The sequence below is a fragment of the Anabrus simplex genome, chromosome 4, assembly GCF_040414725.1.
Source record: "Anabrus simplex isolate iqAnaSimp1 chromosome 4, ASM4041472v1, whole genome shotgun sequence".
Lineage (NCBI taxonomy): Eukaryota > Metazoa > Arthropoda > Insecta > Orthoptera > Tettigoniidae > Anabrus > Anabrus simplex.
Genome location: NC_090268.1, coordinates 428,690,221 through 428,762,309, shown reverse-complemented (window position 1 = coordinate 428,762,309; position 72,089 = coordinate 428,690,221). Strand labels below are relative to the sequence as shown.

Sequence of the window (72,089 nt, the reverse complement as noted above, 5' to 3'; positions counted from 1 at the left end):
AAGTAAGATAAAGTGTACGATTGCATGAAAATACGATGAAACTCTGACTACCTTGCATGTGGTTCCTTTCGTGCTTAGCATTATCCCAGTGCATACCGGCAAGTGACCTGCTTCCATCCATACGTCGATTTCAAGAATTAGCCCGGAGTAGTTAATGGTTTTCACTTTTAGGATCAGCCTCTATGCCCCCTGTGGGTGGGGGCGGTAGAATAACACCCACGGTATCCTCTGCCTCTCGTAAGAGGCGACTAAAAGGGGCCTCAGGGGCTCTGAAGTTTGGAGCAAGCAACCTTGTAAGTTCAGCTTGACTGAATTTTAATTTCGTTGCGAACCATACTATTAAGCTTTAAATTATAATGGCAGTAAACAAGGGGGACAACCAAATACGACACCTAAACACCGATGCTCGTGGTTTGTGTGAAATTAGGAGGTGAACTTCAGTAGTTTGTCAGTCGTAATAATGATAAATTATTGTAACTTGTATAGTTGCTACCATCAGAGCGTTCACGAAATGCTTAGTGCAATATAAATCAAAATATCTACCAAAACAACCATCTCCCGCAAGGTTAAACAGGTTCCAATGGACGCCAATGTGAAGTAAGTCCTGCAGGATCCTCTGGGCAATAAGGAGGCTCTCCACATTATTGACAACTTCATCCAGAATCAGTTGACGAATACAGTTGTAGAGCAACTGAAAGAAGCAATAAATCTGAATCCAAGTGGGACAGAGGAACTAATGCGTACTCTCTAAGAAAGAGACAGGTGCATAACCAAGCAAAAAGAGAAATGCAAATTAAAACAGGCAGTTTAGAGCTATATTAGAGAAGAGAGTGCCTGTGTATGTTTGGCGTGGAAGAAGCTACAGGCAAGAACACGAAAAATATTGTTATCGATATTGCGTTTGAAACTTTGTTGGAATTACCAGTGGACGAAATCGAGAGATCCCATAGAGCTGGGGAAAATCAAAATGGTCATACAGAACCCATAATGTAAGGTTTATTTCGTACCAGAAAATAAATTTAATTTTTGTAAAAAGGAAAAACTCAAGGACACAATCAAAATTATCAGTGTACAGGTATCCTCTGCAGCGGGCGGTGGTATCTTTGAATCCGTCTGCCGATTGGGCATAGCCTGGCCCCATTCATCATTCAACGTGGGCCACTGCAGTGCAAGAACTTCTGTCCCAAGAGTTCGGCGTCCGGATGATCCCCTGTCTGGCTGACTAGCTCATTCATTCTCCCAGCTTATAGTCCAGGTCGATACTTTCTTGACTGTGATCCTTGGCATCACGATCAACTAATCCAAGTCGATCTTGCACCCGACTCCCCTCCTCACCTATTTAGGTGTAACAATAGATATTCCGAGCCAAGGGACCACAGTTCATTTTGCAGCTCAGCAGCGTGCCCTCTTCCTTGTCCGCGCGCTTCCGACCATGTCCCCATATGAGCTCCAACAGGCGGCTGGCTATCTTTCATGGCTAGGATGGGTCATAGGGTGGCTGGCCTTCCTGCCCAAGCATATGATGGCACGCGAATTCTCCTGTGTGCGTCGTCTGCTCTCTTCCGACTTCGTAGTCAAGCCACGACGCATGCTACCCGGCCGTCACGAGGTTCATCTCTACTCCGATGCTACGGCCAGATGCATCGCCGAGGTGTGCCCCCTGTTTCATCATGCCTGGGCCCAAGCGTTCGAGGTCAGGCATGGGATCAACGTTGCGGTGACCGTCGCATCCCCGCTGGTTGCTCACCATTTCTTGCTTGATTTCGAATATGCTCCTTGTAATTCTCTTATTGCATTCACAGACAGCTCCGTCGCCCAGTACATCTTAGCGACCAGGCTCGGGGCTGTCTTACATGCTAACCCATATTTACTTGCCTAGTATTGCAGTGGCGGCTCGTGGATATCAGCAGTAGGGGGCGCGCCTTAGTTTCATAATTCCACAAATATTTCAAGTTCTTCAAACCATGTTATCAAGATACACACTTCGAACACTATACAGTGCAATGCATGTGCAATGATGATGATTATTATTATTATTATTATTATTATTATTATTATTATTATTATTATTATTATTATTATTATTATTATTATTATTATTGTACCGGGCGGTACACATCCACTCCGCTAATTTAAAATGTGCGCCTGTTGAAACTCCTCTGCTGGAGGAAGTCTGAACTTTATTGACAGTATTAATTTTCTACCGTCTCAGAAGATGTCACCACGTGGAAAATTTTGAGTTTTTGAACTGTGTCATTTTTGATGTGTTTTTGTTTCGCTTGAAGTAAGAAGTGTGAACTTTCTCTTCTAGAGGACACTACTGAAGATCTACAATAGTGCAACCTAGTGCGGAGTCAAAGAACTATTTTTTTGGAGAAAATTTAATTTCAAGAGTTTGTTCTTTGTTAAATTTCTTTCTATCATTGTTTAAGTTGGCAATATTTACCCCTTTCTTCCCCTTGTGTTGAACCTAACCAATCCCGAATTTCTTAAATTAATTTCTATCCAATCAGATGTATCTTCCCCCAACTTTAATCTGTTGCGGGGTCCTATCCAATAAAGAGTTTGTGGGAGGGTGTTTTCTTTCCCCTAACGCCTAGAAACTTCCGCGAGAGTATTTAAACTGCTGATTTTTGGGTCTCTAGGCCACTTCTGTTCCATCTTTCAGTGTGTTAAGTACATAGCAGGGGGCGGGAAGCGCCTCTTCCTTCTCCAGCCGTTCAACACAAGGTAATGGCCGATTAATAACGTCTTTCTTTGCTAGCTCAGCAGTTTAACTTTCGGGGCGGGTTCTAAGCGTTCAGCCATGTAACCTTTTCCTAAAATGTAACTACTCCTTTCATATATTCTCTTTTAAAACGACATATTGGGATAGAGAGTGCTAACCCTCTCGAGCTCCCACTCACATTGTCTTGAGGTGAACTTATTTTCTCAACCTATTTTTCGTTAATGTAAAACAAATTGTCCTTTTCTTAAGTCACCTCTTTAGCATGGGATTAGCCCTTGTATTAACGGCCTAGTGCCAAGTAGGTCTTAATCAAAGTGTATTAGGAGTGCAAGTTCGCCTCCTCTCAAATTGTTATTTTAGAGGTCATTTAATTAACCTGCTTTTCTTTTAATAGACCTCAGTAGATTGGGTATTTTACCCCTGTGTTTATGTCCGTTGAGGACAACTTGAAGGTGGAGTTTGGTGTGGCCTGGGAGAGGCTTAAATTTTGAGAGCGAGTGGCTCTTTTGAAAATTCTGGGTTGTATGCCTCATGGAGGTTTTTCAGTGTAATTTGGAGCAAGGGCTCCTAGGTATGAATGGGGTTTTCTCCCCCTCTGTTAAAACTTGTGTTTGAGGTAAAACTGAGCTGATTGCCCAAGCATTGTGAAGTCAGGGCGCGAAGCCCAAATTCTGTAAATATTGTAACTAACCCCTTTTGAATTGCTACTTTGTACCTGCCATGCTTGTTATTTCTTTGTTTTCGAAAAGAAAATATAACCTTGTTAACTTTTAAATTAATTTTACATCGCACTATAATTTCGTAGCTTGAAACCCATTCACACCCGCACCTTCTTTCACCTCTACCTACCACGGAAAACTCCGTAACAAGTGGTAGCAGAGCGTGGTTGAATGGGTCTCAATTTAGCCCCTTTTGACGGCTAAATATTGTTTGTTCCGAACTCTAACTATTTTCCCAGTTGCTGGAATTTTTTGAGTTTTTCAAAATTGGTCTGTCATCATGCCCGGCCCTCGCGATGTTCTCCTTCTTAACTATTTGCGTAAGGAGGAGTTGATCTATGAATTAACTATCAGAAATGTGCAATCTGGAGGCACGGTTGCAATAGACACTAACAAACTTAGAGAGTCCCTTGATTTGCCCATTTCTATCCCCAATTTGCGAGAGAAAGAAATTGACGACTCTCTTTCCACGATCACGGAGAATATTCTTGGGCTAGCTTCTGTAGTTAGTTTTTTTGATGAAAATGATCCGTCTCCTAATCAAATTAAGCGTGTGCAAGGCAGGCTATATCATTTTTCGAATAGGGTTAATGATCTGTTGTCTCTAAAACTGAATGATGTTCAGAGGAAGGAAGCTAGTACGCTCCTGGAAAATATTTCCGAATTATCTAGTAAGGTCACTCAATTGTTAACTGGGGAAGTTCCTCCCAAATCTGATCAACCCACCATAGTAAATGCAGGTAGTGAGGAAGCGCCTCCCAAGGGAGAAGTTAATAGAATAACCGTTGCTGCTCAAACTATCCCTGCCCCACTGGACAACGAGTCTGAACGCCGTGCATCGCTGAGTAACATCCGTTCTGAATTAACTTCCTTGCCATTGAAACCTTTACCTACTATGTCACCCGGGTTTAGTAGCTTGCCTCATCCATTGGCAATGTTGCTCAGAGGTATATCTAAGTTTTCCGTTAATACCACCAGTGACGTAATTTCATTTTTAAGATTTCTAGTGGAATTTCAGGATCATGCCCTTGTTTTTTCTCTTTCTCCATGTCAAATCTTGCAAATTATCTATCCGTATGCTATTGGTATTCTCTCTGATAAAATCGTAAGAGCCATTGCCGAGCAATCATCTATTGAGGATTTCCATGCCCATTTGCTAGCTAACTTCATCCCTGCTAGGGCCAGGTCCTCCCTTATTCAGAAGTACTATTATCGTGTACAGCGCTTGGATGAAAACTTGGCTGATTTCATACAGGACATTAAGTTTTATACTAGGGTGTTTGCCCTTCATTTTCCTGAAGATCAGATTGTACAGGCTATTGTAGAGGGAATTTCACCTCCCTATAGGTCATATTTGTGTTTCGCGGCGTGCCCGCAAACTTTCTCGGAACTTGAAGCATTGGCCGTCTCAGCGGAAGGAGTTAGATACGCCGATTCTTTGCGTGTCGCGAAAGAACCCCCGCCTTCCATTAGTAATACTCGGCCTCCACCTCGCCGATCAGTCACCCCCCGTAAATGTTATGCTTGCGGGTCGCCTGACCATCTGCGCAATAAGTGTCCTCTGATCAAAACTAGTAGGGCAAATAATGGAGCTGGTTCATCACAAGGCTGTTTTAAATGTGGGGCTTTCTCACATATCGCAAAGAATTGTCCCAATTCGAATAGCACCCCCTCCTGCTCAACTTCTGGTGTAACTTCCAACAACAATCAAAAGTGACTAGTGGCTGCGGCTGAGTCAACTAATTCTGCTTCCCAAGGCTCAGCCCCTGGCAAAAAGGTCGAGAATTCAGGGAACGATAAGTCTTCGAATACATATTTTGAATGCCCCAAAGAGTGCCTTAGGATTGCGGCGGATACCCCCGCACCTGTTCCTTTACTTAAGATTGAGTTAAATAACGAGCCTATAACAGCTCTCTTAGATTCAGGCAGTGTTTGTTCGATTATTTCGGCTGAATGGTATTCTAAATTGAAAGCTGTTTGTAAACTACCTGACTACGTCTCATCTTCTATTCAATATGTTTCGGCTAATTCATCTCCATTAGAAATTCTAGGTTCCGTACTGGTCAAAATTCGTATTTTTAAGTTTACTTGGAAAATTAAATTGTTTGTGGCTAAGCACCTGTCTTGCCCCATCATACTGGGAGCGGACTTTATTTCTCACACTGGTCTTGTGCTCGATCTTCAGAGTAAGTCGTGCACATTCAAATTTGTGTCCAATTGTAAAATTCCCTTGTTAAAGTGTAATTCTGTGTCGTGTTCATCTATTTCGCCTACCCAGGATGAGATGTTGTTAGACCTTAGACATCTACCTGAGGAGCAGGCTGATAGTATTCGTAAATTATGTCAGTCATTTCCAGAGGTGTTCTCTGATACTCTTGGTGTTACTGACCTTATTGAATACAAAATTGAGGTCACGGATTCGATTCCTGTCCGTTTTCCACCTTATAGGCTATCTCCACCTAAAATGAAGGCTCTGAAAGAAATTATCGATCAGATGTTGAAGGATGGTATTATTAGGCCCTCTAAGTCGGCGTATTCATCGCCTATTTTTCTAGTCCCGAAACCCCAAGGAGGCTTCAGGCCTGTCATTGATTACAGGGCTCTCAATCGGAAGGTGGTGTTGCAATCTGTGCCCCTTCCTGACCTTCATTCTTGTTTTTCATGGTTTCGTAAGGCCAAGTTCTTCACTATCTTGGACTTGAATCAGGCCTATAATCAAATTCCCCTTGCCGAAGAGTCTAAACACCTTGCAGCGTTTGCCACGGACTGGAATTTATACGAATACAACCGCGTGCCTTTCGGGCTCCCCACGGGGGCAGCTGTGCTCACTAGGCTACTAGATAGGGTCTTCTCCGACATCAAATTCGAGTACTTATATCACTATTTAGATGATGTCGTCGTATTTTCAGAGACTTTTGAAGAACATCTAGATCATTTGCGAGAAGTTCTCGATCGCCTTCGTAAGGCTGGGTTAACTGTTAAGTTGTCCAAGGTTGCCTTTGCTAAGCCCTCTATGTCATTCCTAGGGCATATTGTGTCACCCGATGGTGTAGCAGTCGATCATTCTAGAACACAGGCCATCCGTGATTTTAAACCTCCCAAGGACATTAAAGGTATCGCCAGGTTCATTGGTATTGTGAATTTCTTCAGGAAGTTCATTCCTAACTTTGCTAATAGAGCGGCGCCCTTAAACCTTCTTCGTAGGAAAGGCATCAAATTCGAGTGGGGACCTTCTCAACAAGCCGCTTTTGAAGACCTTAAATTAGCACTTTGTAATGCCCCTGTACTTGCTATGCCTGATTTCTCGAAGAAATTCATCGTCCAAACCGACGCGTCGTCGTCAGCAGTAGCTGCAGTCCTTCTTCAAGAGACTGAACTAGGGAGGCGACCTATCGCCTATGCCTCTAGGACCTTGTCGGCTCAAGAAGCCAAGTATTCCATCTATGAGCTCGAAGGTTTGGCAGTCTTATTCGCCTTAGAAAAGTTCCGTCTCTATCTGGAACACGTCAAATTCGACGTGGAGACAGATAATCAAGCATTAAGCTGGGTCTTAGGTAGGCCGCGTCGTACGGGTCGTATAGCCCGCTGGGCTATTCGTATTTCCGCCTTCCAGTTTGATGTTAGACATATCAGAGGTACCGAAAATGTTGTTGCTGATGGACTCAGCCGTATGTTTCATAACGACGTCGAGACCCACGAACCGGTCGACAGTTCATCACCTCCCGAGTCCATACTATCTGGTGTTAATGCCATCTTAACAGATGCTCCCATGCTTTTTAGGGATATCGAGAAATACCAACGTGAAGATCCGACGCTGGCTCCGATAATGGAAACCCTTTCTTCTGGGGAACATGCTGTCCCTTATGTTCTGAGGAATGGTGTTCTATGTTGCCCTTCGAGGCATGATAAGTTGATGAAAGTTGTTGTTCCAGCGGTTCTTGTACCTATGATCTTCAAGTATTATCATGAGACCCCATTAGGAGGGCATCTTGGAATCTTTAAAACCCGTGAAAAGATTCGTGAAATGTTCATCTGGAAAGGTGTGGACGGCGAAATTCGTGAACTTGTAAAAGCTTGTAAATCTTGTTTGCTCAGTAAACCCACCATGTCCACCAAGGTAGGCCTTTTGTCTTCGCATCAAGCGTCGCGCCCCATGGAACGTCTGTATATCGATTATGTAGGACCCTTCCCCCAGTCAAAGGGTAATGCTAACAAGTTCATCTTTGTGTGCGTAGATGGTTTTACCAGATTTTCTTGGTTATTTCCGACTAAGCTGGCTACCGCTCAGTCTACCATTACCTGCTTAAATTCTATTTTTGCTTCTTTTGGTCCGTGTCAATATATTGTATCTGATAATGCTAAGGCTTTTACATCTAATCTTTTTCGTAAATTCTGTTTTGACTTGTCCATCTCTCATGTAACTACTTCTGCTTATTACCCTCAACCATCCCTGGCTGAACGGGTTAACCGTAATCTCAGGTCCGCACTTATTGCCTATCATCATGAAGATCATTCCAGGTGGGACACGTCCCTGCATTGGATAGCTTTTGCTTTGAATTCGGCGGTTCATGAATCTCACAAGTTTACTCCAGCTTCTTTGATGTTCAAGTTTGTTCCCAACTCGCCGCTCTCTAACCTCTGGTCTCTGAATGACATTCTACCCGAGACAATAGATCCGGATAACATTAAAGATCTTTGGAAGAAGGCTAAAGCCAATCTTAATGTGTCTCATGAAAAGGTTAGGGAAAGGTATGATCGTGGACGGAGACCCACCCCTTTGAAGGTAGGTGACCAGGTTATGGTCAAAAATTTTGTTCCCGCGGGCAAGCTTGCCCCCAGATTTCATGGGCCATGCATCATTCTCGATTTTCTCACCCCGGTTACATTGTTAGTAAGTAATCCAGCCACCGAGAGGATATTTAGGGTTCACCTGTCCCAGGTGAAACCGGTGTAAATTTTGTGTTAACTTGCTTCATATAATTTGATAGGAATATGATGGTTATATATTTTTGAGTTCCACACTTAAGGCATTCTGCTCCTTCTATAATATTTTGTTTTATATGTACGCATTTCTTGTAAACCTCCCCCGACTGTTAAACTGCCATCCTGTCCTTGCCACGGCCATTACCACGCTCCCGTCTCCTGCTTCAATACACACTGTGGCTTGATTTGAGTAAATGCCATGGATATCCGCACGCCGCTGGCCGCTCAACCTCTCCACAAGCCTGTACCCTCAAAAAAGATGATGGTCCAACACAATTCTGCCGCCAAGCTTTAATGTTTCAGTGCCCCCGCAGCCGCGCGGCGTCGTGCAGCAACTGGAGCTGAGGACGGGCCCCCACGGCCCCAGCGAGGACGACGTGTGCACGGCGAGCCGGAGCTCTCCTCCCGGCAAAGGCTGATCTGCGGCGCACGACCTGCTACTTGCCCGCAGCCTGTATATGTTCACCGCGGGCGCGGCGTGCTTCAACACCTCTGCTCCCCTCATAGTGCGGGCGAGCGGTATCTCAGGGTACTTGAGGGGTCCGAGCGGCCTCCTTTGGACGCAAGCCGCAACGGCCGGTCTGGCAATCCCACTTCATCACCATCTACTACATGAACAGATACCATAAGTAATGACTACACTTGGGAATTCAACTGCAATATTTGGTGGACCTTGAAATTTTTTTTTCTTCACTTTCATGTATAAAAAGTTATCTTCAGAAATTCAACTTCTACAAATATAAAGACATTACTTCATCTGCAACAACAAATTTTGAAACCAAATCAAACCCGAATTAAGAAAATCTTATAAATTTTTTGGCAATCAATCTTCATACCCACAGCATAACTTGGACCTTGTTTCAAACTGATTTCATGTGTCATCCCTGGAGGAACTTTTGGGGGGGGAGGTCTGTACCGGGCGGTACACATCCACTCCGCTAATTTAAAATGTGCGCCTGTTGAAACTCCTCTGCTGGAGGAAGTCTGAACTTTATTGACAGTATTAATTTTCTACCGTCTCAGAAGATGTCACCACGTGGAAAATTTTGAGTTTTTGAACTGTGTCATTTTTGATGTGTTTTTGTTTCGCTTGAAGTAAGAAGTGTGAACTTTCTCTTCTAGAGGACACTACTGAAGATCTACAATAGTGCAACCTAGTGCGGAGTCAAAGAACTATTTTTTTGGAGAAAATTTAATTTCAAGAGTTTGTTCTTTGTTAAATTTCTTTCTATCATTGTTTAAGTTGGCAATATTTACCCCTTTCTTCCCCTTGTGTTGAACCTAACCAATCCCGAATTTCTTAAATTAATTTCTATCCAATCAGATGTATCTTCCCCCAACTTTAATCTGTTGCGGGGTCCTATCCAATAAAGAGTTTGTGGGAGGGTGTTTTCTTTCCCCTAACGCCTAGAAACTTCCGCGAGAGTATTTAAACTGCTGATTTTTGGGTCTCTAGGCCACTTCTGTTCCATCTTTCAGTGTGTTAAGTACATAGCAGGGGGCGGGAAGCGCCTCTTCCTTCTCCAGCCGTTCAACACAAGGTAATGGCCGATTAATAACTTCTTTCTTTGCTAGCTCAGCAGTTTAACTTTCGGGGCGGGTTCTAAGCGTTCAGCCATGTAACCTTTTCCTAATATGTAACTACTCCTTTCATATATTCTCTTTTAAAACGACATATTGGGATAGAGAGTGCTAACCCTCTCGAGCTCCCACTCACATTGTCTTGAGGTGAACTTATTTTCTCAACCTATTTTTCGTTAATGTAAAACAAATTGTCCTTTTCTTAAGTCACCTCTTTAGCATGGGATTAGCCCTTGTATTAACGGCCTAGTGCCAAGTAGGTCTTAATCAAAGTGTATTAGGAGTGCAAGTTCGCCTCCTCTCAAATTGTTATTTTAGAGGTCATTTAATTAACCTGCTTTTCTTTTAATAGACCTCAGTAGATTGGGTATTTTACCCCTGTGTTTATGTCCGTTGAGGACAACTTGAAGGTGGAGTTTGGTGTGGCCTGGGAGAGGCTTAAATTTTGAGAGCGAGTGGCTCTTTTGAAAATTCTGGGTTGTATGCCTCATGGAGGTTTTTCAGTGTAATTTGGAGCAAGGGCTCCTAGGTATGAATGGGGTTTTCTCCCTCTCTGTTAAAACTTGTGTTTGAGGTAAAACTGAGCTGATTGCCCAAGCATTGTGAAGTCAGGGCGCGAAGCCCAAATTCTGTAAATATTGTAACTAACCCCTTTTGAATTGCTACTTTGTACCTGCCATGCTTGTTATTTCTTTGTTTTCGAAAAGAAAATATAACCTTGTTAACTTTTAAATTAATTTTACATCGCACTATAATTTCGTAGCTTGAAACCCATTCACACCCGCACCTTCTTTCACCTCTACCTACCACGGAAAAGTCCGTAACAATTATTATTATTATTATTATTATTATTATTATTATTATTATTATTATTATTATTATTATTATTATTATTATTATTATTTGCCTGTTCTTGTCCACGATCGAATTATGTTTACGAATAGTTTCACTGTAGTGATCACTTAAACATTTCAAAGCATTTCAAAGTCGATGGTACTATTGATATCACCCCTGTGGTGACCCATTATCTCCTTTCCTAGAACGGGAGAATAGCAGGCAATGAAAGCAGTAAAAGATTTCTGAGATATCACTTGCACATATCCGCGGGTTCTTGTTATATACGTCAGGAGAATTAATTTATCTTTGGAAAGCCCTATTTTCATTTTTCTTCGTCTCCGTTTTTTTCAACGAGAAGTCTGGTGTCGGCCTACCACACTCCTTCAGTTTGAGTTTCTTCTCGATAGAAAGAGAAGAAAACGTTAGTTCTTTAATATGTTCGACGGTAATCATACTGTACGAAGCGCAAACATATCACTACGCCTACATATAAATCATAACCTTTCTCCTAATTTCACCTTGTCACAGTCACCTCACGAGATCATTCATCATCACAAAGCTAAACACCGCGCTTTCCAGTGAGTATAGCCAACATGAGTCAAGTGCGAGGAGACAGTAGTTACAGTCGTTATTCGTTCCGTCAGTTAATAATCTTAAAAATTACAAGACTATTTTAAATATATGCCGGCACATTTAACTCAGGTAAGTGCCTCAGTAAAATAGTTCCTACTTTTAGGAGAGAAATGGCACAAACTGACCCCTGTTGAAAAGAAACAAAATCACCAATGTTTCGAGTAGGTTGGCTGCAATGATGGGCCGCGGCAGAAACGCGCCGGAATCTCCGTTAGAACAGCCGTTGCCTACGAGATATACAAGGCCGGGAAATGGACTGATAGAAATGCGGGTCGCAAGTAGTTTTACGAACGTCTGCTAGAGGTCTCGACATCGTGCTATGCTGCTTGCGCGAAATACATTCACTTAATAGTGCATGTTGGTTTTTAAAGACATAAAAATCTACAAATAATGACGTTAGGACCACCTAAATGTGAATTCGAGTGATTGGATGTACAGTAAAGCAAATTTAAGTGGTATTTGGAATTATTTTAGGCGAAGTCAAGTGCAATAAATAATAAAAGTAGTACATTAAAATCACTTACCATGATCACTGCTCGTATCACTCGCATTTTTAAGATCTTCCAACTTAAAGGCTTTGTCGTGAAGTTCTTTTCCAAGTCATGAGCATCTATAATTGTATGAGCTTCATTATCGAGTATTGGTTTTAAAAGTTTTGTAATGAGAGTTGCAGTCAGTACTTTCTGATCACACTCGTCACATTTGAATGCCTCAATGAACTTTGGAACAACAAAAACGTCAAGTTTTTAAAATAAATTCGTACTTCCCAGATAACGTAATGAGTGACGCGTAAAATTCAACATATTTTGCAGGAAGTAAGCAAATTTTTGAGGGGTAGCGTAATGCTCTACGATCTTTCATCTTAATGAGGCACATCAATGGACTATCAGTAGTGGCCGAGGATATCTGTCCCAAGTATGATTCACAGTTGGAATTTTCTTCCGCAACTCGAACAAGATAACTACATATCATGGCAAAGGAAGATAACTGCAGAGTGACAGGTTTTTCTGAAAAGGCATGATCTCATTCTTAATATAAATAGCATCTAAGATAATATCAAAATAACGGGCGAGTTGGCCGTGCGGTTAGGAGTGCGCAGCTGTGACCTTGCATCCGGAAGATAGTGGGTTCGAATCCCACTGTCGGCAGCCCTGAAGATGGTTTCCCGTGGTTTCCCATTTTCACACCAGGCAAATGCTGGGGCTGTACCTTAATTAAGCTGACGGCCGCTTCCTTCCCACTCCTAGCACTTTCCTATCCCATCTGTGTCGGTGCGACGTAAAACCAATAGCAACAAACTTTCAGATATTTTAGGCATATTATAAATAGTAGGCCTACATATGAAAGAAAATACAATAATCGCGAATTGATTAGCTAGCTTATCTTCGAGCGTCTCATCAAGTTGGTAGGCCTATTTCCAGAACTGTTGCTGATCATGATTACGATTATAGTGTACTCTGGGCTTAATAGCCATTTCATCTATGATAAGGTATCCTAACGTTTCCTCCACGCATGTCAAATTCATGGCTTCGTAGTGGAGGTTTTCTTTAATGAGGTGGTGGTGGTGGTGGTGGTGGTGATTATTGTTTTAAGAGGAAGCAAGTACAACTAGGCAACCATCCTCTGAAAAATGAAAACGAATTGGACTTACAGTGCGATATACCATATTTTATAGTGTATATGAAATTTACTTTGAGTTCATTTGAACACTATCAGTAAGTGAAATCTATAAGTAAATGTATTAAAAACACTTTTCTCCATATGTTAATACACTACAGCACGTGCAAACTATAGCAAGATGTCGAGACATCTGGCGGCGGTACTGCGAACCTGGTCGGGGACGGTTTTTATGCTCAGAACTAGCGCACACTTCCCGGCCTTGTATATCTCGTAGGCAACGGAACAGCACATATCTACTGTGCCTCTGATTGGCTCCCTCAAGGCCAGTCAAGCGAGACGCGGAGTATTTGGTCCGCATTGAGAGAGCGCCATCCTGCGCAGGGCCAGCAGCGCATCGGGCCGCAGTGCAGTACAACTCGCGCTCTTGATAATAATTTTATAGTAAAATATATCCCTTGTTAACATTTAATGTTAAAATTCCAGAATTTAATGGAACCCCATGTGGGGCACGCGCCTTAGCGCCTCCCAAACGAGCTGCCACTGTTGTGTTGTGATTTAATCAATAAATGTGTACGGAGAGAAATATTGTCCTCTCGTGGCGACCCATGGCGTCGGCCGATAATCTGGTGGATGCACCCTCCCAGGACGTGCTGTCTTCAGTACACGCGAGTCTCCAACATCTACAAAAGAGAGGCTCGCCCCGGGAGGGTCGTCACTCGGCTGCTGGTCACGCGATTAGCCATCACCTTTTTCTGCTGAACCAGACGTAGCAATGTCATGGCCTCACCATCGGGTGCGTACGGTTCCCTGCTCGGAGGGAGATCCTGGCCCAAGTCTTCCTCACCTAGGACCAGGGAGTACGTCGCCTATGATCCAGCTCCAACATTGGAATCCTGGCAGCCCTTCGATCCTGAGGAAGCCAACTCACTGCGGTCAGAACCGCCTCTGGGGCTAATCTAGCCAAAGGAACTCCGACAGCGATCGGCACCGTGTCCTTGAAAACGACGAGATTGGTGATGACTCCCGATCAGTCACCCTTGACGACGAGGCCGATAACCCGACCACGGATGACGAGGATGGCCTCCACAACTCCAGCTAGGCCGATTAGAGTGGGCCCTGGCTACGTCCTCGTCCACCACCAGAGCCGCCTCCGGCGACGTGATGCCACCCGCCGTCGCACCACAGCCAGTCGGTCGCTGTCCGCCTTCCATTCGCCGTCCCGTCCCTCGACACCGCCCTGGGCCGCTAGGCAACACGGATCTTCCAGTCCGCGGTGCACCTGCCTAAGCCGCCGGACGCTCTTGCTACACTATCAGTAAATTTAGTGAGTTGAACGTGTGGACGGAAGATGGCATGATTTATGCTACGCAGAGAACCCAGAAAATACCTGTGTCAAACCGCGAAGGTCTAGAGCGTATTCGCTACCCACGAGCCGAGATTCCATAAAGTAAAAACCGCTAGATAGAACCTAGCTTTCCTCTAATCACAATTTCTATAGTTATGTATTCTTGTCATTAATTTCAATTTTACCTTAAAAGTGAAGCTTCCTCGGTGTGTAAAGTTATTTATTTCTTCTTCCTTTTTGAACCGTGTTGTTGTCTTCTGTACACTCCGTACTGCTTACCAATGTTTCGAATACATTACAGTATTCTTTGTGAAGGCAACTGAAATACCTCTATTCGATCTAAGGTAACCAGTCTCCCAGGCAGCAATCAAATTGTGCGAGTAGTTATTAACCTTGGCTTTATATATCCTACCCTCTCTGGCTGACGTAAGCCCACGGACGGTCTCGTTAGAATTCTGAAACGTCATGTGCCACAGCCAGGTGGTGGGAGTTGCCAATGCTGTCACGTAACTTGAGGTTCGTCCTTCATGTTTATGTTGTCAATCTATGTATGATAGACATCCCGGAATTGCTTATTGTAGTTGCTAATTTTAAAATCAGAACTAAATAATTTCCAATTTACTTTTTGTTTTTACTCTTATATCTATAGTTAAATATATAAAATAGCTTGTCCTGACTGCTGACTGACTGACTGACTGACTGACTGACTGACTGACTGACTGACTGACTGACTGACTGACTGACTGATTCATCATCGCCGAGCCAAAACTACTAGACATAAAGAAATGAAATTTTGGGCATAGATTCATATTAAGATGTAGGTGTTCGCTAAGAAAGGATGTTTGGATATTCCTTCGCTAAGGGGGTGAAAAGGGGGTTGGAATTTTAAAATGAGTGTATCTATATCTCAAAACTTTGAAAGTTTACAGATGTAAAAATTGGTATTTAGAATCTCCTTTAAAAATAAGGAAATACGTATTTTTTTGTTTTCAGAAAATCCCAATAGGAGGGGTGAAAAACGGTAAAAAAAGGGGGGTTGGATGCCTTTAATCAGAATACCGGTACTTATATCTCAGAAACTGAAGATATTACAGACCTGAAAATTGGTACTTTTGATCTCTTTTAAAAATAATGAAACACGTATTTTTTTGTTTTTGGAAAATCCAAATAATGGGGGTGAAAAGGGGGGTGAATTTTTAAAATAAGTGTATCTATATCTCAAAACTTTTAAAGTTTATAGATGTAAAATATGGTATTTAAAATCTCCTTTAAAAATAAAGAAACACGTTTTTTTTGTTTTCGGAAAATCCCGATAGGAAGGGTGGAAAAGGGTGAAAAAGAGGTTGAATGCCTTTAACGAGGCTACTTATATTTCAGAACCTGAAGATATTACAGACCTGAAAATTGGTTTTGGGGATCCACTTTAAAAATAAGGAAACACGTATATTTTCGTTTTTGAAAATTCAGGATAATGGGGGGTGAAAAGGGGGGTGAATTTTTAAAATGATTGTGTCTATATATTAAAACTTTAAAAGTTTACAGATGTAAAAATTGGTATTTAGAATCTCCTTTAAAAGTAAAGGAATAAGTATTTTTTCGTTTTCTGTAAATCCCAATATGAGGGGTGTAAAAGGGTGAATAGTGGGTTGAATGCCTTTAATGAGGATACATATATTTCAGAAACTGAATATATTACAGAACTAAAAATTTGTATATGGGATCTCCTTTAAAATAAAGAAACGCGTATTCTCGGAAAATCCAATGAAAGGGGGGGGGGGAAGAATTCTAAAATTAATTGACTTAATTGTATGAGAATACATACATCTAATAAAAACTAAAGTTGTTACGGACGTGAAAATTGGTATTTTGATCTCCTTTAAAAACAAAGAAGTACGCGTTTTGTGGGGGAAACCATCTTGGGGGGCGGGAGTGGAAAGGAGTTGAATTCCTTTCATGAGGACACATAAATCAAAACTGAAGAAGTTAGAGTCGTGATAATTGCTATTTAGAAGATCCTTTACTATTAAGGAAACAAGTATTTTTTGCCGGAAAATTCACTTAGGGGGGGGGGGGGAGAAGTGTGAAAGGAAGTAAAAAAAGCGTATTATTTTTATGGGGATACTTATATCTCAAAACTCAAGGTAATAGACGTGAACATTGGGGTTTGGAATCTCCTTTAAACATAAAGAAACACTCCTTCTTTTAATTTTTTTTTTGGGGGGGGGGGTAAATAAACTTAACGGCGGTGGGGTGTAAAAGGAGGTGAGACCAATTGATTTTGCTGTTCATAATGTACTTATAAGTATCCTCCGTTGCTCAGGCGGCAGCGCGCCGGCCTCTCACAGCTGGGTTCCGTGGTCCAAATCCCGGTCACTCCATGTGACATTCGTGCTGGACAAAACGGAGGCGGGACAGGTCTTTCTCCGGATACTTCGCTTTTCCCTGTCATCATTCATTCCAGCAACACTGTCCAATATTTCATTCCATTTGTCATTCATCGATCATTGCGCCAGAGGAGTGCTTCGGCAGCCGGCACAATTCCTACTGTCACCGCTAGATGGGGCTTTATTCATTCCATTCCTGACCCTGTCGAATGACTGGAAACAGGCTGTAGATGTTCGATGTACTTATTCTGATCATAAACCGATCTTTTTAATCTTTCCTGGGTTCGTTTTCAACAGCCAACTTTTCCTTCGGAGAACGTTCTTATATTACAGTAGATTCTCCTGGCATATGAATAAAAATTTAAACACATTTGAAATAAACGATAGGAATGAGATTGACCGTCCAATTGTTCACCTCTATAATAAGGTCAATAATGCACGGAAGTATGTCATTCGTATCGCCAGAAATCCCGTACACTTGCCTACGCGCGACACTGGTGCTGGTCACATTCTCAACAATAACAATGGCAGCAGATGTAATTTACCGCCAAGTAGCGGTCTTGCATCTTGCTGTGGGGTCCAGAACATCTATAATAATAATAATAATAATAATATTAATAATAATAATAATAATAATAATAATAATAATAATAATAATAATAATAATAATAATAATAATAATAATAATAATAATAATGTTCTGGACCGTCGTCAAATGTGCGGACCGCGCTGGAAACGGGTCCTGGACGGGTAATGACTAAGAATGCAGTCTGGCCGCGGGTTCAGTACCGCCAAGGCACCCAAGACGACACCACGCCGGATCTCCTGAAGGATTTGTTCCATATTAAAAATGCTTATAAGAAAAGATGGCAAAGATTTAGGGACCCAACTAACAGGGTGGAATACCTGGACCTAGCCTGGGAAGTACGAAATCGATTGCTGGAAATAAAGATTGAAAAATGGGAGGAAACTTGCCATAATCTATTAGAAAACGAGTCAGATCGCGAATTTTGGCGGATTCTCGCAGAAAACGATTCAGATCGCGGATTTCGGCTGATTATATATCTAAAACAACATTCAATTATAAATTTCAGTATAATATCGTAGCGAAGCACGGGTATCTTGCTAGTAGTTAAATATAAAGTTTGCAGCACCAAGCAACAGGGAAACAAATGCTTCTAGTTTCAGCCTCTCCAGTCCAAATTCCCAAGCATCTCCCAGCGTCTTACACAACCTCCTTACAAATAGCTCATGTAAAGGAATCCGTATTTTACAGAATTCTCTAAAATATTCCCAGCATGCAAAATGCATGCCATACTGTTGTCTGAGTGGTGGCTGCAATATTCTATCGCTAATCCCTTCCTTGAATGATTAGTGATTCATTAATTAGGAGTAACAGGAGCAGTAAGCTGAATAGAGGTGTCGGGAGGTGTGTACAGAATGACGTGAAGTATAAGGGAATATTTAAATCCCAGTGTTACATTCTGTGAAATACCCGTAATATTAAGTGATCTTGTAAAGAACCATGAGTAGTATTCGATATATTTTTAAGTTGTTCCGAACATGTCACAAAAATTTGTGAAAGAGTACTTTTTCATTAGCGTACATTGTCTAGAAACGGATGAGGGACTTCCTCCTAGGGAACACAACAAAATTATTAGTTCTGAGTGTAACATTTCTAATATTTGACAGCATGGATGCGGTTTATAATAGTATGAACAAAACACATCCATGTCGACCACAGAGAGCCTACAATACTTGGTCTCGATTCTTACTAATATCCCGTTCGAAACTCGTATTAGCCTTTTCCTGTCACAGCCGTCATGTCTACGATTGATCAAACGGCGTAAATATCACGCCATTTCCCTTCCCCCACAGTGTTCTGCAAGCAAGTAATTCAGAGTAGCCCTGGGCCTAGGAACGGTTTTTATTCCTCTCCCCGTAAGGAAGGTGACGCTTTCTCCCTGACCAGGACCAAGACTATCTCAGAACAGTCCTTAAATACCTCTCTCCTTCAGGTGCATCTCCCTCAAGGTCTTCCACACGATCTCTCTTATCCATTTCCATTCACCACAGCAACCAATATAATCTCATTTATACCTGCAACTCAATCCCAGCTGAAATTAGAGGCATAGGCAATGCTGTGGTATTTAAAAGGAAATGTTTAATTAGAAAGCAGATATCACTTACTTAATAAAACTAATATTTAGTACCTAATTATCAATAAGGATACAATAATATAGAGATTAAGGAAATTCATTTTAGTGTTATGTGATGTTTAACTAATGATTATATGTATACTATGCACATTATGCTATAAATTGTATCATCATCACCATAGAATTCTGCTAGTTTACCATCAGATTATCGCCCTATATCCATTCTCCCACCCGTTTCCAAAGTACTAGAACGCTTGGTACACGAACAAGTCCTCACTTACTTGACTAACTTCTCACTGCTTGACCCTTACCAATCTGGTTTCAAGAAAGGACACAGCACAACGACTGCCCTACTGAAAGTAACTGATGATATCCGACAGGCAATGGACACTCGACAAGTGACTGTACTGGTTCTACTTGATTTTTCTAGTGCTTTTGATACTGTTGTTCCTCAACTGCTACTTTCAAAATTGGATTCATTAAATTTCAGCAAGACGGCAATAAACTTTTTCAGTTCGTACCTTAAAAATCGCCGTCACTGTGTCAAAGTAAATAATAGCAGATCTGAGTGGCTTAACAAACCCCTCAGTGTCCCCCAAGGGTCTGTACTTGGACCATTGCTGTTTGCAATTTACTTACACGATGTTGCCAAATCGATTACACATTGCAAGTATCATCTTTATGCTGATGATCTACAGATCTACTACCACTCAAGAACTGATAAAATTCAGAGTGCTGTAGAAAAAGTTAATGCTGATTTAAGTCTCATAAGTAATTTTGCATTGGGTAACAATCTCAAAATTAATCCTCTTAAAACGCAAGCAATAATCATTGGTACTTCAAAAAGCTTACACGTCTTAAAACAATATGAAATTCCTCCTGTAGCACTAAAAAATACCATTATTCCATTTTGTGAAACAGTTATGAATCTTGGTGTGGCTATAAGCGAAACACTGAACTGGTCGCAACATGTAATGAAAGTGTGCCAAAAGGTATATCAAAGCCTGCATCCTCTGAAGCGGTTTAAAAATATATTTCCTCGGTCCTTGAAAATAAAGCTCATTCAATCACTCTTGTTTCCAATCCTCGAATACTGTGATACAGTTTTTATTGATATCAATAACGAGCAAAGCATGAGACTGCAACGTGCCCAAAATGCATGCATCAGGTATGCATTCGACATACAACCATACGCCCATGTATCCCCATTCTATACACAATTATCTTGGTTACGACTGAATGACAGACGTAGACTCCATGCAACTACTTTGGTGTATCAAGTGCTTTCTGAAAACACTCCTCCTTACCTATCCACCAGATTTCGCTACCTTAGTTCCCTGCACCTGTTCAATACCCGGTCAGGCTGTACGCTAGAAATTCCTGTGCATCGAACCGCAACCTACAACAGATCGTTCACTATCACCGCCACGAGCTGGTGGAATGAACTCCCCAATGACATCAGGGAAGCTAAATCAAAGACAAAATTTAAAATCCTTTGCCAGCGTCATCTTTTAAGCACTTCCAGTCTTTCTTGAGTGTGAATGGGATGCATGAATGAGAGTGAATATGGTTGTTTATTGCAATGTGTTCCTGTATATAATTTAGTTATACTTTACTCACCTTAGTTTAGTTAGTGATACTTTAGTTGCTTTAGTTATACTTTAGGTTGTAAAGATTTCATATGTTTAAATTTTATGTAAAATATACATTGTATATACATGAAGTGGTTAAGTGTAAGAAAGGGCCGGGAGCCCTAACTTCGCCACAATAAAGACGCTTTAATAATAATAATAATAATAATAATAATAATAATAATAATAATAATAATAATAATAATTGTTACCGTGTTTTGGTGGTAGTTATGCATGAAAGAAGGTGCTGGGTGGTGAAGGGGTCTCAAGCTACTAAAGTGAAATTAATTTTAAAATTTAACAAGGTTATATTTTCTTCTCAAAATTAGGTAACAGCAAATAGAACAGGTACTTAGTAGCCGAAACACGATTGACAAATACATTTACATAGGTACCCCATTTGGGGCTTCAAAAAGTCAGAAACATAATTCTTGAGCCATGAGCCCAACCTTACGATGAACACCATACAACAAAGGGGCCGAAAACCCCCAAACATGCCAGAAACACCGGCTTCCAATTACATCCAAAAGCCTCCTTGAGGCAGAAACACAATTTTCAAAAAGGGCAACTTCCCCTTAAAATACAAGCCTATCATAGGCCACTCCGAACTCCACCTTTAAGCCGTCCTCAAAGGACATATACACAGGGGCAAAATACCCAATCTACTGAGGTCTGTTAAATGACAAGAAAGTTAATGCATGACCTCTAAAATCACAATTTGTGAGGAGGCGAACTTGCACTCCTAATACACTTTGTCTTTAAGACCTATTTTGGCTCTAAGGCCACTGATGCAAGGGCTAATCCCATACTACAGAGGTGACTTAAGAAACTACTAACTTACATTACTGAAGAATAGGTTGCGAAAAATAAGTTCACCTCAAACAATGTGAGTGGGAGCTCGAGAGGGTTAACACTCTCTATCCCAGTATGTCGCTTTACAAGAGAATGGAAGAAAAGAGAAGTTACATTTTAGGAAAAGGTTACATAGGGGAACGCTTAGAACCTGCCCCGAAAGTTAAACTGCTGAGCTGGCAAAGAAAAAATGTATTGATCGGCCATTACCTTATTGTTGACCGCTGCCGAGGAAAGAGGCGCTTCCCGCCTCTTGCTATGTACTTAATACACTGAAAGATGGAATAGAAGTGGCCGGAGACCCTAAAATCAGCAGTTTAAATACTCTCGCAGAAAGTTCTAGGCGTTAGGGGAAAGAAAACACCCTCCCACAAAGATTTTATTGGGTAGGACCCCGCAACAGATTCAAGTTGGGGAAAGATACACCAGATTGGTCCGAAATTAATTGAAAAATTTGTGATTGGATACATTCAAAACAAGGGGAAGAAAGGGGTAAATATTGCCAACTTAAACAATGACAGAAAGAAATTTAACAAAGAACAAACTCCTGAAATTAAATTTTCTTCAACAAAATAGTTCTTTGACTCCGCACTAGGGTGCACTATTGTTGATCTTCAGTAGTGTCATCTAGAAGAGAAAGTTCACACTTCTTAATACAAGCAAGACAACAGTACGTCGAAAATGACACAGTTCACAAACTCAAAATTTTCCAGGTAGTGACATCTTCTGAGAAATTTGGAAATTAAGACCGTAGATAAAGTTCAGACTTCCTCCAGAAGAGGAGTTTCAACTGGCGCAACTTTTAAATAAACGGTGTGGAGGTGTACCGCCCGGTACAGACCTCCCCCCCCAAAAGTTCCTCCACGGGGTAACACAGAAGAACATAAACTTTAGTTTGAAAATAAGTTCCAAGTTTTGATGTTGATATTAAGATAACTTGCAGAAGTATTTGAGAAATTTCTTAATTCGGTTCCAAAATTTTGTTGTTGGAGGTGAAGTGAAGTCTTTAGGTTTATAGAAGTTTAATTTCTGAAGATAAGCTTTTACTACTTAAAAGTGAAGGAAAAATTTGCAATGTCCATCAGATATTGCGGTTGAATTCCCAAATGTAGTTATCTCTTATAGTAACTGTCCATGTAGTTGATGTTGATGAAGTTGGATGGCCGGACCGGCCGTTGCAGCTTGCGTCCAAAAGGTGGCCGCTCGGACCCCTTAAGTACCCTGAGATACCGCTCGCCCGCACTATGAAGGGAGCAGAGTGTTGAAACACGCCGCGCCCGCGGTGAACATATACAGGCTGCGGGCCAGTAGCAGGTCGTGCGCCGCACATCAGCCTTGGCCGGGAGGAGAGCTCCGGCTCGCCGTGCACATGTCATCCTCGCTGGAGAGGAGGGGGCCCATCCCCCTCCCCAGTTGCTGCACGGCGCTGCGCGGCTGCGGGGGCACTGAAACATTAAGGCTAGGCGGCAGAATTGTGTTGGACCATCGTCTTTTTGAAGGCACAGGCATTATGGAGAGGTTGAGGGGCCAGCGGCGTGTAGATATCCGTGGCATTTAATCTTATTAAGCCACAGTGTAAGGTGGAGCAGGAGACGGGAGCGTGGTAATGGCCGTGGCAAGAACAGGATGGCAGTTTAACGGATCGGGGCGGGTTTTACAAAAGGCTTACATCTAAAACCAAAATATTATAGAAGGGGCAGAATGCCATAAAAGTGAAACTCAAAAAAAAAATATAACCTTCATATCCTTTCAAAATAATATGAAGCAAGTTAACACAAAATTACACCGGTTTCACCTGGGACAGGTGAACCCTAAATATCCTCTCGGTGGCTGGATTACTTAACAATAAGGTAACCGGCGTAAGAAAATCGAGAATGATACAAGGCCCATGAAATCTGGGGGCAAGCTTGCCCGCGGGAACAAAATTTTTGACCATAACCTGGTCACCTACCTTCAAAGGGGTTGGTCTCCGTCCACGATCATACCTTTCCCTAACCTTTTCATGAGACATTTTAAGATTGGCTTTAGCCTTCTTCCAAAGATCTTTAATGTTGTCCGGATCTATTATCTCGGGTAGAATGTCATTCAGAGACCAGAGGTTAGAGAGCGGCGAGTTGGGAACAAACTTGAACATTAAAGAAGCTGGAGTGAACTTGTGAGATTCATGAACCGCCGAATTCAAAGCAAAAGCTATCCAATGCAGGGACGTGTCCCACCTGGAAGGATCTTCATGATGATAGGCAATGAGTGCGGACCTGAGATTACGGTTAACCCGTTCAGCCAGGGATGGTTGAGGGTAATAAGCAGAAGTAGTTACATGAGAGATGGATAAGTCAAAACAGAATTTACGAAATAAATTAGATGTAAAAGCCTTAGCATTATCGGAAACTATGTATTGACAAGGACCAAAAGAAGCAAAGATAGTATTAAGACAAGAAATGGTGGACTGAGCGGTAGCCAGCTTAGTCGGAAATAACCAGGAAAATCTAGTAAAACCATCTACACATACAAAGATGAACTTGTTGGCATTCCCCTTTGACTGGGGGAAGGGTCCCACATAATCAATATACAGGCGCTCCATGGGGCGCGACGCTTGATGAGAAGACAAAAGACCTACCTTAGTGGACATGGTCGGTTTACTAAGCAAACAGGATTTACATGCCTTTACTAATTCACGGATTTCACCGTCCATACCTTTCCAGATGAACATATCACGAATCTTTTCACGAGTTTTAAAGATACCAAGATGCCCTCCTAATGGGGTCTCATGATAATACTTGCAGATCATAGGTACAAGAACCGCTGGAACAACAACTTTCATCATCTTATCATGCCTCGAAGGGCAACATAGAACTCCATTCCTCAGAACATAAGGGACAACATGTTCCCCAGAAGAAAGGGTTTCCATTATCGGAGCCAGCGTCGGATCTTCACGTTGGTATTTCTCGATATCCCTAAACAGCATGGGAACATCTGTTAGGATGGCATTAACCTCAGATAGCATGGACTCGGGAGGTGATGGACTGTCGACCTGTTCATGCTTCTCAACGTCGTCTGAAAACATACGGCTGAGTCCATCAGCGACAACATTTTCGGTACCTCTGATATGCCTAACATCAAACTGGAAGGCGGAAATACGAATAGCCCAGCGGGCTATACGACCAGTACGACGCGGCCTACCTAAGACCCAGCTTAATGCTTGATTATCTGTCTCCAGGTCGAATTTGACATGTTCCAGATAGAGACGGAACTTTTCTAAGGCAAATAAGACTGCCAACCCTTCGAGCTCATAGATGGAATACTTGGCTTCTTGAGCCGATAGAGTCCTAGATGCATAGGCGATGGGTCGCCTCCCTAGTTCAGTCTCTTGAAGAAGGACTGCCGCTACCGCCGACGACGACGCGTCCGTTTGGACGATGAATTTCTTTGAGAAATCAGGCATAGCAAGGACAGGGGCATTACAGAGAGCTAATTTCAGATCTTCAAAAGCGGCTTGTTGAGAAGGTCCCCACTCGAATTTGATGCCTTTCCTACGAAGAAGGTTCAATGGCGCCGCTCTATTAGCAAAGTTAGGAATGAACTTTCTGAAGAAATTCACCATACCAATGAACCTGGCGATACCTTTAATGTCCTTGGGAGGTTTAAAATCACGGATGGCCTGTGTTCTAGAATGATCGACTGCTACACCATCAGGTGACACAATATGCCCTAGGAATGACATAGAGGGCTTAGCAAAAGCGACCTTGGACAACTTGACAGTTAACCCAGCCTTACGAAGGCGATTCAGAACTTCTCGCAGATGATCTAGATGTTCTTCGAAGGTCTCCGAAAACACGACGACATCATCCAAGTAGTGATATAAGTACTCGAATTTGATGTCGGAGAAGACCCTATCTAGTAGCCTAGTGAGCACAGCTGCCCCCGTGGGGACCCCGAAAGGCACGCGGTTGTATTCGTATAAATTCCAGTCCGTGGCAAACGCTGTAAGGTGTTTAGACTCTTCAGCAAGGGGAATTTGATTATAGGCCTGATTCAAGTCCAAGATAGTAAAGAACTTGGCCTTACGAAACCATGAAAAGCAAGAATGAAGGTCGGGAAGGGGCACAGATTGTAACACCACCTTCCGATTGAGAGCCCTGTAGTCAATTACAGGCCTGAAGCCCCCTTGGGGTTTCGGGACTAGAAAAGTAGGCGAAGAATACGCTGACTTAGAGGGCCTAATAATACCATCCTTCAACATCTGATCGATGATTTCTTTCAGAGCCTTCATTTTAGGTGGAGATAGCCTATACGGAGGAAAACGGACAGGAATCGAATCCGTGACCTCAATTTTGTATTCGATCAGGTCAGTAACGCCAAGAGTATCAGAGAATACCTCGGGAAACGACTGACACAGTTTGCGAATACTATCAGCCTGCTCCTCAGGTAGATGTCTAAGGTCTAACAACATCTCATCCTGGGTAGGCGAAATAGAAGAACATGACACAGAATTACACTTTAATAGTGGAATTTTACAACTAGAAGCAAATTTGAATGTGCACGACCTAGACTGGAGATCGAGCACAAGACCAGTGTGAGAAATAAAGTCAGCTCCCAATATAATGGGGCAAGACAATTGCTTGGCCACAAGCAATTTAATTTTCCATGTAAATTTAAAAATACGAATTTTGACCAGTAAGGAACCTAGAATTTCTAATGGAGATGTATTAGCTGAAACACATTTCACAGGAGAAGAGTCATAGACAGGTAGGTTACAAACAGACTTCAATTTCGAGTACCATTCAGCCGAAATAATGGAACAAACACTGCCTGAATCTAATAGAGCTGTTATAGGTTCGTTATTTACCTCAATCTTAAGGAAAGGAACAGGTGCGGGAGTATCCGCCGCAATCTTAAGACACTCTTTGGGGCATTCAAAGGACAGATTAGCAGATTGAACGTTCCCAGAATTTTCGATCTGCTTACCAGGGGCTGAGCCTCGGGAAGATGAATTAGTTGACTCAGCCGAAGCCACTAGTCACTTTTGATTGTTGTTGGAAGTTACCCCAGAAGTTGAGCAGGAGGGGGTGCTATTCGAATTGGGACAATACTTGGCGATATGTGAGAAAGCCCCACATTTAAAACAGCCTTGTGATGAACCAGCTTCATTATTTGCCCTACTAGACTTGATCAGAGGACACTTATTGCGCAGATGGTCAGGCGCCCCGCACGCATAACATTTACGGGGATTGACTGGTCGGCGAGGTGGAGGCCGAGTGTTACTAAAGGAAGGCGGGGGTTCTTTCGCGACACGCAAAGAATCGGCGTATCTAACTCCTTCCGCCGAGACGGCCAACGCTTCAAGTTCCGAGAAGGTTTGCGGGCACGCCGCGAAACACAAATATGACCTATAGGGAGGTGAAATTCCCTCTACAATAGCCTGCACAATCTGATCTTCAGGAAAATGAAGGGCAAACACCCTAGTATAAAACTTAATGTCCTGTATGAAATCAGCCAAGTTTTCATCCAAGCGCTGTACCCGATAATAGTATTTCTGAATCAGAGATGACCTCGCGCGGGCAGGAATGAAATTTGCAAGCAAGTGTGCGTGAAAATCTTCAATAGATGACTGTTCAGCAATAGCTCTTACTATCTTATCTGAGAGAACACCAATAGCATAAGGATAGATTATTTGTAAAATTTGACAAGGGGAAAGAGAGAACACAAGGGCGTGATCCTGAAATTCAACTAAAAATCTTAAAAATGAAATAACTTCACTGGTGGTGTTGACAGAAAACTTAGAGATACCTCTTAGCAACATTGCCAATGGATGAGGCAAGCTGCTAAACCCGGGTGACATAGTAGGTAGAGGTTTCAGGGGCAAAGAAGTTAATTCAGAACGGATGTTACTCAACGATGCACGGCGTTCAGACGCGTTGTCCAATGGGGCAGAAATAGTTTGAGCAGTGGGGGTTTTCCTATTTACTTCTCCCTTAGGAGACTCTTCCTCGCTACCTACATTCACTATGGTGGGTTGATCAGATTTGGGAGGAATTTCCCCAGTTAACAATTGAGTGACTTTACTAGGCAATTCAGAAATAGTTTCAAGGAGCGTATTAGCTTCCTTCCTCTGAACGTCATTCACCTTTAGAGACAACAGATCATTAACTCTATTTGAAAAATGATATAGCCTGCCTTGCACTTGCTTAATTTGATTAGGAGACGGATCATTTTCATCAAAAAAACTAACGACCGATGCTAGCCCAGTAATGTTCTCGACGATCGTGGAAAGAGAGTCATCAATTTCTTTCTCTCCCAAATTGGGGATGGAAATGGGCAAATCGAGGGAGTCTCTAAGCTTGTTAGTGTCGATAGCAACCGTGCCTCCAGATTGCACGTTTCTAATAGTTAATTCGTAGATCAACTCCTCTTTGCGCAAGTAGTTAAGGAGGAGAACATCGCGAGGGCCAGGCATGATAACAGCAAAATTTTGAAAAACCTCAATACAAAAGTTCCAGCAACTGAGAAAATGGTTAGAGTTCGGATCAAAACAGAGTTTAGCCGTCAAAAGGGGCTAAATTGAGACCCATTCAACCACGCTCTGCTACCACTTGTTACCGTGTTTTGGTGGTAGTTATGCATGAAAGAAGGTGCTGGGTGGTGAAGGGCCTCAAGCTACTAAAGTGAAATTAATTTTAAAATTTAACAAGGTTATATTTTCTTCTCAAAATTAGGTAACAGCAAATAGAACAGGTACTTAGTAGCCGAAACACGATTGACAAATACATTTACATAGGTACCCCATTTGGGGCTTCAAAAAGTCAGAAACATAATTCTTGAGCCATGAGCCCAACCTTACGATGAACACCATACAACAAAGGGGCCGAAAACCCCCAAACATGCCAGAAACACCGGCTTCCAATTACATCCAAAAGCCTCCTTGAGGCAGAAACACAATTTTCAAAAAGGGCAACTTCCCCTTAAAATACAAGCCTATCATAGGCCACTCCGAACTCCACCTTTAAGCCGTCCTCAAAGGACATATACACAGGGGCAAAATACCCAATCTACTGAGGTCTGTTAAATGACAAGAAAGTTAATGCATGACCTCTAAAATCACAATTTGTGAGGAGGCGAACTTGCACTCCTAATACACTTTGTCTTTAAGACCTATTTTGGCTCTAAGGCCACTGATGCAAGGGCTAATCCCATACTACAGAGGTGACTTAAGAAACTACTAACTTACATTACTGAAGAATAGGTTGCGAAAAATAAGTTCACCTCAAACAATGTGAGTGGGAGCTCGAGAGGGTTAACACTCTCTATCCCAGTATGTCGCTTTACAAGAGAATGGAAGAAAAGAGAAGTTACATTTTAGGAAAAGGTTACATAGGGGAACGCTTAGAACCTGCCCCGAAAGTTAAACTGCTGAGCTGGCAAAGAAAAAATTTATTGATCGGCCATTACCTTATTGTTGACCGCTGCCGAGGAAAGAGGCGCTTCCCGCCTCTTGCTATGTACTTAATACACTGAAAGATGGAATAGAAGTGGCCGGAGACCCTAAAATCAGCAGTTTAAATACTCTCGCAGAAAGTTCTAGGCGTTAGGGGAAAGAAAACACCCTCCCACAAAGATTTTATTGGGTAGGACCCCGCAACAGATTCAAGTTGGGGAAAGATACACCAGATTGGTCCGAAATTAATTGAAAAATTTGTGATTGGATACATTCAAAACAAGGGGAAGAAAGGGGTAAATATTGCCAACTTAAACAATGACAGAAAGAAATTTAACAAAGAACAAACTCCTGAAATTAAATTTTCTTCAACAAAATAGTTCTTTGACTCCGCACTAGGGTGCACTATTGTTGATCTTCAGTAGTGTCCTCTAGAAGAGAAAGTTCACACTTCTTAATACAAGCAAGACAACAGTACGTCGAAAATGACACAGTTCACAAACTCAAAATTTTCCAGGTAGTGACATCTTCTGAGAAATTTGGAAATTAAGACCGTAGATAAAGTTCAGACTTCCTCCAGAAGAGGAGTTTCAACTGGCGCAACTTTTAAATAAACGGTGTGGAGGTGTACCGCCCGGTACAATAATAATAATAATAATAATAATAATAATAATAATAATAATAATAATAATAATAATAATCATCATTATTATTATTATTATTATCTAAAGGCTTCGCCTTGTCGCTGCAACCATTGATCTCTTCTCTCTGCGATCCTTTTCATCTCTCCATAACCTTGGCATCCCATCATCTCAACTACCTCTTCAATGATCTTCTTCCTTGGTTTCCCTCTGCCTTTCTTTCCCATCACCTTGCCTTTGAACAAGTTCTTTATGAAGTTATTATGCCGAAGAATGTGACCGAAAACTGACGCTTTTCTCCTTTTTATCGTTGTTATTAAATGTCTCTGGGTGTTTATTTCTCTAAGCACTGCTTCATTAATTTTCTCCTCAATCCAGCTAGTTCTTGTCATCTTCCTCCATAGCCACATTTCCACTGCCTCTAGTCGTTTCACGTCCTCCTTCAAGAGAGTCCATCCTTCACAGCCGTATAGCAGCACACTCCAAATGAACGTTTTGATAAATAATTTATTTTGTTCAGTATTTAAGGATTTATTGGTTAAGAGCTGCTTCTTCTCTTCAAAGGCTTTCTTACACTGGGAAATTCTTCTTTTTATTTCCACAGTGCATCTGTTGTCATCGGTAATAACTGAACCTAAGTAGCAGAACTTGTGCACCTGTTTTATTAAAATATTTCCAATTCTGAGCTGTGCCTCTGGCTTCATTTTAGATTTGCTTACAACCATAACATTAGTTTTATTTACATTAATGTTAAGTTGGAAATCTTTTAAGATGGATGTTAATTTGTTGAGCATGGTCTGCATGTTCTTCTCATTGTCAGCCAGAAGTGCAATATCGTCTGCAAATCTAATACAGTGTACAGTTGTTCCATTTATTTTAATGCCAGGTGTTTTGGATTTAAAAATTTTCATGGCCTCTTCAATGTACAGATTAAATAGAAATGGTGATAAGGAACACCCCTGTCTTACTCCTTTCCTAATTCTCACCTTGCATACTTTATCATTACTTTCGATGTTTATTCTTTGATTGATGTAGAGGTTAAGTATTGCTTTTCTGTCTTTCCAGTCCAAATGAATGTCTTTCATAATTTTGAACAGTCTTTTCCACTGAACATTGTCAAAAGCTTTTTCCAGGTCTATAAAAGCTATATATGTATTTCTGTTAAGCTCCAGTTTTCTCTCTAAGATGGTTTTAAGTGCTATAATAGCTTCCCTCGTTCCTACTCCTTTTCTGAACCCAAACTGATCATCATCTAGATTCTGCTCAATTTTCATTTTGATTCCGTTTTTTAATATGCATGTGAATATTTTTGCTGCATGTGAAACAAGACTTAGTATTCTGTAATTGGAGCATTCTGTTCAATCTCCTTTCTTGTGCAGAAGTACTGCTTTGCTTTCTACAAAATCCTCTGGCATATCTCCGTTTTCATAGCAGTACCTGGTTATTTTGAATAGTTCATCCTTCATCCTTTTTCCAGAGTTTTTCAACAGTTCAGCAGGCAGTTTGTCTGGTCCAGGAGCCTTGTTCTTTTTCAGCTGTTGCAGTGCTGTTTCGAATTCACTTCTCACTATGGGAGGACCTAATTCATCTTGTGAAACCTGGTCTTGTTTTATGATGTACTCATCTACATTGTCAATTTCTTCTCCATTATATAGATTCTCCAAATACTCTTTCCATCTCTTCATTACCTCCTCATCTTCTATTAACAGACTTCCTTCCGTATCTTTTATTACACTGGATTTCATTTTAGCCTTGAATTGTGTTCTTTTTACTTGAATGTATGCTCTGTCAACATTTCCGATCTTCATATCATGTTCTATGCTTTTACAAATGTCATCCATCCATCTTTCTTTCGCCTCTCGGCACTTCTGTGTAACTAAGTTTTTTAGTTTCTTATAGTTTATCATTCCTTCTGGAGTATTTTTCCGGTGTTCTTTGTTTCTTTCCTGAATGAAATTTAGTATTTCTTCAGTCATCCAGTTCTTCCTAGGTTCAAGCGTCTTTTTTTCCTAGCACTTCATCTGCTGCCGTTGTAAGTGAAGCTTTGACACCGTTCCAATCTGTTTCGTTGCAGTTGTTGTACATGATTGTGTCTGTCTTTTCTTCGAATGCTACTTGTGTTAATGGATCATTTAACTTTTCTAGATTCCATTTCTTGCTTCTTGGTTTCCTAAACTTCTTCAGACTAATTCGACATTTTGCTAATACTGGGACATGGTCGCTGTCGATGTCTAAGCCAGGATAGCTATGGCATGACGTTACCTGATTTCTATACCTTCTCTTAACTAGAATGTAGTCAATTTGGTATCTGTTATTATCTCCGAAATCCTTCCATGTGTAACGTCTTCTATTAGGTATGTCAAATACAGTGATCATTATGATCATGTCCTGTTCTTCACAGAAGTCCATCATACGTTCTCCTTTATCATTTGTTCGTCCTATACCGAATCTGCCAGCAACTTTTCTAGTAATATTGCTGCCAACCACAGCATTGAAGTCTCCCATTATGATTATGTTATCTTTGTCTTTGTCTAGTTTAATTATATCTTCTATTTTATTATACATTTCCTCAACTTCATCGTCGTCATGTCCAGTAGTAGGGAAGTATACGTGTATTATTACCATATCTGTTGGTTTGGCAGCTATTTTCACCATCATTATTCTATCATCGACATTATATGTGTTTAGCACGTTGTTTGCCCACTTCTTTCCTAATATTACAGCTTCTCCATATTGTCCACCATTTTCATTTCCACTGTACACAATTCTGAATGGGTCACTGTGGAAATCACCTTTGCCAGGCCATCTAGTTTCACATAATCCCATGATATCTATTTTATTTTCATCCATAATTCGTTTCAGTTCTTTTTTTTTTTGCTAGGGGCTTTACGTCGCACCGACACAGATAGGTCTTATGGCGACGATGGGATAGGAAAGGCTTAGGAGTTGGAAGGAAGCGGCCGTGGCCTTAATTAAGGTACAGCCCCAGCATTTGCCTGGTGTGAAAATGGGAAACCACGGAAAACCATTTTCAGGGCTGCCGATAGTGGGATTCGAACCTACTATCTCCCGGATGCAAGCTCACAGCCGCGCGCCTCTACGCACACGGCCAACTCGCCCGGTCGTTTCAGTTCTTCTAGTCTTCCTGTTTTTAGCATTGTTCTTGTATTCCATGTCCCTATTTTAATCCCTTCTCCAAACTTCTGAGGTTTTCGCTTGCTGACGACCTGGGATACCTCAGTTACTCCCCTGCCGGATCTTGGTGTTCGAGTACCATGATCAGTAGTATCTAAGTTACAATTCGTACTATCCATGGTTGCTATACTAGGAAAAATAATGTGGTGGTTTCCCGTTGCGGCTGCATATTTTTTAGCTATAGTTTCCTGAAAGTCCTAACTTTTACCCCTCTCGCCCAAAATCAAGTTTGCCTCACAATCTGCCACACGAGTTGGAAAATTGAAATTAAGCAAAATTGTACGTTTTAGCCGGTAACCTACGGAAAGTTTCAAGATCTTATAATTTTTCACTTTTTACGCCGAAGAATATTGAAATATGGTGGCAATTTAATGACGGTGCAGACCTTCGTTCGAGGTATTTCGCGGCTAAACGGTAAGTCCTATCACAAAACGGATGACACAATCTCCGTTCAATTTGGAGTGATCTACATCATTGGTCCTGTGACATTTTTTCGTCTCTCTCCCTTATAGGGTAGGTTTGGCTGTATATTTCAATTCTTCGTAAATGTTGTGCTTTTTACACGTATGTTACTTAGATTGACAGACTTATAGGAAAGCAGAAATCATAAAATTTAGCACGCATATTGACACAACCAATGGTTATATGCGAACCAAATTTCATGATTCTAGCTTCCACATAATTATGTGTAAATAATGTGCAATGTTAAAAAAGTACCCAAATTTAAACCCATTGAAATATCGTAACTCAATCGAACACATAAATATGGGAGATACGAGAAAATGATTGAAGACCAAACATGTAGAGCAAAAAAAGGGACGTCTGAGGATGCAAACCGTTTGTTGGTATGATGTACCGTTTAGGAGCATTAAATCTCGAAACGAAGGTTTGCACTAACGAACGTGCCCATGCTTATCTCCCATATATCTAAATATAATCGTAATGACCGTCTGCCTGTACATTGACTATTTTGGCGGAATTCCCGTACAGTTATCTGTTTCAGGAGTAATAATGACCATCTGCATACTTCTTAGATTTAGTGTCTGTTTGTTTATCTGCTTGTTCTTATCTGTGAGTTCTTATAACTTGAAAACCACTGGATGCAATTCTACCAAACTTGATATTTAGAAGCCACCTGTCCAAGGGCCATTATTATTTCTGAATACCTAAATTTACTGGAGGTTTATCCGAAACCGAAACCACGATTTTGCACTGCCTCAAATCCATTTCTAAAACATTTTTTCTCGTGTGAAATTTTCTACAGGAGTTTTAATAAGTGAGATATCACGAACGGTCGGTTTTGCAGGTTAAGTCCAGCGGACATAGAGCAAAAGGTGTTTTACGTGGAGAAGTTTCCTTATCTATCTATATAAATAAAATCGTAACGACTGTATGTGTCTGTACATTGACTATTTTGGTGTTTTCATACAGCTACACGTTTGAGGGATAATAATGATCATCTGCATATTTTTGGTGTACTTTCCTGAAAGTCCTAATTTTTACTCCCTTCACCCAAAATTCAGATTGCGCCATAATGTGCCAGACGAGCAAGAAAATGAAAATTTGGCAAAATTATACGGTTTAGATTGTAAAACTTCCAAGATCGTTAAATTGTTCACTTTTTATCCCCGAAGAGTATCGAAATATTGAGTCAATTTTAATGATGGTTCAGACCTTGGTTTCGATGTATTTCGTGGGATAAACGGGAAGTCCTTTCACATAACGGATGGGACAATCTCCTTTCAATTTGGAGTGATCTTCAACCTTGGTCTTATGAATTTTCGTCGTATCTGTATCCCTTATACGTTAGATTCGTCTATATTTCTCGATGTTACGTAAATTTGGACTTTTTACATGCATAATTCATACTTTCAATCACTTACAGGAAGGATAGAATCATCAAACTCTACACGAACATTGGCCCACCCAATACCCATATGTGAGTCAAATGAGTCAAATGCTATGTCTATAATTATCCGAAAAGTAACGCAATGTAAGATAATCTTACACAAATTTCAACGTATTCAAAGTTTATGACTCAATCTGACCCATGAATAGATGAGATGCGAGAAAATATCATAGGACTAGCAATTTAGGCCACTAAATATTTCGTCTTATGGTACAATCTTTTGTCGATATGACGTACCGTTTTGCAGCAGTTAATCTGTAAATAAATGTCTGCAATAATTTAAACATGCATATACTTTTGTATGTCGATCTCTATATATTATTTGATGTCGATTTGTAGCGATCGAGAAAGGGTGTAATCAGTACTCCCCACACCGACTTTGACTGGCGATAGGAATGGGGGTCCTTCTCCAACTCCTGTGTAACTGGCATTAGTAAGGGGGGCCTACCATTGTAGTGCATAATTCACTTCTCGATTTGACTTGCAGAAGGCAAGGGAGCGTGCAATTTTCTTCAAAACTCCCCTTCCAGAATGTGATTGGCTGTGGCTAAGGGTGCCCGAAATTATAAACAAATGTACCCTTCTAAAATGTGACTAACATTAGGCATAGTGGCCTGCTATTTTAATGGAAACTCACCAACTCAGTGTGACTGGCAGTAAGCTGGCTGGCAGAAGGAAAAGTGGCCTGTCATTATAATGATAACTGCACAACTCAATTTTGACTAGTAGTAGGGAAGTTGCCTGCTATTATAATAAAAACTCCTCAGGTGAAATCTGTCAGGAATTAGGAAAGGGGGCCTGCCGTTTTAACGAAAACTCCCCAAATCGATTGTGACCGCGCAGTAGGCAAGTGAGCCTGCCGTTATCATCACAATTCCGCAGCCCACACTTTACATCGGAAAGAACGAATGGGGACCTCCCCATGCTATTTCTCGGATAACGCTAAGGGATATGCAATTTTAAAACAATCTTATTTACTGCACGCACAGTATTTACTTCGATATCCGTATACAATGTACAGTAGAACACCGTAGCGAGGCACGGGTACATTTGCTAGTTATGCTATAAATTGTATAACGTTGTTTCACGGCTCCATGGCCTGAGCCCCACCGTATCACCATCATAGGTTCTCTGCTTATCGGCAGGTTTTCGCATGCGTTTTCCAAGCTGATCTGCCTTCAGCTATCCTTTATGTATTCCAGTATCTTCCACTAATCTTCACATTGTCTATCATCCGATACCTCTTTCTTTCTCTAAACCTTCTCCCTGCAACTTTTGCTTTCATTGCCTGTGTTAATAAACTTCCCCTTCGTAAACAGTGACCTAAGCAATTATTCTTTCTCTTTTGAACGGTTTCTAGCATTGTAGTGCTTTCTTCACGTACTGTTTCCAATACTTCTTCATTCCTTAATTTGTCTTGCCTATTGATCTTCTCCACTTTCTCCATACCCACATTTGAAAAATTTTCAATATTCTTTCTTCCTCCCTTCCCAAAATCCAAGTTTCTGACCCATAAAAAGCACCTCATTAATTAAGGTTCGTATTCAGTGGGCCACTCATCAGTACCCTTTGCTTCATATATGCTTCCTTCGTCATTGCGATTCTGTACTTCACCTCATCCAAACAATATTGATCCATTCTGATTCTGCTTCCTAAATATCTGAATGCAGACACTTGTTCTATTTCATTCCAAAGTTCACACATGGTAAGTTCAAATTTTCCAGCATGATATTCATATTTTCTGAGTTTCTGCTAGGGCCAGCAAATGTGATGCATTGAATTTTCTGTCCTCCCTCATTAACACCTTGATTACTTTGATATCAACTTCGAATTATTTCCTGAAATTATACATAACCGAGTAAAAAGCTAAACTAAACTATCAGCGCTCATTAATTGAGGATGCTACTATACCGTTAAGATGTGCAGTGAATAAGATACAATTGAGGGGAATCATTTTTGTGAAGAATTTACCATTCAATATATATTTAAATATATTTAAATTTACAATTGTCTCTCTCCATTGTTACCACCATTTTCCCGGTTATTAATTTACAAAATTCTTCCTAAAAACAATTATATTTTCGTTCGGCTATTTCTGGGCTGGTGCGGCTCTTGTAACGCAGATCTTCAGAGGAGGTGGGGGCAGCATCTGCAGTGTATAGGAAATGCGTGTTATTGTAGTGGAGGATAGTGTTGTGTGGGTTGTGTGAGTTGCAGGGATTACGGGGACAGTACAAACATCCAGTCCCCGAGCCAAGTGATTTAAGGTTAAACTCTCCGATCTGGCCAGTAGTCGAACCCGGGACACTCTGAATTATGCTGACCATTCAGTCCCCAATAAGAGTGAACTGGAGAGAAGTAGTTGAGACCAGGGCAGGGAAGACACATGTGAGTTGCTCGTGGAGTCCCAAGAAGAGGTGGACACTATCTACTTGGGGTTACTTTTATGGACCTTCAATTAGTGTCCGTATTCAACAAATTACAGTCTCTTGTATAAAGATCAAAAAATGCAGGATACTCCGAGTTTTGATCATTTATTTGCTCACCGGGTGAGTTGGCGCTGCGCTCAGTGTCGCGCAGCTGTGAGCTTGTATTTGGGAGATAGTGGGTTTGAACCCCACTGTCGGCAGCCCTGAAGGTGGTTTTCCATGGTTTCCAATTTTCACACCAGTAAAATGCTGTGGGTGTACATTAATTAAGGCTACGATCGATTCCTTCCCACTCCAAGCCTTCCCCACCCCATGGTCGCCATAAGACCTGTGTCAGTGCGACGTGAAGAAAATAGTAGAACAATAAAATAAAAATCAACTCAAGGAGCACATTGAAGTAATTCGTTGCAAATTTAGGCATATATTTGCTTATTGGGAGGAGCAATATCTGGTTGTGTAGTCCCTGGATTCTCGTTATGGCTACTGTTGCCGGAATCTCAGTGCAAGTGAGAAAATCTCTATGGCTAAAGTCAGATGTCAACAACCACGTTAAACTTCATCTACTACTTTATAGATGTTTTTCAAGTTGCTGTGTCATTTGACTTGTGAGAATGGGAACAAGAGACAATCATGTTGAGAGCTTCCGACAGTGCATTTCGAACCCACTACCTCTCGAATTCAAGCTGTAAGTTGCGTGACTCCAACCGCTCGGCCAACTTGTTCGTGAGTAGAGAGATCAGGTAATAGTTTATGACCGTGTATTAACCAGGAATGCAGATTAATCGGAGGACAACCAAATGCGTACCGTATAACAGAAACAACCCTATTCAGTTTTTGTATTTATATTGAAATATTGCTTATACAATTGCTGCCAAGATATTGCACAGAATTTATATTTTGCAACAGTAGTAGAAAGATCATGAATAATGCTATACATCACGCACCTTCTGAGAAGACTGCTGATATTTCTAACGAAACACTCCAGTTGTCCATTCTGTAATTAAATTATCGGTCATTTGAGCTGTCTTCTGTCAGCTGTGTTAGAATCATAGCACCTGAAAAACATGTAATGACCCTGGAGGAGTTTAAGAAAATTGTGAGAAATTTTACCAGTTTTCTCACTTCTCATTCTTCCAACCACACCAGCTTAACACGTGTGCTGAAGCTTCACATCAATATGATTGTAAAGTAAATCAGGAACAGTAAATATATTCAATTGCAATATTGAATCTGAAAGTAATGTCAGTACACAAAAGAGTACTTATGGAAAAATAATGGAATAAAACAGATTAAATGTAGTTCCAACGCTTGCCATAGATAAAGCTACTTTCCTCCATTAAGGATTTCAACAAGATTTTTCAAATCAAGGGTGGAAGAATAAGCCTGCCAATTATATATAGTAAGTTCAAGAATTTAATCATACGTGCCGTATGGGTATTAATACGAGTTTTTCCTTCACCGACTAAAATTTCGTCTAAATTATTACTAGTCAAATTAACGCAGGAAGCCACTGCACCGCGGTATTATGAAATAACAATTATTATTGAATGCAGTTTCTTTATTACATGTTTTAGGAAGCAACACACAACGCTGCTCCATCTGTGTGCACTCTACAGTGTTTGTTCACAAATAACCTTTCTTGAATCACTACACGGATAGTTACTCGTCCCCTTCTTGTTGGATATAGTGTCAAACAGCACACAGTTATATTCTCCAGATCTTGGATATCCGGGAAGCCAGCCGAAGAAGTCTGTGGAGTTCATCTTCTGATCTGTGAAGTAAAGTAAATTCTGTTACTAACCTCGTTATTAGGGGGTGGATCTTGACCTAACTTCCATGTTTTTTGGCACATAAAGAAGTGAATGCAACATGATCGAATGTCTAACAGCAAACAACACAATAGAGTAGAAGAAAGTGTTTCATTAACAACACCGCAGCATATCAGTAAAATGCTCTTCCAGGGATTTGTTTTTTTAAAATTTGCTTTACCGACACAGATAGGTCTTGTGGCGACGATGGGATAGGACTGGGAAGGAAGCGGCCGTGGCCTTAATTAAGGTACATTCCTAACATTTTCCTGGTGTGAAAATAGGAAACCACGGGAAACAATCCTCAGTTCTGCCGACAGTGGGGTAAGCTCACAGTTGCGTGCTCCTAACCACACGGCCAACTCGCCCGGTCAGGGATAGTTTATGACCGTGTATTAAACAGGACTGCAGATTAAGTGGAGGACAGTATAACAGAAACGACCCGTATTCAGCTTTTTATTATTTGTATTGAAATGCTGCTTATACAATGTACTGGCTGCCAAGATATTGCACAGTATTTATACTTGCAACATAAGACATGTTAATGCCGAAATGAATACGCTTAATTCTTCCAGGGGAATACACACTAATTGCAGTCTGTCACGTGCATCAACCCGAAGAATGAGTTGTAAAACGTTTTCTTTGAGGAATGACCGGAAGCAATGTCAAATGTGCCTCCACATGTATTTACCTTAACCTGGGTAATCAGTAGCGTGGACAGAATTTCAGATTGGGGAGGGGGGAATTACGGTAGGTGTTCATCCGGATTTTTATTTTGGTGGGTGTCCAAATAGGTGCTATCAAATATATAATAAGGAAATTAGTGGCCTTGGCTCCTAGTAAGAGTGGTGGATTCGTGAGGATTTTGGAAGCTAACAATAATATGCATTACATACAAAATGCGTATTAAAAGTACATTTGTTCTGGGTGATTTCCAACAAAAGAGTAGCGTTACAAAAATTTTGCAATGTTTGGGTTAGGAAGAATTGAGAGAAAGAAGAAGAGCTGCTCGACTAAGTGGTATGTTCCGAGCTGTCAGCGGAGAGATGGCGTGGAATGACATTAGTAGACGAATAAGTTTGAATGGCGTTTATAAAAGTAGGAGAGATCACAATATGAAGATAAAGTTGGAATTCAAGAGGACAAACTGGGGCAAATATTCATTTATAGGAAGGGGAGTTAGGGATAGGAATAACTTACCAAGGGAGACGTTCAATAAATTTCCAATTTCTTTGAAATCATTTAGGAAAAGGCTAGGAAAGCAACTGCCACCTGGGCGACTGCCCTAAATGCAGATCAGTATTGATTGATTGATTGATTGATTGATTGATTTGTTAAAACTCGTAGTATGACTGGACTCTTTGCCACCACGCCCCCCCCAACCACTGCATACGCCCTTATCTTCATCTGCTATTCCCTTTCCAACATAACTGCAGCATTTCATATATTCTGAGTATAAGTGAAGCGAATGCAAGAATGCATAGTTGAATAAAGATGTAATATTCTGGTTTAGAATAAATACGGTTTTCACACACACACACACACACACACACACACACACACACACACACACACACACACACACACACACACACACACACACACACAGACACACGCACGAACTTACACGAACATATATATATTTATAGGACGTAAGTGGTATGGGTATTATAAGAGCATCCGTGGCTCAAGAGGCAGCGCGTCGGCCTCTCACCACTGGGTTCCGTGGTTCAAGTACCGGTCACTCTATGTGAGGTTTGTGCTAGAAAAAGTGGAGGCGGGACAGGTTTTTCTCCGGGTACTCCAGTTTTCCGTGTCATCTTTCATTCCAGCGACACTCTCCATTATCATTTCATTCCATCTGTCAGTCATTAATCATTGCCCGAGAGGAGTGCTACAGGCTTCGGCAGCCGGCACTAATCCTATCCTCGCTGCAAGATGGGGGGTTTAATTCATTACATCCCTGACCCAGTCTTTGAATGGAAAACAGGCTGTAGGTTTTAATTTTTCAAGGAGTATGGGCATATGTATTGTGCTACTTGGTAAAGAAGAATACCTGTCACAATATATGCTAGGTAGCATTTACCTTCTCCTACTAGTTTCCATCGGAAGTCTGGGATACAGAATATAGCAGTATAAAGTTACAGTTTGGTAACGCTAATATATGTATGTATATTTTAGCGTGCCAGAAGGCAACGACACGGAGTTCTTGCCGTCACAACACCCTTTTAAGGACTACCGGCCCAAGCTGAGATTTAAACTTGTAATCTCGGACTCAGAAGGACAGTGACTCAACCAACTGAGCCACATGAAAAGGAGGTGCTTGTACTTATTGTTATAAACAGGTACTGTTATCGTTTTTACAAAGAATTTATTAAGATGTACCTTTTCCAGCCGTCCTAAATGCACGAGGCCGTACGGAAGAACAAGCTGGAAGCTAAGGAGACTTGCAGGGTTGTCACTTCTTTCTCGGTTTACTCTTAGGTTTGCTTATTATAGAATTTCCCTTAAGGCACCCTGCATTTATCCCCGACACTGACATAGTTAAGAAAGACATGGGATGGGGAAGATCCAGCCTTGTTTGTTGGTGCAATAGAGTTGTGTGTGTGCAAGTTGCTCTACGTCACATTGACACTGACAGGTCTTATGGCGACGATGGGACAGAAAGGTGCTAGGAGTGGGAAGGAAGCGGCCATGGCCTTAATCAGGTACATCCCCAGCATTTTCCTGGTGTGAAAATGGAAAACCACAGAAAAACGTCTTCAGGGCTGCCAACAGTGGTGTTCAAGCCCACTATCCTCCAAATACTGGATACTGGCCGCAATTAAGCGACTGCAGCTATTGAGCTCGGTACACGGGGTAGTTGGCCTTGAGTCTCCAATAATCGAAATGTCTTTGACCAGGAAGGTACACATTCACGGGACGTAGTACCAAAGTGGTTCCATTTTTCTTAAAGAAGACAAATTGAATGAAGATTCAATGTCCTCAGAAACGAAGAACTATATTATTAATTTTACGTTCAGTTCCAATAACGCAGCCGGCTTATGTTAACAGTTCAGAAGATATGATTTCGATTGTTGTATACAATTATACGTAATGATAAAAAGAAATCCCTTCTGGAGATCTGTGACCTCTCTCGGTAGCATCGGCTTTCTGTTCACAACCCCGTCCCAAGGAAAAGTGGTATCCACGCTACTGGCCTGGACTTACTTTCTGGGTATGCCACTCAATCCACTCACCATTTAAGGTACACGGTAAACCCGAAGATTGGTTGGATACGCGAAATTCACCACCATAAGTGATGTCGTTATGGTTCAAATGTACTAAAGAAAAGTAAGCATAGGGTTCATGGAATTTTAAATACTATCATCGTTTGCGACGTGATCTACGGTTTTAAGTATAAACCGAATCAGTAGAACGTGACTTCCCACTTCAAAACGTTTCCATGCATTGACTGCGCTTCAAGCCTCGGCCGTCTTGAGAGAAGATAGAACCATTGAAACTGAGCTATCACGCCCGCCAATTGCAAAATAGTTACCCTCATTTTCGATGTTACTCTTTGAGGTTCCAATCAATCCCCTAGCGTTTGACAAACCAGACATGCCTAGTTATAGAACTTAGGAACGCATCCGCCATCATGTATAGATACTGGATGCTAGTGCTGCTGTTAGAATACAAATATTCGTAACTTACCGGGTTTTGGCTTGTTTATGACAAAAGGTTTCCTCTTCAAAACGGTCACTAATATGCCACAAAATGAGAAACTAACGTTCAGTTCCCAATCCTGTCACAGTCTTACCAATACCGCGACTTAAATACAGAACATCTCTCAACCATGGTACAACCCGGTAATCGCGACCATGCTGTGCCAGGGTTTCTGGCATATTGCTGTTTCCAGGAACCGAGCTACAAAAGCTGACATTATGTTGTAAGCTTGCAACTGTTTTCAGCCGTGGCCTCCGTTATCTTGGTGGGTACAGAGTAATCCCTTGCTAACTGCCCTTCTCGTCATCTCTTGACATTTGTCAACGTGTGGTTATATTTCCAATACTGAGGCCTCTGTAGGGGAATACCCCCGCATCACAATCATAAGTGCTTTTCTTTTATTCAAGCTCCTTCAAGCAGTACAGACATGGAGAATTATGTGTGGCCCTACTGTGTCTTGATAGTTGATTCTTTGTTAATATAATTTAATTTAACATTTCAGCATAAGTTCTTAATTTCTTCGTACCGTACGTTAAACACCGGCTGATGGTCACTAGTTTCAGGAAATATTTTGGGAGCGCCCGGCCTCCGGCCCTACTTCCCCCCCTCCCACCCTCCTGGCTACGCCAGTATCGTGGTTCATTATTATTCTGGGTTGACTGGAACTCAGTTCAATAACATCGTCCAACGTACTTGTATCCATCCTCCTTTCGCTTTGTGTGAATAGATGGCATAGGTGTCCCATCTTGTGTCGGAGATAGTTTTCTTTACCTTGTCTTGCCTTTTATTGCTCTTTGATTTCACTTTACACTAATCCAAGAAGAAAATGGAGGCGATAAGTTACCGAATTGCTTTCCTTTACTATTGTGGTGTTTTGTTCGATTTAAAATGTGAATACTCGCTGTTGAATTACGATCTGTTCATTTTTTATTCTTGAGATGCTGCAGATCGCGTGGTCGGTAGATGCAGAGTGGGTTGTTGTCCCATATGCTCTGCACTCTGACCGGCCAAGCGAGCAGAGCAGACGAGAGGTGGTCACGGCTCTACCGTGGCTCAACGCCTCTGCATTCGGGAGACGGTCCTGGGGCACAGTGATGCATTTCTCGCCTGGCCTCGCCTGTCGGCTGTCTTGAGAATGGTTTTCCGTGGTTTTCCATTCTCCTGCACTAAGACGGATGCCGGTACAGTTCGTAGTATAGGCTACCCCCTCACTTTCTCCGCACATGTTGTTCACCGCAACAAATCTCCCGGCCTGAGAGACGGCGTAACCGTCTAAGAGGCCCGCCTTCCCCTTCAGGAGAGGAATGAACGTTTCGTAGTAGTAGTAGTAGCAGCAGCAGCAGCAGATCGCGTATGTAACATCTTTCTCTTACTACAGTAACCTCTTTTGCCCTTCCTTTTGCGTGGTTACCATAGCTACTTTTTAACGTTGCTTGGACACTGCTCATTATTATTTTATCAACTATGGATCTAACCTGACTTTAGGACGTGATGTTGCCTCGTTCTGATTTTTTACTTAGCTGCCTCTTGGTGTAGCACCTCGTGTACGTGCTATTTTGTATGGTTGAGGGTTTGTGTAATTGTTTGATATGTGCCTTTATGGAGACGGAATTTTGATTCCCAGCATCAGGAATGTTTTATGAGATCGGTCCAAAGGCATATTTTTTTTTTTTGTAATTGTCTCTATGACGCGCTTGGATAATAAAATGTTGGGTGTATCCTTCGAAGCCTGTTGCTAGAGGCAAGGTTATAATTCTTGGAGGTTTTCGTGTTGAAGGTGTTGGGTACGGTAGTGCGTTGGTGAAATACAATGTTTGTACTGGACGTAAATCTTATTATACCTAGAATATGTGACAACCGCTTTTACTGAACGACGATATGAAAAATGGCACTGCTCTTCCATTACTGTGATCTCTGCTTGGAATTGGGAGGGTCTGCGACGATTGGACTGTATAACACTCACAACCAACAAAAGAACTTTTTCTAGTTCATTTCCTTTTACTCTTATGTATCCATACGTTTGTTTATGAGTGTCATTTCTCTGTCCACTTATTTTGACTTTCCCATTCGTAGCTATGGTAACACTTCATGTTTATCCTTGCCCTATCTATGTTTAGGCGGCCCTCCATTTTTTAATGTAGACATTGCCATGACAGTTCCTTGATCTCTTTTGCGTCTGGGGCATTTTATTTCGTCAACTTTCCCTCATGTTATTGATATTGGTTCTCGAGGAAACTGAATTGTTCGACTTCATTCTAAGTGGTCGTGTTTATTGGGCTCATCTTTACAAATTATTATACTTTTGGCCTTTATCACTTTCCTAAAGCAAGTGTGAAATTTTCAGCCCACATATTGATGGACGTATTTTCAATCGAGAAGGAACATTAATGTCTTAAACGAGATGTAGAAAATTGCAATATATTACACGACTCGTATTTATATTGCTGCGACATGTTGAATTCCACTCCACTGAGAAACTATATGTATGCTTGGAAGTACGTACTCCATCCCTTTTTTTATCTTCAACAATATGGCCCGCCCTAATCTTTAAAATTTATTTTTCAGTAAATCTTATGTGTTAAGCATCCCTTCCTCCATTAAGTACCTTGGGTTTCCCTAGGTAGTTGTATCCTCGAGTTAGGAGACGCCAGTTCAACTCCGAACTGTTGCCGATGTTCGCTCTGGTCGAGGATTCACGGCACAGTGCCCTGTTTTCGCATGGCACTATTATGCGCATGTCTCTGCTGCGAATGATTATGTGTGTTCCTTTCAGTAATTTATTATCTACGAAAAGGGGGTGGTACGAAAACTCTCGTTCACTCCATCGCTGCAAGGGCAGCTTAGCGTCTATAAACCTCTCCGTCCCATTCGTATGACATGTTTGACACTGGCATGATTTTCTATGATTACATCTAATTCAAGAAATTACGAAGTGAGTTTAACCCCTGATTCCGATCACGGAGACTGTTAAATGCACCGAGGAGAGATGAAACTGAGGAATGTGCGTGTGAGAGAGAAGGGCGGTCACGGTAGAGTTCTGTGTAGTGGTGGAGGTTTAAAGAGCATTGTTAACAGAAGATGGTCTACTTTACAGATTAATTACCGTAGATAAAACAATTAAATAAAACCGAAATGTTCTTCCGGCTATTACTGAAAACGAACACAATATAATGCCTGGTAATTTTCCAAGCTTTGATACATGAGATGTGCGCTGTTCAGGAAAAGAAGAAATTGCTGTAATACGGAATTATGAGGTGTGAGACTTACCTAAGACATTCATCCAAGGTCCTGAAGAACTCTCCCGGTGTACTCCAACCCATGGACAACATCCAGCCCACTTGTACAGAGTCTCAAACTCTTCCTGGGACCCCAGGAGCAGCATACGAGTGCCTTCCTTTCGGCAAGCCTCCACTCCATCTCTCCAGTTCATCTTATTAGGAAGAATTTTGTAATATCCATAATCGGGAAAGTGATGGTAGCCCGGTAGTGGTACAACTGATGATGAAAAAGTCAATACATGAATGTTAATGAATGTTAAAATGTCAGAATACAATTGTATTACACTTTCAACGTTCATACTGTATTTTTCCCGCTGTTGCGTTGCAATTCACTTAGATAAAAATTACCTTACTCTGATATAGAAATAATTTGCCAAACATTATCCACTCAGTTACGTCGTATTCAATATACATCTTAAATATTCGTATATATTATTATCATCAGTTTCTAATTGCTGATTATGGGACGTTTTGGGATATAAACTGATATGACAAAATATCAATAGTAAATGGGAATTTGTGTACTGAAAATGATGCCAGAAATGTTAAACAATTGAATATTAAATAGCGAGTTACAATCTCCTGTTTTCATCATTAAATAAAAAGGAAAAATTATGTTGATATGGGACACTATGTGAATGATAATAGCAATACTATGTTTACAATCCAATGTGGGGATGATTATTGAAGATTTATTGAGGCACTGAAAAGGAGAAAGAGCTATGCGCCATCATTTCTGAACTATCTTTTTGTATCTCGCCTATTAAGAGTGAAAAGAGCTATTGGTATGTATAAAACCTGTACCAAACAGTATTAGAACGCTTTAAAGTATAAGAAAAGGAATGCAGTTCGTAGCTAGGTGGACCTGCAGAAGGTTTTCCAGACACCTAGGCTCACGTACACTAGCATGTTTCACTACTGCCAACTCAGTGACTACAATTTTAACATCCACATTCAAACACATCAGGTATAGTAATGTACAGTAACATGAAGCAACAAGTCGAGACAACCAGATCGTTTCATGCTGACTGCGTACACCTAACGAGAGTCCCATCATGACAAAGATGAAACTAGATAGATGAAGAAACGACTACTGTGGACAACAGGAAGGTCATGTAATGTTATTTCTGACTTGCATCAATTTTCAGTGGGTTTATTCCACAATATTGAATAAAAATGACTGGTTGTGAGCATTTGGTTCCTTTCTACAGATCAAGACCTTCACTGAAAGATTTTTGAAGACTTCAACTGCGAATCAAGTACGGAACTAAGTTGGTGCTGCCATTTAAGAAGCGACACCATCCAGAGCTTTTAAGATCCTTAAAATGGAATGAAAGTACTCAAAGAAAATCGCTGTCAATCAACACATTTCCTGATATAAGGTTTCTCACAACAGAAACAAAAAATACAATACGAAATGACAATAACCTACCAACGCCAAGCAGAGTATATTGATATGATAAGAAAATGAGTATTTGTGAGAATAAATAGATGTTGATTGGAAAGAAATCTAAGCCAAAATGAAATAACATATATGCTGCATCGCTAGTGGTTCAACACCAGACAAACAAAATTTCAATGAAATATTTGTTTGCAGAGAACACAATGTTGTGAAACCAGGGACTGCGATGGATTGATGGAAACTGAAGCTTTCCCTTCAGTTGTTGAGCAAGAGGGGAGCATTTAGGAATATACATATCTCAAATCACCGATACATTTTCCTATACTTTCAGCTCAAATTTAAAACAGTAGTTCACACTCTACCTCGTTGACAAATTTGATGTTTTAATATGTTTTTTAGTTTTGGCTTGCGTTTCTTTGCATTCAGCATCTACTTATTTCCCCAAATACTAATTTTCCTTCGTATCAATATACTCTGCTTGGCATAGATAGGGAGTCATTTCGTATTTCATTTGTGCTTCTGTTGTAGAAAACCTCATATCAGTGGGAATTAAACGATTTAATTTGGCAGGTAGTTAATATCATGCAATATTCACTAGTTGATTTGATAATACATTATCCTTTATAAAGATTACTCTCTCTACCGTATTACTATGTTTTTCTCCTCGCGATACCGTTGTATCGATATGTCACTGTACAGCCTGCGGAGCTGCAAATGATCGTAGAAGAGAATCGTAGGTGAGGTCGCAGAAGATTGTCCTGGACGAAGAACCTCCAACAGCTAGTTGATATGTACGATAGCTACGGCAACTGTAATACAGAAAAACTTACACAATGATGGTCAACAAAATTCTGTGAGTAGTCGGCCCTATAAGAAGAATTGCAACACTGCTTTTGTTCAGACCCCTTACCAGATAGGAAGGTACTATTCTTCAGGACAGTGTTACTATACAGCTCTAGTCATTTCCTCATTCACTGTGGTTCGTATTTTTCACGCATTAGCTGACCCATCATCTGTTAAATATTATCATCATTGTGGAAGCTGATGTGGGATATAGGATAAGGTTACCATTACCTTAATAAACATGAAACAGAAATGACGGCATTTACAGTACTTAGATGTATAGTGAATTAGCGAAAATGATAGCGGCAACTCACCCTATACAACCAGGTTTTCCACGTATTCCAGTAAATGTAAAGGTGAATGCTGCTCCCCTACGCTTCTACGATGTGAATTGATGGCAATGGAATTAATACACTTCCTAATGAAAACACAATAAATAAATGATATAGAATTTTCGAAACCGAATACTGAAGTTCAATTTTCAGTGCAGATGATATAGACACGGTTGTTTAGGACTCTTCATTTCACAATAGTGTGTTGTAGATGGCAAAAATAAATTTCCTTCACAAGAAATATTGACCAATTGTAACATTGATAGAAAATTATTTAGTTAGCGCTTTTACCCCTCTGGTTCAGATTATCAAGAGACCTTTGTCAGGTTCCATATGTTCTGGAAGTTAGGAAGTGTTAATGATTCCAAAGTGTCGCTGCCTAGCCAATGAGACGTGAATAAAAGTGCTTCGGAATGATAAAAGTTCGTTATAGTGTTAAAATCTCTTCTCCTAAGCTGAGCAATTCTCGTAGTTTAACTACTTGTTTCTAGATCCAATAATATTTAAGCTGTCATGACTGTCATTGGTGAGAGACTCACACTGGGTGGTTTTCTAAAGCCCATTCAGTTTTTTCTCTGTCCACAGAGGCTCATGCCAACTACCGTCAATTCGCGTTTCCATGGATGGCCACCTCAGTCAGTTTGTATCATCCCAGTAATTACGATTATTTGAAGCTATACAATAACATTTCTTGTACAGAACTGATTGTACGTAGATATTAGTAATAATTTGCCGTACTCTTTCTAAAATAATATAGGAACGAATTGTTGCCTGGAATGGAGGTGAGTGTCGGACTATCAAGTAATGTCCGTCCTTCTCCCCTTAGCGGAAGACTACAGACAGTATCATGTAAAATACGAATTCCTCATCTTGTGGAGTTTATTTAATCATTTCTCCCGAACAATTGCTTTACGGTATGCGTTACTATACGTTTCTGCTGCTCAACATTCACACATTAACTGAGAAAGTAGGACGAGAGTATAGGAGGAGGATGCAATGCTGGTGAGAGATGGTAGTCCCGGCTCAACGACGAAAATGTATGCGGGACCAGCAGAGAGTAAGTCAATCTTCCCGGTGAATTCTTGAGAGTCGCGAGACGGAAACTACCTTGAAACCCTGGAAGGTAAGTAACAACAGAGAAGGCACTTAAAATGTTCTCGAGATATAAAATGCGAAAATGTCTTGCTTGACTAGTGGAATCAGTGTCGTTTGACTCAGTCTCGAGTCAGTCGCGTGTGAGTTAGGAGAGAGTCGTGAGCCAGTTAGTCAATAGCGAGTAAGATGGTCCTGGTTACGGGAAGTGCGGTGAGTTGAATAAAGACCACCCCTGTGAATGATGCTGTGTTACGAGAGGTCATGTTGGAGAGCGCAAGAGAATGTGCACTATTACATTAGTGAGTTCAGGCTGTGACGGTTGGTAAACTCAAACATGAGTGAAATTTTAATAGCTGCAAATAGTATATTTCAATAAATTCAGTCAACTTCTATGGCTAGATATTTAAGCCTTAAGCACTCCTATAATTAACCACATACCTGTTGATCTGAAACAACAGGGATATTTGAGAGTGCTAACTCATAGCGTTTAAAATTGAAACGTATCCGTTTGATTTTTGTGAAGGTAGGATAGCCAACGAAGGTGTATATTTTATTTTCAAAATACTTTCGATGAGAATTTTAAGCATCGAAATCTGAAAATATTTGAGGAGGGTGCCCCTTTACAAGTGTACAATATTTGTGTTACTTGTATAAACCACCTTTACGGAATAAGAAAATTAAACCATTAAATCAGTACATGTGTTTAGTAAGACAGGAATTAAGAAGACTGTGGGTTTCCTTTTTATACCTACGGTTACAAAACGCGTCAATTACAGGGTTGTCTGGGCTCCTGGCAGCAAAGTCGTCAAAAAGAATATCGTCGTTGCCGGAACGAAACCTCCTATGTGATACTATTTTTGGAGATATACTGACCCGCAGCACATACGTTATGAAGAGCGAGAATGCCTTGACAACTGCCACACAATATTGCACCTTAGATGACAGAACATTATCGGCCAAAGTTCTAAGCTAAAATATTTCACATAGGAGGTTTCGTCCCGGCAACGACGATATACTACCTGTTGGTGGTACAATGGTGGTGACAGGTGACAGCTCCTCCTGTTACTGCTAAGTTTTCTGAGGACGAGTGCTCTGCTGTCATCACAGTCCTCCTAAAGAATATACTACCTGTTGGTGCTACAGTGGTGGTGGCAGGTGACAGCTCCTCCTGTTACTGCTAAGTTTTCTGAGGACGAGTGCTCTGCTGTCATCACAGTCCTCCTAAAGAATATACTACCTGTTGGTGGTACAATGGTGGTGACAGGTGACAGCTCCTCCTGTTACTGCTAAGTTTTCTGAGGACGAGTGCTCTGCTGTCATCACAGTCCTCCTAAAGAATATACTACCTGTTGGTGCTACAGTGGTGGTGACAGGTGACAGCTCATCGGGCAGTCTGTTACTGCTCAGTGTTCTGAGGACGAGTGCTCTGCTGTCATCAGAGTCCACCTAAAGAATATACTATTCGTCCGTGCTACAATGGTGATGACAGGTGACAGCTCATCGGGCAGTCTGTTACTGCTCAGTGTTCTGAGGACGAGTGCTCTGCTGTCATCAGAGTCCATCTAAAGAATATACTATTCGTCCGTGCTAAAATGGTGATGACAGGTGACAGCTCATCGGGCAGTCTGTTACTGTTCAGTGCCCTGCTGTCATCACAGTCCTCCTAAAGGATATACTACCTGTTGGTGCTACAGTGGTGGTGACAGGTGACAGCTCATCGGGCAGTCTGTTACTGCTCAGTGCCCTGCTGTCATCACAGTCCTCCTAAAGAATATACTACCTGTTGGTGCTACAGTGGTGGTGACAGGTGACAGCTCATCGGGCAGTCTGTTACTGCTCAGTGCCCTGCTGTCATCACAGTCCTCCTAGAGAATATACTATCTGTCCGTGCTACAATTGTGATGACAGGTGACAGCTCATCGGACAGTTTGTTACTGCTCAGTGTTCTGAGGACGAGTGCTCTGCTGTCATCAGAGTCCACCTAAAGAATATACTATTCGTCCGTGCTACAATGGTGATGACAGGTGACAGCTCATCGGGCACTTTGTTATTGCTCAGTGTTATGAGGCCGAGTGCTCTGCTGTCATCAGAGTCCACCTAAAGAATATACTATTCGTCCGTGCTACAGTGGTGATGACAGGTAGCTGCTCCTCGGGCAGTTTGTTATTGCTCAGTGTTATGAGGACGAGTGCCCTGCTGTCATCAGAGTCCACCTAAAGAATATACTATTCGTCCGTGCTACAGTGGTGATGACAGGTAGCTGCTCCTCGGGCAGTTTGTTATTGCTCAGTGTTATGAGGACGAGTGCTCTGCTGTCATCAGAGTCCACCTAAAGAATATACTACCTGTTGGTGCTACAGTGGTGGTGACAGGTGACAGCTCATCGGGCAGTCTGTTACTGCTCAGTTTTCTGAGGACGAGTGCTCTGCTGTCATCAGAGTCCACCTAAAGAATATACTATTCGTCCGTGCTACAGTGGTGATGACAGGTAGCTGCTCCTCGGGCAGTTTGTTATTGCTCAGTGCCCTGCTGTCATCACAGTCCACCTAAAGAATATACTATACTGAAATTCAAGTCAAGAGCTTAGGAAAAGTATCCTTCCGCATGTGAGCACGTCCCCTGTTCCCCCTTCCCGTCTCCGTTCTCTATCTCCGTCACAACCAGCTTATCATTAACGCCGCGCGTCTCTCTGACAAGTACTTCATTCTGAAATAATAAAGCATCAAACGAAATCACTCCTTTCACATAGCTGTACCTATTTATTCCTATATTGACCATGTAAAACCTACAGATTACTGACGAATACCGAGGCAAGAGAAGCAAGGTTTATTTTTATTCCATAATGCATTTTGTATGAGGCGCATGCTCTCGTGTAACGCCTCTCAGTGACAGTGGCTGAAAACTCACCCGTGAGTGGGATTGCAAAATACAATGTTTCCAGGAATGTTGTAAATATTGTAGTCTCGTCATTCGGAAGGTAAAAAATACGAACTCATGATCTCCCCATGACAACATTTCTGCAGGTAGAGGGCGGTTACGAATATAAAGTAAAGTACAAATTATTATTATTATTATTATTATTATTATTATGGCGTTTCCTAAAACCGTAAAAGAGTAGTTAGTGGGACGTAAATCAAATAACATTATTATTATTATTATTATTATTATTATTATTATTATTATTATTATTATTATTATTATTATTATTATAATCATTATCGAATACGCCAAGGATCCTATAACCATACCGTGTTTAGGCCCTTCCTGTTTTATTTACGGCGAGTGCATAGTTTGAACTGAGCTGACACATGGACCTTCCGATGGAGACTTGGATTTTCCGTGGAGTTTAAATTCCAAGCGAGCGGCGTAAACACTGTACACAGAAGCGCCGGTCAGCTGCGCAGACTTTTTCACGTCTTCCACAGTCCACAGCGGATTCTAATCTCGTAGGCTACTGTAAACCTTTAAAACAATTTGGTTTAGATTTCCTACTCAATTTTTCTCCACTGTTGTTAGTTTTAATGTATTTTACAGGGGACTCAAGCATCACAGCATCACACACGTCTTGCTCACAGCTGGCAGCCATTATGAATGCTGAATATGCTGTTGCAGCCAGTATTGCCAACAGTTTTCTTGGATCGATCTTCAACGTCGCACATATTATGCGAACACATCAGCAATGGAATGAACTCGAACAAAGCTTACTAAGTACACAGTGCAATAAGATATCAATATCATATTAAATAATTTTTATTTTGCTACATACACCACTGAGAACATTAACTATTCATAGCCATCTACGCATGAAATATAAGAGTTGGTAACGAACCCGAATAACATACAACCTGTGATATATTTTTCATATTTATACAGGGCAAAAATTTTTGATTCATCAAGTCAGTTCACCACAATATCTAACGAAACTGAAAAAAGCTCCTGACTTAAGAAACAAGTAACAAACCTAGGGAACAATTTGGCGCTGCGGAAGCCTTTTCACCGACCAGAAGTCTGACTAACATCAAAGGGACCGCTAAGGTCTTGAGTTGACTCTCAGTATACATGTTGGTGCTACAGTGGTGATGAGAGGTAGCTGATCCTCGGACAGTCTGTTACTGCTCAGTGTTCTGAGGACGAGTGCTCTGCTGTCGTCAGAGTCCTCCTAAAGAATATACTACCTGTTGGTGCTACAGTGGTGGTGACAGGTGACAGCTCATCGGGCAGTCATCTACTGCTCAGTGTTCTGCTGTCATCACATTCCTCCTAAAGGATATACTACCTGTCGGTGCCACAGTGGTGATAACAGGTTGCTGCTCCTGTCATTAATGTCCTCCTAAAGAATATACTACCCGTTGGTGCTACAGTGGTGGTGAAAGGTGGCTGCTCCTGCCATCACCGTCCTTCTAAAGAATATAAAACCTGTTGGTGCTACAGTGGTGGTGACAGGCGGCTGCTCCTCGGGCAGTCTGTTACTGCTCAGTGCTCTGCTGTCATCACAGTCCTCCTAAAGAATATACTACCTGTTGGTGCTACAGTAGTGATAACAGGTTGCTGCTCCTGTCATTAATGTCCTCCTAAAGAATATACTACCTGTTGGTGCTACAGTGGTGGTGACAGGCGGCTGCTCCTCGGGCAGTCTGCTACTGCTCAGTGCCCTGCTGTCATCACAATCCTCCTAAAGAATATACTACCTGTTGGTGCTACAGTTGTGGTGACAGGTGGCTCCTCCTCGGGCAGTCTGCTACTGCTCAGTGCCCTGCTGTCATCACAATCCTCCTAAAGAATGTATTACCTGTTGGTGCTACAGTGGTGGTGACAGGTGGGTCCTCCTCGGACAATCTGTTACTGCTCAGTGTTCTGAGGATGAGTGCTCTGCTGTCATCACAGTCCTCCTAAAGAATGTATTACCTGTTGGTGCTACAGTGGTGGTGACAGGTTGCTGCACCTCAGACAATCTGCTACTGCTCAGTGTTCTGAGGATGAGTGCTCTGCTGTTATCACAGTGGTCAGTGAACATTTCTACCGTCAGGGAAACGCCATCCGTCATTTTCTCGTCTGATTGCAGTTCAGCCTGGAACAGTCATAAATGTTAACGTTATGATACACGACAAGGAACAGCGATATAAACGAAGAAGAGGAATCAATTTTTATATTCACATGACCACTGCTGTACTATTAGGTATTAGAGAATGATGTTGTGGAAAACCTCATCAATTTCGGTGAGTTTTATGACCGCGAAATAAACCATTCACCCTAGTCAACAAAACGCGCCCCAATGGATGTAGGAAGGTTCGTATGGCACCAAGTGTGTCTGACACATTCGTCCGGCTCCTCAACCAATATTTTTCTATACGATATGCGTGTTAAATTTCCTACTATTACGACTTCCAAGTTGTTCCGTTCATAAAGGCGTTCCGAGTCATTCACTCCCTTTTCTCTCCTGTGGGTGCGATAGAAGATCACCATGTTATCCTCTATCAGTTGTAAGAGGCGATATAAAGGAGGTGCAGGACATGTCAACATGGGAACCTGCGCTGGCAAATACGGCTCCAAAAGCTCAGTCAGGCATAGGCCCCGTACCGCCAGCCTTTGTTAATTCTTGTTCGTGATTATACTGGTTTTTTGTGGCCAGGGGGATCTTTCATTTTCACGTCCTTCGTGGCCCATATCTTTTCTTGCCGATATCTTCATCCTTACCAGGATTAGACCTCACATTATTTTCACTATGACTAGTGTTGTTAGAGGATGTTGCTCTCTTTTACTTCTTAAAACATCAGTCGGTGTCCCTATTTTACGTTTCCGATGAACCTCAATGACATGCAGTCTGCCATCCATATGGTAATACACCAACGCCACATGAAACAATCAATAACAACACTTTTATATTGTCTGTCTTTTAATACGATGGAGTCCCAGGCAGAAATTTTTGTTAATGCCAAATACTAGCTCATTGAAATCCATCAAAGTGCGTTATATGGCTACACCATCATATACACCAGCGATCATTACGCGCGGCCGTGCGACTGATTCTTGCACGTAACTTCTAGCAGTGTTTCATTTTAGCTGGGTGATACGCCGAGAACATTCAGTAACAGAACATATACATCACAAATAAGAACAGAGTATACTCACCGCTACAAGTCGATGGCCGGACTCATTCCTCCAGCTGGATACAGAGAATTTCAACGTTGGAGATCCTTCACATTGTCCGGAGACGGTCCAAGACTCCAGGATCATCGTAAACAGAACTAGTAGGAGCAGCATGGCGACACCTGAAGACAAAATTAATCTAGCTTCACTGATTGTTAGTGAGGATGGAAGTGCATTTCTTGAAGAGGACGGGCCAGATACATGGTTTTCTACTCGAAGTTATTAATGGAGCTAACTCTATTAGTAAGTTCACTCTTAGTAGGATAAAATGATGGCAAGCATAATTGGCAGTCATATAAATTTTAGTGAATAATGGAAGGGTATGTATAGGTATTTTAAGCCAGAAACAGGTTCCAAGAAGGACATTCCAGGAATAATTAATGATCAAGGGGACTGTGTATGTGAGGATCTTCGAAAGGCAGAAGTATTCAGTCAGCAGTATGCAAGGATTGTTGGTTACAAGGATAATGTCCAGATAGAGGAGGAGACTAAGGCTAAATAACTATTAAAATTTACATATGATAACAATGACATTTAAAATAAGATACAAAAGTTGAAAACTAGAAAAGCGGCTGGAATTGATAAGATTTCTGGGGATATACTAAAGAAAATGGGTTGGGATAGAGTACGATATGTGAAGTACTTATTTGATTATTGTTTGGTCGCAGGAGCTATACCAGATGAATGGAGAGTTGCTATCGTAGGCCCTGTGTATAAAGGAAAGGGTGTTAGACATAAAGCTTACAATCTCAGGCCAGTAAGTTTGACGTGCATGGTATGTAAGCTTAGACATGTTTGTGAAATTAATGACTGGTTCGATAGAAGGCAGTTCGGTTTTGGGAACGGTTATTTCACTGAAGATCAACTTGTAGGATTAAACAAGATACAGCAGATATCTTGGATTCTGGAGGTCAAATGGACTGTATCGCGATTGACCTGTCTAAAGCATTTGATAGGATGGATCATGGGAGACTACTAGAAAAAATGAGTGCAATTGGACTAGACAAAAGAGTGACTGAATGGGTTGCTATATTTCTAGAAAATAGATCTCAGAGAATTAGAGTAGGTGAAGTTTTATCTGATCCTGTAATAATTAAGATGGGAATTCCTCAAGGCAGTATTATCGGACCTTTATGTTTTCTTATATATATATATAAATGATATGCGTAAGGGAGTGGATTAGGAAGTAAGGCTTTTTGCGGATGATGTTATTCTCTATAGAGTAATAAATAAGTTACAAGTTTGTGAGCAACTGCAACGTGTCCTCGATAATGTTGTGAGATGGACAGCAGGCAATGGTGTGTTGATAAATGGGGTTAAAAGTCAGGTTGTGAGTTTCACAAATAGGAAAAGTCCTCTCAGTTTTAATTACTGTGTTGATGGGGTGAAAGTTCCTTTTGGGGATCATTGTAAGTATCTAGGTGTTAATACAAGGACAGATCTTCATTGGGGTAATCACATAAGTGGGATTGTAAATAAAGGGTACAGATCTCTGCACATGATTTTGAGGGTGTTTAGGGGTTGTAGTAAGGATGTAAAGGAGAGGGCATGTAAGTCTCTGGTAAGACCCCAACTAGAGTATGGCTCCAGTGTATGGGACCCTCACCAGGATTACCTGATTCAAGAACTGGAAAAAATCCACAGAAAAGCAGCTCGATTTGTTCTGGGTGATTTCCGACAAAAGAGTAGTGTTACAAAAATGTTGCAAAGTTTGGACTGGGAAGAATTGAGGGAAAGAAGAAGAGCTGCTCGACTAAGTGGTATGTTCCGAGCTGTCAGCGGAGAGATGGCGTGGAATGACATTAGTAGACGAATATGTTTGAGTGGCGTTTATAAAAGTAGGGAGGATCACAATATGAAGATAAAGTTGGAATTCAAGAGGAAAAACTGGGGCAAATATTCATTTATAGGAAGGGGAGTTAGGGATTGAAATATCTTACCAAGGGAGATATTCAATAAATTTCCAATTTCTTTGAAATAATTTAGGAAAAGGCTAGGAAAATAACAGATAGGGAATCTGCCACCTAGGCGACTGCCCTAAATGCAGATCAGTATTGATTGATTGATTGATTGGTTGATTGATTGATTGATTGATTGATTGATTGATTGATTGATTGATTGATTGATTGATTGATTGATTGATTGATTGATTGATTGATTGATAAACCTCTAGTGCTGCCTTACGGGACATGAACTCATTTCGTGACCACTCATTATTGGGGTATATACTGGGTAACGTGCCGTAGCCCCACAAGAAGTACAGAAAAATGCTGAAACTCTCTAGTACTTCACCTCCCTGCCTTGAAGATCTTCACATACAAAGAGTACTTGGTAAAGAACTGTTTCCTTCTTCTTATTGTTTCAATGTTTGGACGATCATGTGGGAAACAGTGAGAGATCTCTCTGATGCAAGTGTGCCACTGATTTGTATTCCACTGCATTCGTGATCATTAATGGATCTTAGATCTTTTCCGCGGTCAAGACTTATACGACTTCTTTCTTAGGGCTGTTAATGTAATATATGTGTTAATATGTTATCGCACCGCATCTATTGCTGAGGGAAATACATTGGCAACAGTTTATGAGAGTTATCACCTGTGCTTCAGGTGCACAGGTTGAGTGAACAGGTAGCAACGAATATCTCCGTGTATTTCCTCACAAATTTAAACGACATCACAATCGCACATGGCCAGCTAATTAGCGATAACCAGAACAATGTGTTCTTGACAGAACCTGTTCCTCTCACTGTAAGTAATAATGTGTGTGTAAGATAAACCTCTACTGTAGGTGCAGACGGGTGTCTGGATACGTTTGTACTTCGGGAGGACAGTTTCATATTTGACTGTAAACTACTCTCTTCTCCTCTGCGAATTGCCCCGCCGCTACCGGTCAGCAACGTGAGTCCTGAGATACCTGACCAAGTCTGTTGTCGAAACGTATTTCGTTCTCCGGCTTATATAAGACATCCCGAATCACTACTAACAAAATAATTCAATAAAACTGTACAAAGAGAATATTCCGAAACATTTTCGTACTACATCTCCAAATACTCACCAGGATATACAGTGCTGGTAGCAGCGGAACATGACGACAGTTCGTAATTTATTATCTTATATACTGAAGACAGCGGGTATTAGACATTCCCCGCAGCACTCGAGAGAGAACAGTAGTAGCTGAACTGATTATCGTGGCCGTGCGATAGTGAGGTCATATGCTCTTTGATCGGACGTCCTTGTCCCAGGATTTAAGCTGGATTCAATACCCGGTATGGGTTGACCGAACCCTTGACCTGACGTGCAGAAGCAGAATTCTAATTTTTAGAAAGTCACCACGTAATAACCTGGTGGTTGTTCTTTGAACTCTGAAGATCTTCTTAACTTCACTGTACTGTTGGGATCAGTAAAATTGCTCTCTTATAATTCATATATTTGTTTTTTGGTTTCGTCATTTTTACAAAAAGGAATCGTCTATAAATATATTCTAAAAGTTTACGCAAGTGTTAAAGCACAGTTTTTATTATTTTTCTTTTTATTAAACATTTCATAGTAAACAATTTTAAATCACATTTTAAGTTTCCAGAAATAAACAATAAACTAATTTCATCGACTGCAAAGCTTAAATACACTTCTTAGTTCAGAATACCATTCTAGTAAATGTGACTGTTATTTGATTACAATAAAATATCATACTCCTAAATATTCACGTAAGTGTTCGAACACAGTTTTCAAAATTATTATTTTATATTTTTAAACATTTAAATCTCCAAGGCGTTAGAGACGTGATGGGCCTGGATCTACCAAGCGACCGCTGCTCCTCCGTAAGGCCTACCACGAGGTGTGCATGGTCAGTGCGACGAACCCTCTCGACCGTTATTCTTGCTTTCTAGACCGGAGCCGCTATTTCACTGTCAAATAGCTCCTCATATGTAATCACATAGACTGACGGGACCTCGCAACAATTGTCAGGTCATGTAAAAATCCCTGACGAGGCGGAGAAACGAACTAGGGTCCTCCGGTTGAGGACCCCGGAGCCGAAATGTTGAAAGCATTAAGACATTCAATTAACACTTTATTTTAAACTGAGAATTGTATTCTAGAGTGTGTTTGATGCGCAGAAGTTGGAGCTTGCTCGTTTTACAATTAATCTGTACTTGTAGACTCGGACAGGTTAGCCATTTATAAATGTTTTTTAATGTTCTTAAAAAATGTGAGTAATTCTACTGAATTGGGAAGTGCCTTATTACTGCATTGTGTTCCTTTACAAGTAATTTACAAGGGTCCTCAATTAATCGTTTTCTTCTTTTCAAATCACATAAACTGTATTGTAAAAAAGAAGTATAGAAGAAAAATTTTCGATTTGTTCTGGATGATTCCCTACACGAGATGCAAAATTCGGCCAGGGAGGACCTCGGAGAAAGGAGTCGAACACCTCAACTGATCTGTCAGTGAAGATATGGCAGGAATGGCAGGAATGATATTAGTAGAGGAATAATTCTGAGTTGTGCTTTTAAAAGTAGGAAAGATCAGAATACAAGCACTGTTGGAATTCGAGATGACAAACTGAGGTAAATACTGTAATATTTTAGAGGAATATGATTTATGAGTTGGAAAAAGTTACCAAGGGAGGTGTTCGATAAATTTCGGAATTCTCCGAACTTATTTAAGAAAAGCCTAGAAAAACAACTGATAGGGAATATGCCCTTTAAGTGACTGCATTAAATGGAGTCAATGGTGATTGATTGATTGATTGATTGATTGATTGATTGATTGATTGATTGATTGATTGATTGATTGATTGATTGATTGATTGATTGATTGATTGATTGATTGATTGATTGATTGATTGATTGATTGATTGATTGATTGATTGATTGATTGATTGATTGATTGATTGTCCTGCTCCATGGCTAAATGGTTAGCGTTCTGGCCTTTGGTCACAGGGGTCCCGGGTTCTATTCCCGGCAGGTTCGGGAAATTTAACCAACATTGGTTAATTTCGCTGGCACTGGGGCTGGGTATATGTGTCATCTTCATCATCATTTCATCCTCATCACAACGCGCAGGTCGCCTACGGGTGTCAAATCAAAAGACCTGCACCTGGCGAGCCGAACATGTCTTCGGACACTGCCGGCACTAACACCCTTTCGCCAGTTCATTTCTTCAATGATTGATTGATTGATCGATTGATTGCATTACTGTTGGATTGTATCGATGTCCAAAATACATAGGCATTATAAGCCGGCTGATCAAAAAATCTTAACTTGTTATCATTTTATCTTCATCTTGCATGCGCCTGTACTTGTTACATCAGATATCTTACTGTCCCTAAGGTTGAATTGTATTCTGAATTCATTTCTGGCTTCTTAGCGTCCTTATTGATGAGTCGATTATCGCGATGCAGCACAATATATTTGTTTGTCTACAGAATATGTTTCAATATTTCAATACTGTAGCATCATTGGTGAGCTAGCGTGAACATTTGTGTACTTCGTTCATCAGTTGCTGTGAACACTCCAGTTTACTTTTCCGTACGGATTACAACGTCGTCAATTTCCTTTTCTGAAGCATTTCTTTTAAACTTTAAACTACAAGACGCAATTTTGTTGGCTTATACTGTGTTTTGGCCTCTTAGCTCATTGTTATTGTCTTACACTACCCTCACTCTGTTCTTCCACATTCTTTCTTGGACATATCAAAACAACTACACAGGGAGTATACAAGAAAAAACAAGCGACACACTACTTAATTAAATATGTACACTGCAAATCCAAACTGCAATTAAGACGATCCTAATTACAGCAGGTTAACTGAAGCTATATAAATGTTTAATATTTAACTTTATAAAAATGTAGTTACAACTTATATCGTAGGGGGATTTTTCCCCTTCTCCTACAAAATTAAGAAAACAGCATATTCTCTGATAACAATACTGCAACTCTGAATTGCTCTTAGACGCATCCATGCTAGAACTAAAATCTGTTTTCCAATTAGCGCCCCCATTTCAGATCAAGCCATGTTATTACTTTGTGCGGTCAGTATGTTCATATCAAAATACCTGACAAATTACAAGAATCGTTGAACAAATTAATAAAATGGTCCAAAGAAAATAAAAATAAATAGAAGTAAGACTGTAACTATGGTATTCAGAAAGGGAGGCGTAAAGCAGAGGTACTTAATATGTGATGACACAAATATCTCCGTAGTTGATAAATATAAATGCTTGAGTGTAACCATGTAGACTGGAGGAAAAGTGTTCACAGAACATGTTGAAAAGAGAATTAGCCTATATCGATAAACGGCATCAGACACGTTAATCAGATCTCACTGGAAACAGACAGAATGTTATCCAAAATGAAAATAACACCAGTAGTCACTTATGGGTTGCCGCTTACTGGGGACTATATTAGCAGGGCAGGTGAGTTGGTCTGGGATGGGTCATGCACACACCAGCACAAGAATATGAACACTCTGAACCTTATTGTAAGTCCGCGTTGCTATGTTGCTACAGTGGGTCCGCCCTGGTACTTTCCCACAATTAGTGCAGGTCGTAGGCTCGGATTAGGTCATCTCTTCCCTATTGTTGAACTCGAAACTGACACTAGATCACATTGCATCATTCATAAATGGAAAAATCCGACCATCAATTAATGAGATCAGGATGGTAATTCAGAGTCAGTTGCGGTCAGTTCAGTCTGTGACTTGGTGACGTGTGTAGTTCAAGTAGCTGTACATGTAAGTATTTAAGTGGTTTCCAAATCCGCAAGAGAACACGTAAAAGGAAGAATCTGTGAAAAATGTTATTGTTTCTTTAAATGTGTAGTTGGAGGTTCTAAAAGAGGTATTGTAATAAATCTGAGTCCGAAATGTCGGTTGAAAATTGGAATGAGAATGAAACACAGCAGTCAGCGGAATGCAATGTTTGCGTAAGTGACATTTCGAAGAAGCAGAGTGATTCTGTAACTGATATTGGGGAAAATGTAATTGAAAGGGTGATTAATGTAGGAAAATTAATTCTGGCACTATGTCAGAATTTGAGGAGCGGGGCTCAAGGTATTACTTTGCGGGGGTGCCCGTCCGTTCTCAGTTACGCCGCTGTTTCTTAGCAAGCAAGATTCGAAAGAAATAGAGAGAGTGAAATGAATAAACCTGAAGAGATATTTCCGTGAAACTAAATTTGCACTATCTCGTTTAGTATATGAAATTTCATGAGAGACTTCCTTTGTAAAAGACTTACGACTACGGATGAATCTGCCCAGTACAAGGAGCTAAAAGGAACTTTTGGAAGAAATGAGAAAGAAGAAGGATGAAATATGGGAAGACTTCTACTGATGCAGTAACAACGATCGAGCGGACAAATAGCGGATATGAAACAGAAACATTCAGTGACTCACTTTTATATACAGGGCTTTCATTAAAAAATTTCCGTATGTAACGGTTAGTGTTAATAGCTGTCGCCCCGGTTCGATTCCCTGTACTGCCAGCAATTTAAGAATTGTAGGAGGGCTGATAAGTGGTTGAAATGGTGCTTGCAGCTCACAACCATTCGGCTTGTGTCTAAAAATAGCCTGCACCACATCGGGATGAGGACACTGTCCCAAAACTTGTCAACAAAATAAATAGCGAAGGACGCTGTATTTGACTGAACTGAGCATAGAATAACCTACTGTACATGCGCCTTGTGCGAATTTCCTGATAATGAACAAAAACTAGCTCTTTCATGTCCCGCACGCTTTCATTTCTGTAGAAAAATTTAATGTAAACGGGTTATTTAGATGACCATTACACATATAGTGACAAGGATGCACTCTCTGACCTCGTTAACGTAAGATAAAACATTCCGCTCATCCAATGCTCTCTCGCTTCTTGCAGTGAATCCCAAAGACTCTGTCGTCATTATATAAAATAACACTTCGCAGATGTTTGTTATGTCCATTTCTGAACTTCATGGATTTTACTGGTGAGTGACGTATAATTGGATTAAAATCTATTAACCGAGCAAAAACATTCAGGGAGGAATTATATAGCAGTTTAATTTATTCATTATATTTGTGCAATTATTGCCAATACGGTACTTTGGTGTACCCCATGTGGGTGGGAGCAGAATAATATCAACTACGGTGTCCCCTGCCTGTAGTAAGATGTGAATGGAAGTTTCCCCAGCATCTCTTAACATGCCAGTGTGCTTTGGCGAACATAGAGCACATAGCTGAGTCCTGGCATTACTTCCATTTATTGTTCAAGGCTCCTGACTTTCATCTGTCTTGTCGAACCTCACTTGGTCAATCCTTATTCTTTCTTGAACCCGGCGATGCTAGGTTTGGGAATCCTAGGGAGTAATTTTTTGAAGGGACGGGCCCCTTCCACTTTTTTCTCTCTGATTAGTACAGACAGAGGATGGTTGCCTAGTTGCACTTCCCCTTAAAACAAAAATTACTCCCACAAGCACCTGCTTTATTTGTTAGAGACTATAAAGCGTGTCTTTGCTAATATGTAACATTCTGCAAGTCGGAGAGTGGAACGTTAGAAATTTGAAATTTGAATCCTTGCTGTAGTTTATAGAACCTGAAAAGTGAAATGAATGTTGTTAGTACACGTGTAGTATGTTGCTAGGAAGAGCAGGGTTCCTATTAGGCGACTAAAGAGTTATGTACCCTTAATCAAACACCTGGAATTCAGGGGTACAACTCTTCATGTATTGCTGGACGAACAATTATCGTCATTTATAACTTATTATTCCCTTGGTAGACGATTTCTCTCCGGAAATCGGTCCCGTCCGCAGAAACTGTAAGATGCACCTGCAAAATAAAGTATGGTTACTGTTTATGAGAATAGGCCTAAGTCTGGTAAAGTTTAACGACATATTTTGCCGGGAATGGTATGTGTAAGAAAGGGGAAGCACAGAAGAGGACTTTTGCTGATGATATTATAATGTATAGAGTAATAAACAAGTTACAGCATTATGAATGAGCACAAAATAACCGCGACAATGTAATGAGATGGAGAGGAGACGAGTTTTACTAAGAGAATAAGTGCTGCCAGTTTAATTACTGTTTTGATTGGGTGACAGTACCTCATGGCGATTAATATTATTCCAGGGTATCTGTGGAACGCAGAGGTGAAAGAAGGTGCGGACTTGAATGGGTCTATCTATAATATCAAAAATTGAGTTTAAATTTTAAAAGGTTATATTTCTTTTCCGAAAACAAACTTAACAATCTTCTTCATAACAATATTACAGGTACAAATAGCAATCATTAAACAAGATTGGGAAAATCCAAGATTATTGATATTTACAGACTCTGGGCTTCAAGCCTCTAGTTTTACAATTCCGGAGGTACCGGATCCAGTTCACACAATTTAAGTCAAAAATTGGGAACCATTAAGTCAAGGGCAGAAATCCACCAAATCAAAAGCAATTGCTCCCAAAATACAATATCTAGCCTTCCAGAGGCACTCGTTACTATTACAAAACTTGAAAAAGAGCTAACAGGCTCTCAGTTTCTTACTGCCCACTGAACGCAACGTTACATCATTCTCTGGTCTCTCAACCACCATTTACAAATTAAAATTTTTTTTACAGGGTTATTTAATATACAACCTACGGGGCCTTCATGGAAACGAACAGGTTAAATAACTGGCCCAAACACAAAAGGAATGGAGGCGTTCACTGCGCTCCAAGATAATGAAAACTTAAAAACCTAAAGGGCTCTAGGACGATGAAACAGGGCTATTCCCTCACTACCAAGGTGACTCGTATAGAAATTACTTTAACACATTACAGAAGGAAAAACAGTTACAAAACGTAGTCACCTCAAACCAAGATGAAGGGGAGCTCGAGAGGGCAATTCACTCCCAATCCCCGATTTATAGTTAAAGATTTTATGAACTTTTTACATCAGCGAGAAGAAGATTTACATTTTAGAAAAGTTTGTTACATAAATAAAGAGTCGGACCTTTCCCTCGGATTAAACTGCGGAGGTAGCAAGAAAGAATAAAGTTATGTGGCCATTATCTTATAGATGTTCTGCTGCCGACGAAAGAGGCCACCCGCCTCCTGCTTAACACACACACTCAGATAGACGAGGATTAATTAGCCTAGAAATGTGAAAAGCCGAAGTTTATAAACCCTCAGGGAAAGTTCGAGATCATTCAAGACTATACTAGCCACACCCTCTCAATTTTATAGGTTAAATTCAGAAGTAACACTCAAAATCAAACAAGAAGACTGTTGAAAAACAATTACAGAAATTTTTCATCAGCCACATTCAAAACTGGCGGAAAGAAAAACGAAATAAATGAACATCAATCAGTTACAATACCTAGAAATACAAAACTTCTTTAAATTATAAGTTCTTTCGCTTTGCACCAGAGGGCATGATCATACAATTTTTAGTGGTGTCATCTGTAGAAATGTATCCAAACTTCTTGATGAAGGGCAAACAAAACAAGGCGAAATTCACTCAGGTTAGGAAACTGCACAATAACAAAATTACATAATATTTCGGTTTTGATATCTTTTGATTAAAGTTCTAATTATTGGTTTCACTTTTGATTGATAGAGGAGTTATTTTAGGCGCTAATTTTGAATGCGCGGCGTTGAGGTATACCTCCCGGTACAAATATAACGAAAGATCTCCATTGGGATAAACATATTTACACTATCCCAAATAATGATTACAGATACCTTCATATACTTTAGTTACAAGGGTATTTAGGGGTACTGCGGGTTTAAAAGGGAGAGCGTTGAAGTCTCTGGTAAAATCACAGTTAGATTATGGTTCCAATGCATGTGTTTCAGCCCGACGAGTGTTTTAATGCGAGCGTGGTTTGGCGACAACTTCACCATTAGCTGAGTACAAGCATTAGTTCCAGTTACTTGTGCCCAGTAACTCACTTTTATGTATGCAATCCGAACTCACTTGGTCAATTCTTGCTCTTTTCCATCGCCGACGGTATTATTATCACTCCTTCGCGGAACTTGCGTTTCGCTGCCCGGTACCTTCATTTTTCGTAGTGTCAGATACATTTTCACTGTGCTAGAGAGATAATAGACGTTATCCCCAGGTGTACTTCGTTTTAAAACAATCACGGCTACCCCCACCACCCCCACCGCCACCACCTGTAAGGGACCCGCACAAGGATAACTCGATGTCTGAATAGGAAACGATCCAAGGGAAGGCAGAAATGTTTGTTCTGGTGAGTTCCAACGACTGAATAGTCTTAGGAAGAACATTACAAACGTTTGTGTGGGAAGACTCTGGAGCAAGGGGACGAGCTGCCTTACTAAGCGGTATGTTCCGTGCCATCAGTGGAGAGATCCCATGGAATGACATTAGTAAACGAATCAGCTTCAGTGGAGCTTGCAATGGTAGGAAAGATCACAATATGAAGGTACAGTTGTAATTCAAGAGTAAACATTTGGAAAAATATTCGTGTATAGGAAGAGAAGTTAGGGATTGGAATGGGAGATATACGACAAGTTTTCCTACTCCTTTGACATTTTTGAAGAAAGGTCTTGACGAACAACTGACAGGAAATCTGTCACCCGCTCAAAATGCTGATCAGCGGTGAATGGAGTCTATACTTGACTCTTATTCCTTTCGTTAGAGATGGTTTTCATCCGCTGATATGACCGAACTCGCTATCCTGATATATATTGCGTCATGTTACGGTCCGTTCCGGTGGATTATTTAGTCCACGTACTTTAACTTCCTTACCAGTCTAGTTTTCCCACTATTATTGAACATCAGTTCTGGTCCAACACTGATATTTGACGTGTATTTTTTTCTCGAAGGATATCTGAAAGCCTATTCTCTCAGACAATTCAGGTAGTTGATGTTCATGATTGCTGAAATGATGTTGGCAAAAATGGCCAAGACATCTGTAAAAGCCAGACATTCGACACACTCACTACTTCGAGCTTGGGACCTAACGTATAGCAATCTCACTCCGTTCTTTCCTCCCCTGTGTAGAGATTTCATAGCCTTGTCTGACAGTTCTGATTTGCAATGTCTGCCACATCTCATCCATGAATTTCACTTTCCCGTCTGTCTTGATGAGAATCTGGATGATCAGATTACTGAACGTGTCTCCCACTCCGAACTCTGCTTGAACATGCAGTGATGTCACTGGGTCAATCGAGACACGTGCATCCTTTAAATCGACGAAAAGACCTCGTAATTGGACCTGATCCTTTCCTTCAGACTGAAGCTCGGAACCCAAATACCAATTTCGACATTTTGATTGTGCTGCTATATACGAATGAAAGCGGAATTCTAAAGGAACGAACACCATAGCTGAGTTAACTTAATTTTGTCATGTGACAAATTTCGCCACCAGCGATCTTTAACTTGCTATTAACAATGATTTGTGGGGACAAGGTCTTAGACCGTCCTAAAAATATCGACTACCTCGGCCCGGATCAAACCTGAAAACTTGTGATAATATATCGAACACTCTACCGGTAATGCATCAACGTAGCTCAGCCTGGTAGTGTGCAATAAACACCGACAATTTGACAGTGCGAAGGTCACACCTCAACAACCACACGATGTGCTACGGCACAAGGACAAACGCGGACACTGATCGAGATGTTTATACATGATGTTTGAGGCAGCTTCTGAATGCTGAGAATGTTTTGGAAATATTCATAGTTAGCTGTATCACTGACAACTTCGCTTCTGTGGGGTTTAGACGCATCCTGACCAATGATAAGTGAAACATCTGTCTTCAGGCAACACCATGCTGCTCTCTCTAGTTCTGCTCGCGGTGGCTGCGCAGGCCTGTGCCCTCTCCACGCAGTGTGACCAGTCCCGAAGTTTGAAATTCTCGGTGTCCAGTTGGAGGAATGAGTCAGGCCATCGGCTTGTAGCGGTGAGTATAAAATCATTAGTTACATCTACAAGGTACTGTATTTATATATTTCAATGAATAATTTTTTAATATGGCGTGAAATAACGAGAGGGTTGCCTCCATAGTACAGGAATATCAAGGCACAAATTATTCATTACCAAAACACATTGGGAAATTGATACGTTTATCTTTAACATGAATGTACACAGGACAGATATATTCATTTTAATATTTTCAAACATTGAATGATCCACCACTAAGGAAGCTGTTCTCATACCGAGTATACATACATTTAAAGTGTAAGCGAAGTCAGTTTAAAATACGTATAATATTCTGAATGACGATATGTAATTCTCAGGTTCAAGCGTTTGACGAGATCTGTCTTTCTTTGTGAAATTTTTCCTCTTTGCATGGCCAAATTTAGAAAATTATTTCACGACGGCAATCATTGAGCTTAATATCTGATATGTCGTCATTTCAGGATATAACTAATTACGTATTCGATCCTGGCTGCTTTAAAATGACTTAGCAGAACATTGCAACATTGGAATATGAAAGCTTGCTCAGCTTCATTCGTGGTTTAGTTATTCAAAGGAATACAAAAGGCAAAATTGTTTTTCTTAACAAATTTTCTACTACCATAGAAACATTGATGTACTGTACTTCTTTTATGCCTTCATTTGATTTTCGCTCACCACTTAACTTGTATACATTTTTGGCTTGATATGCTAGTGTATTAACAGCATGTGTCTGGAAAAAATGCACTGGAACACTGAAACACATAGACGTGCCAAATGTGTTAAAGCTGTTTCGATAGGCAGTAATTAAAAGTGTTATGAAAGAGTTGTATAAATGAAAGTAATTCATAATAATTAATAATACAATGCACGAGGTATAAATACGTCAGCCCTAATTACGTTTAGGACCGTAAGCCGGATACGGACTTCATTAACACTCAAAATTTTAACTGATTTAGGTTTGTGAGTAGGCCCATCTGTTCAAATATACATTTAATTTTTTATATTGTCCTGTCAAATCTCAATAATTACTATTAGAGTCTAGTTAGTTGTTAATTGTATTGCAAAACGAAGTTAAAGATATCACCATTAAAATGCAATAAAATATACAGAGGGAAAGGAGACAAAAATTATAACGGATTAAAATATTCATTATATGAGTGAATAGATTAGGTGTCACTTAACACCTCGCGTGATCACGCGAGTGCGGACACAGAAGTGACCATGAGCTGTTATTGCTCAAGTAACCTCAAACCAGTTCATATCCGTCAGGGAACACCTCTGCACCACCTATTCAATATTTTCCGCTATTATAGAGAAGGTTAGTACCTCATTGGTAATTTTCAACTTCAACCTCCCCATAACAGTAAAGAATCCTATTTGCAGCCGCAAGTGAATCGCAGACGTCGTCATGAGATAACAAGTAAAGCGACGTGAAATTACATTCTATGACTTGATATTGATATAACTGGTAAATTTACCTGGGTGTTCAGTCATTCACCGAGGTACATGCCACACACTCTGGAGCACAACATATTCCATTTTTAACATAAACTACACAAGTTGCAAACATTAAAATAGATGAGAGAACAGGATATTTCCCCTTTCCAACTAACCTGCTCTTAAAATGTATTACTCTAACTAACCCATAACAGACTCCTGGACGTCACTGTCTCATAAATAAGATTACATTACTAGAATACTGCATGCAGATTATATCTAGCAATGTTTTCTATGAATTAATAGAAGTCTACGTTTTACACAGAAATGACAGATGCTAACTGACCAGTACAGCATATGTACAGAGTAAAACCACTCTCTTTATTTAACTGAGTAGATTCTTCGTATCAGTGTTAGTGAAGCCGAATATGATGATAAATATTAGAAATGAAAATTAGCAGATCATCATCATCATCATCATCATCATCATCATCATCATCATCATCATCATCATCTTCCATTTAGCATAAGGGAGCAGTCGCCTTGTTAGGATACATATTGGATTTTTAAAATATAACAGATGTGTAGTGGACTCCACAATATTGACATGATTGGTGTTGTTAAGTCTTCTTGGCTTTCATTACAATCAATCAATCAATCAATCAATCAATCAATCAATCAATCAATCAATCAATCAATCAATCAATCAATCAATCAATCAATCAATCAATCAATCAATCAATCAATCAATCAATCAATCAATCAATCAATCAATCAATCAATCAATCAATCAATCAATCAATCAATCAATCAATCAATCAATCAATCAATCAATCAATCAATCAATCAATCAATCAATCAATCAATCAATCAATCAATCAATCAATCAATCAATCAATCAATCAATCAATCAATCAATCAATCAATCAATCAATCAATCAATCAATCAATCAATCAATCAATCAATCAATCAATCAATCAATCAATCAATCAATCAATCACCACTGATCTGCAATTAGGGCAGTCGCCCGCGTGGCACATTCCCTATCTTCTTCATAAGGACCAAGAGTCAAGTTCCTCCCAAACAACTCCTCACTACATTACCTTACACGTAAAATATTTATATTACTATATGCAATGCCAAGTAATAGATACAGTGTATTACACTCTATCATGTTCTAGGCTGATGTGCACTCCCATACGTCAGACAGGGATAGTGTTTCCTTGACAGTGGAACTGCTGTCCGAGAAGTGTGGTGATAGCAGCGGTGTCATCCTCAAGACATTGAGTAGTACCGGACAGCCTGAGGAGCAGGCATCAGTCAGACCTACTGTCCTGCTAACAGGTAGTATCTTCATAGGTGTTCGGTGGTGTTATTGGACATGATTGTATCTAAGGGAACCAGCTGGTTTCTTTGGTCCTTCGAAATCTATGCCAGTTAGGAGTTGTCCTCGGCCCAGTTATCTTTGTAAGAGTTGGGTGATATTATTAGTCCAGATAACTTTACAGTATCAGGTGGTGTTATTGGTGCTGATAATATTATAGCAGTTAGGCGTTGTGATTTATACTGATATCTCTATAAGTGTAACCGGTTGTTATAAAAGTCTTGAATTGGTCTAGGAATTTCAATAAGAATTACATGGTGTTATTTGTAAATATATCTCCACAGTCGTTAGATGATGTTACTGGTCCGCATATCACTAAGGCAATTAGTTGTTTCGATTGGTCTGGTCATCTCCTTAGTAGTTATATGAAGACAATGGTCAAACATCTTTAAGGTAGGCCTAGTTAGGTGTTGCCATATGTCCATATATCTGTAGATGTTATGCGGGGTCAATGTTTCAGATGTCTCCATCAGCTGCTGCCTGAGGTAAATATAGCTATAATATGTCCATGTACAAATTTAGAGCAGAATTTATCATGCAAATCACAGCTCAAGTTCTAAATTCTTCTCATAGAATGTGTAATTCATTGTCTATAGCCTGACGTTGTAGGCGGCCTTTATTCTTCCGGTGATCAAGTCAACAGAGTGCTATTGTAGGTAACGCCTGTTACGCTGTTTTCACGACAGTACACTTCTGACTGACATCACT

The 72,089-nt window shown here is 40.7% G+C and overlaps 1 protein-coding gene across 1 annotated transcript; it reads right to left on the bottom strand.

Annotated features, from left to right (window-relative positions):
* Window positions 1-38,160: 38,160 nt before the first annotated feature.
* On the bottom strand, window positions 38,161-58,755 carry LOC137500599 (uncharacterized). The gene is made up of 5 exons (XM_068227545.1): window positions 58,743-58,755; window positions 55,671-55,810; window positions 54,447-54,609; window positions 45,859-46,086; window positions 38,161-38,849 (listed from the first exon to the last, which is right to left on the bottom strand). The coding sequence occupies exons 2-5, from the start codon at window positions 55,800-55,802 to the stop codon at window positions 38,689-38,691; spliced, it is 684 nt and encodes a 227-aa protein (XP_068083646.1). The 5' UTR covers window positions 55,803-55,810; window positions 58,743-58,755; the 3' UTR covers window positions 38,161-38,688.
* Between the last annotated feature and the right edge of the window lie 13,334 nt (window positions 58,756-72,089).

What these genes read in the sequence shown, in the direction of transcription:
- LOC137500599 (XM_068227545.1), bottom strand. Translation starts at nt 55,802, where the DNA reads ATGCTGCTCCTACTAGTTCTGTTTACGATGATCCTGGAGTCTTGGACC. An exon ending in CCGGCCATCGACTTGTAGCG is followed by an intron (nt 54,610 to 55,670) that starts GTGAGTATACTC and finishes TGACTGTTCCAG; the next exon opens with GCTGAACTGCAATCAGACGA. An exon ending in CACCACTGTAGCACCAACAG is followed by an intron (nt 46,087 to 54,446) that starts GTAATACATTCT and finishes TTTCATCATCAG; the next exon opens with TTGTACCACTACCGGGCTAC.